Here is a 72,089-nt window from a genome sequence, read left to right as displayed (position 1 = left end):
ATCAACCACCCCATTTCCCAATTAAAATAAATAAATTAATGTTTTTAGGTTGATAGAGGCAAGTATTTCATTTTTTTCTGTATCTGATAACTGACCTGGTCTCAGTACCAAGAGGTTCCAGCTTCTCTGTGTTTTAATCTCTGAAACGTGGACAGAAACCGTGTGAATGCACGAGATCAGACCACATGTCTTGCTCTGGCTGATGTGCTGCTATGATATCTCTTCTTTCTGCTCTCAAACTACCAGATATTTTTTTTGCAAATCCTCAAAACATTAACTCTGCATGCTGTAAGGTTGCTATGACAGAAATCCAGCTGAATGTGTCTGAGTGAAACCACATCACACACACAGAGCATGTGTAACTGTAGAAAACAACCAGAGTCGGTGAGTATCTCCCCATAATGTTCAGATAAGACAGTGTGACATGGGTCTCTTTATATCTGAAACAAAAAACAAAAATCAGTTATTTGAGGACTTTTAAAGGACGTTTCCTGCTTAAAGGTCACACAGAGCTGACAGAAAACATGGACTGTATTATTGAATCTCAGCAATAACTTTGTGTTGTCTTATTTTGATTGTGTTGATTTCATTTCATTTGAAACATTTAAGGCCTTCACTTCCAAAGCTGTGAAATAAAAAAAATAAATACCAAAAAAATAAATAACTAAAAATAGCTGTGATGTCAGTAAGTACACTCCCGTTCCAATTGTAGAAGGGTTGTGCTGCGTTCTTGGGAAGTCGGGACTCCTGTGTCAACTTACGAAGTCTGGAATAGTGAAAAGGTGAGTACGGACTCTTGTACATGAGTATTGAGAAACGGCCTAACAGTCTGCAGTCTATGAACTAACCTCACCAAACCCAGCTAACAGTGTTAGCTCGGTGGCGAGTAGCCTTCATTAATAGTAATAAAAAAATCACACACAGCAATAATACATCGAAGATACTGAAGTTTCGCCCATCCCATTCTTCTTATGAAGTGGTGTCGGAAATGGATTCCTGCCTGTGCACTGCTGGCTCTGGGTCCATTGTGTGACTGATGCCACCAACATTAACAGGACACTTACTTTAGAGCCTTTATTGCTTGTTTTGTTTGGATTTCCAGCAATCATAATCAGAGAAACTATTAATCCCACATGGAAATTAATTTAAAAAGAATAGAAAGAGCCACGGGTTGTACTTGAACCTGGCCGCTCTCAGCCATGTGATACATGACTACATACATGCTCAGCCAACTGAGCTAAACCTGCGCCCAACTGCATTTAATTACCAAAATTGGAGAAGGGAGAACTGTCTCCCTCTTCGCGCGCCACCACACCCACCCACACATGCAGGGCCTTGGGGTGCAGGTGTGTCACCAGGGTGCAGGGGAGGCATCCTCCCTCTGTCCCCTTCTGGCCACCAGTGCCTCAATTTTATTCCACAACTTAGACATCCACGTTACTCACACTCTCATAACACTTACATATAGGGCCTTGGGGGTGGGCACGTTACACGGCGTCCAGAGGACAGTCTGTGTATTGAAACTCACCTCTGGCACCGGTGCCCACCTCTCAATTTTAAATGCATGTAGACACCGAGGGTTCTCGGGAGGGGCTGTGCTGACACCTGCTGCTCTCTCGTGTTTTAAATTTAGAACAGCACGCAGCAACACTACATATGAGCAGGTGGAGGGAGGTTTGGGGTCTTCACACAGCCCTGTTCTCTGTTAGCCATCGGGGCTGGGCGGAGGTGTTGGCTGTTCGGTTGGGGTCTGAGATGCTACTAATGAGCCGGGGGCGATCTGCTTGTCTCCACCCCAGGGAAAAGGGTACCATCTCCTGGGTCTAAGTAAAGTAGATCCGTTGGTTATCTTTCTTGGCCTTCAGACAATAATTCTGATGGCTAAAGAACCAAACGGGACAGGCAAAAAAAACAAAAACCCAAAACAACAAAAAAATTAAATAAAATTTGAGAAGGCACAGAGAGGGGATAGCCTAACATATGGAACAAGGAAGTGACCACCGTGTATTCTATTTAGTTCAACAAAGTAACAGTATTCTGAATATCACCTATTTAAATGGTAATGAAACGGAATACAGTCACTCATATTTTGTATTGTAAATATGTAACGCTGGTACATGTATCCCCAACACTGCTTATTAAAAGAGGAGGGGAGGGGAGTTAAAGGGATCTGCTGGATTGATAGTGGCCTCCTTGTTGTTCGTCAAACATATACAACAAGCAAATACAAATAAAAACAAAACATAAAAAACAACATATTTAGGATTCACAGCAGCTTCCTGCTGAATAGCAGTTCAGTCTCCTGCTGCTGTTCCAGTTATTTTAGTTTTCATTCCCAGATTTCAAACATTCCTATAACTGGGAATAAAAGAAAGAATGTCCAACCCACCTATACTTACCCTCAGCAGGCAGCAGGATGTCTTCCAGAAACTTATCTTGAAGCAAAATGCGGAACAACATTTGATAACAGTTGAGTTCCTTTTGTTTATTTTGCCCCAACAAAGAATCACATTTAAACAAAGAATGTTCAGATTCATCCAGTAACAGGTATTCATCACATGTGGGAGAGATACAGAAAAATGTGTAAGAGTTTATATGATATAGTTTTAGTCTGGTAATCCTTCATCAACAATAAAAACATTTTAACTCTGAATAACTAACTATAAACATATCACAACATATAGACATTAAGTAGTTTACAGTTTTTTTCTTGTTGTCATTTGCTAATACACAGTATTAGCAGTAGATAGCAGCAGACTCTGAAGGCCTTTATAAACCACAAAACTAACGTCATGTCTATGTTCTTCTTTATGTTCGTTGTCTCTATGTTTCACATTTAAAATACATGCTATCTGATGGAAGCATGATTAACTGTGGTTCTATAATTTTTTTCATAATTTCCATGCTCTTATTGTGAAAGATGTTGACACTTCCTGTAATCAACTGGATCAGGGGAGCTGTCCAGTTTGAGCACCTCGGGGCGACTGTTGCTGTGATCTTTTTATTTGCCATACAAATGCAACTGAATTGACTGAGTTGAATTTATTCAACTCAGTCTGATTAAACATGATGAAATGTTTTCTTTTTCATCAAACCAAATTTCACGATTTTGAGTTTGAAAGCACAGAATGCTTTTAATTTAATAATGAAACAGTTCATTGAGTTTCTGAAGGCTGACATATAAATTGCTGCTTGTAACTCACACAATGTAGCGATGCTCATGCTGTTTATAGTCTGTGGTTGCAGTTAATTTGTTTGTTTCCTATCTGAACTGAAGACAGATGTTTTATCAGTCAATTCAAATTTTCCATCAGTCATCTTCATGAAACCCACAGGACAACACGAGAAGAGCAGCTGGACTCCACTGGCTGGACTGGTCGACTACTGGAGATTGGAGTAAATGACCTCTGGCTCCAGAAAATCTGAGCACACAAACATGCACAGCTCAACCCACAACTCTGCACAAAACCAAACCTATATGCAGTTAAATCGCAACAAAACATCAAAAGAATTGTTGAGTGTCATCAAAATGAAACATTATTGATCAGAGCTCAGACAGTTTAAATAATATAAATGTTATTTTTAGGGCAGGGTGTTCATCTTTCTAAAACTCATTGTCCTTATCAATGTCAAAACGCCATGAATGAAGCTCAGTACTTCCTCCAGCATTTTCACATTAAAAGTTTTTCAGCCTTTCTGTCATAAATTAACTTTTAATTTGAAAGAAAGCCAGCAGGAAATGCTTAGGTTTAGTAGTTTATGGAAAAGAAACAATGAGCCTCAGCAGAGTGCTGACTGTGTTTCTGTCACCCAAACTTTATCTTATAGTTACCCACCCAGAAACCACAGATCGGGACCTGCTCTGTGTTTATGTTACAGATACACTTCCTGGTCACTTTAAAGGATCATTTCAACCTTTTAGAAAAAAAACTAATCATCTTATAGTGAAGAATAACTGTACCTGCAGGTCTGTTTGCTTACATTCTTACAATGAAAACTAACATAACAGAGAACAAAACTGATAACCGAATGGAAACTAAAGCTGATTCCTAATTCATCTGACCCTAACCTTTGACCTAAGATCTTGAAGAATTATATACGAAAACTGTGTATTTTATTATCTTTACCCATATGATTGGAGCACAACTAGCAGAAATCTATAAGCTGTATAAACTTGAGATTTTAACATGTGTTCATGCAGACTGTGATTTTTGGAAACTTTACTGCTTCATTGTGACGTTGTATTGAAGTCATGACTCATGTGACCCAGGGCCCAGTATAATGTTGTGAAGTTTGAAGAAGATCAATAAAACTGTTGGGTAATATACCATTTTTATGATATTTCTCATTTGGTGTGGCCTTAACCCGATAGTAATCGGTCTAATTCCATCCAAAACAAAGATTTGTTAAAAAAGACAAGAGTATCAGTAGTGTGGTGATTCTATGAGCCTCTGAGTCTAGCTGTGCTGCTGTTAGAAATTAAATGTGCAGATCAGGGCGTTTTTACGGATTTTCATATTTTGTGTGGCCTTGAGCCGATAATAATTGGTCTAATTCCATCCAAAAACAAAGACTTGTCAAAGAAGAGAAGAGTCTCAGCAGTGTGGTGATTCTATATCGGCAACTGTGTATAGCTCTGATGCTGTTAGAGAAGAAATGTGCAGATCAGGTCGTTTTGGTCATGTGGTGAACATGACTCTAGCTGCTCTGATACCATTTAAAATACAGCAGCAGAATTTCAATGTAGAACAGCAAGTTAGAAACTTAAAGAGATTCAGCTTAAAATAAACAATCTTTAGCTTAAGACCAAGAGCCTCTATGGCTGGATTCACAATAAAGCCCCACTGTGAGCTGTGGGGGTCTGCAGTGACCCCATACAGGTCAGGGACAGACACAAAGCAGAGTGGTTGTACCTCACCTCTCCTCTTTGACTGTTTTTTCTTGTCTTTGATGATGATTCGTCCATAAGTGACGTCGTCCCTCCTCACTGTGGAGTAGACTGCAGCTGGATCGCTCTCTGCACAATAAATACACACAGTGGACATCACTGCAGCTAGTACAGGCGAGAGCTGAAATGAACTTACAAACATTGCAGGAAGACACACAAGAATGTAGAAAATATATGATCTGAAATAATGAACTGGCTGTTTGATAGGGTTTGGTTATAATGTTCAGAGAGTTTTGGTGAGAATCTGAGTTTCTCTGGAGTTCTGGGGAGGATTTTTTTAATGTTTAAATCAAGTTTTTCCTTTCCTCTTTTCTTTAACTTTCCCTGTAACTTATTTAAAGTGACACTGGACTTCATAAAGATAGCAACATGGACCCTCAGCACATAAAACACTACCTGGGCTCTGTCTGGCTGGCTGCCGTTGAAAATTTGAGGTTATGATTTCACTGTATATGACGCCATCTGTGATGTCATTTTCTCTAACTTCTTCTGCATCCTCTGAAATGAAGAAAATGAACAGCAATGTATTTTACTGCTTGGACATAAAAGTGTTGGACATGTTTGTTATTACAAGTTTCAAAATAAATCTATAAAATGTTTGAAAATTATTATTTTTAAAAAATGTAATAATCTTACCTTTGGGTTTTCCACATACACATCGTTTCACCACCAGAACCACTAACATAAGCAAAACCACAGCACACACTGATCCAATAGATGACAACACAGGAATGAGTGATGGAGTGACGGAGGCAGATGTAGGTAGAGGTGTGGTGGTGTGATTGTGATTGTCTAAAATAAAGCAAACACAGTCATTAAAGGACTGGATTCAAATCCAAATGAGATGCTGTGGCATGACCTCAAACAGGCTCTTCATGCTCAAACCCACTCCAATGTGTCTGAATTCAAGCAATTCTGCAAACACGAGTGGGCCAAAATTCCTCCACAGGCATTTTGTATTTGTTATCTTTGACTAAAATTAAAATTGTTTGATAAAGTGAAACATTCAAATGTGACAAATATGCAAATAACTAAGAAAAATGAGGAAAGGGGAAAAGAACTGAGGTGACAGTGTATATACCTACTTGAAAAGTAGACTAGATCGATTACATATGACACTTCTATCAAAGTCATGCGACTTTCACAAAATGCTGCAGCATCTCATGTTCCTGGAGAAATGACAGTGTCTGCGAAAATCGCTCATGTGCATCCATCCACCAAACCAGAAACAGACATCCTGTGAGATAAACCTGACACAGTTTCCTCCTCATGTTTACTAAAAAGTTCAAACAGAACGTCAAAAAAAAAAATTCTTTCTGAATGAGCAACACTTACAAGTAATAAAGAAATAAAATGTAAAATAAAGGCATAGATAAAAAAAAAAAATCCATTACCAGAAACCGCTGCAGCTTTATGGAGGCTACAGAAAGCACTGAATATGAGTCACATCCACAAAGCAGTCCACATGTTAAAGTAGTGAAGCATGAAGCCAGGGTGTCTTTTCTTTCATTGTTATCGACCTTTACAGAATTATATGTGGTTTTCAATTGGTCTCAGTCTTCGATTAATATTTTTTTCTGTTTGAAGCAGAAAATCTTCTTTTTTTGAGTGTTTTCAGCATTTTAAACTACTTTCACCATGACAACAAATGCTGCAGATCTAATCTTCTTTGATACAAGTTTGAGGTCAGTGATAAATAGGTCCAAACCCTCACTGATCAATCAGTACTTCAGAAACCAGATCTGTAAGATTCCACAGACCACGTGGAGCAGACACAAATGGTCTTCATTGTACATTGATGGGCAAGGAAGCAAGAAACAACTTTATTCCAGGATTTTTACAATCTTAAATCCTAAACCTGGTTAGAAAACAATGCAAAGGAGCTCCTGGCATCCTAACTTGTTTTTATTGGAGACTGTCTCCTGAATTTGTTCTTTACTTAATATTATTAAAGATATTTATTGATAAAAATAATTGCTGAGTGTCCTGAACAATGACCCGGCCCTTCAGAAAAATAACTCCTTAACTCTTAGTTAAGTTTTTGTTATTTTTTAGAGACTTCTACACCATTTTTAAAGAAATAAACTTTAAAAAAATGCCAGACGCTAGCAAATATGATAAAAATTAAAATATGCAAATTAATATAGATTTTTTTTTATTTTAAATTCTGTTAGTAGGTTAAATAAACACTCCATTTTCAAAATAAAAAAAAAAAAAAAATATCATGTTTCAAGTTTTAAAATGATGAAGCGGGCAGTATGAACACACATGGAACTCACCTGGCAAAGAAAAGGCCAGAGAGCCAATGAGGACGCAGGAGACGATCCACATTTCAGTGCTGAGCTGCTGCTGAGGTTGTGATCAGTGTCTGCACGATAGAGGAGGACTGAGTAAATCGGGCTTAGACTCTGTATTTACAAAACACCCAGAGCTCACTTTTAGTCTTCAAACAGCTGTGAGGGAGGAGCCAGTTTATTAGGAACACCTCTTTCACTCATTGCACTCAGACGCAGGCCTGGGATCAGCTGTTGCCTGCTGTGAGTGAAGAAATGATGCTATACTTTTTTACTCTGTTTTGTTTTTGACACTTTCAATAATTCTGCAGTGCTCTGAAAGAACACTTAGATCAAAGAACTGATAATATTCGGGTATATAAATGTGCATATAATATTCTGTGCTTCAAGACATCACTTAAACAAATATTAAAGAAAAGTGATAGTCCCTGTTTATATTTCATTATATTATATTTTTTAAGGAATGATCCACCCTGCATGACTGCCAATGTTTTGCATGCAGGGCCAACACAAATGATGACTCATGTGCAGGCAACATATGCAGGACATTAAACTCTTAATCACAGATTCCACCGAAAAATTAATCTGGATCAGGAGAAGTGTGTTCTAGATCCAGCAGCAACAAGAAGAAGAGCTGCAGTGTGTGTGTCCAGAATGTGCAGGAAGACACAGCATGCATATAACAAGTGCAAGAAGTACAGATGCAACACACATAGAAGAAATGTGTTATACAGTCAGCATGAATAGATTCAATAGATTATTCTTCTATTTATGTTTGCCAAGGATAAACATAAACATAAACAAAGTCAGAGTGCTGGCCCCTGCTGGCTGTATTTATCCGACCTTTTCGTCCACAGTCAGTTCAGTCAGCTTCTGATTCTCGCTCACACAGCAGTGACTGTTTAAACCAACATTAAAACTGCAGGCTGGATTCACTGGAGCGGTTCAGATGCTGCAGGAGGTCCAAGTTTAAAAAAGAGGTTCTGTTTTGCACCTCAGAGCCTCCATTTAAAGTTGTTGTGATACTATTTGGGAGAATAGAAAGAGGTCATATTTAGTGCTGTTTGCTCTGTACCAAATAAAAAACAAATGAATGGTTTTCTGATGTTGACAACTTTAAAAATCAAACCTAAACATTCACGTGAAAACAAGCGATAAAAATAGCTTATAGTTTAGATTCATGTCATAACTGATATTAATCACATGTGGGAGGAAAACAAAAAACATTATGTTCAGTAAAGAAAAGAAAAAAGATTTCACATCTGTCCACACATATTGTAGATGTCATTAAATGGTCTGAAGTCTGAAATGTTTGGCAGCATGATAAGGATTATTAATAATTGGATTATTAAAGTCATATTGACCTGATAAAGCAGTTTGGACAGTTTTAAAAGAATTTGATAATTTTCTATTGAGGCATAAATCTGCTGTAGTGCTGTTATACATTAGGTTTAAAAAAAAGTGTTTGCTCTGTATGTTGTTACAGCACAGCAATCCAGCTGAACCTGTCCCAAAGAAAGCAAAACACACACTGCACCATGTTAAAGTAACTGCAGATGAAAACACCGGCACAGTCTACCTTTAACTCCCAGAGGAAACAGCATGACCTGAATCCCCTTATATCTGAAGTACAAATGGTCATAAAACATGTATTTAATCAGTATTAGAGAAGTAGAAGAAGTTGAAGGATGCTAGCGTTAAAGAACAGACAGAGCTATTAGAAAACATAGACTCTGTTATGGGGTTGCTTAAATGTGTGAGAGTCCTGATTGTCTCAGGTCTATTTGAATTCTGTTTGATTCATTTAATTTTATCAGCTGATGAAATGTTCAGCGTGAGAGTGAAGACCTTCAAATTCCTCGGCACCAACATCCTCATTGAGGATCTCACATGGACCCATAACACACAGCAGATCAGCAACGACTCTTCTTTCTAAAAAAGCTGAGAAAATTTTGGATTTAACAAGTGCTGCAAAGCACTTGTTTTATTATTTTCTATGCTCAGAGTTAAGTTTACTTTTGGTTTAGTTTTTATTTATTATTTATTTAGTTTTGTGAAGGGAACTGGCAAAGCAAGACTTTCATTGCTCTGCGTAACCACTTGTGTTTTTGGTGTATATGACAATAAAGCTTGTGAATCTTGAAGAAATCACAATAAAAATGTAATGATGTCAGCTATGGATCTTTGTTTTGATTAATCACATGATGCGATGACCTCTGCCCTTTACTCAGCCTTCCTTCTGCACGTGTTCTGGGTTGCTGGTGGGTGGAGCGAGACCCATCAGTCCCAGATTGAAACAGCCTTGCTGGGTGCCGGGAGTAGCAGACAGAGCCACAAACTGCCAGTCTCATTAGGTCTGTGACTCAGTATTTTCTAGTTCTGGACATTGTGCTGTTCGTTTTAAAAAAATTATAATTCTTAGGTTCCTGGTTATTCATTTGCCAAGTTTAAAGTGTGTTTCTGTTAGCCTTCTGTTCTTAGTGGCCTTAGTTGTCTAATCTTCTCCTATATTTAGTCAGTCTTGTCCCTGTGTTTACTCTTGTCTCCCCAGTTTCTTTGTCCAGCTTGCGTGTCAGAGTCTCTGTCAGTGTGTTTCCAGTCTTATTTTCATTGTCCTGTATGCACTTTGTTCAGGTTCGCTTCCCCTTTGTCGTTATGTCTGATTTGTGTCTCCTGTGTTTCCACTTTTCCCATCCTGTCATTATCGTGTGTATATTTAAGTCCTCAGTCTCCCTCTGCTTGTTGCTGCATTTTTCATGTTCTCTTGTTTATGCCAAGTCATGAGTTCCTTGCTTACAAGAGTCCTTGTTTCTAGTTTATCTTTTGTTTGCTTCTTTTAGTGTTTCTTTGTACTTTATTTTTTAGTTCAGTTTCACAGCAAATAGAGCTGTTGCTTAAGTTAATTACTTCCTCCTCTGAGTCCTGTGTTCGGGTCCTACCCTTGCCTGCCACACTGACAAACTTGACACCAGTGAGCTTTGATCTGTTGAAAGGCGCATCTAGTGGTCATACTGGTACACATCATAAGTGATGTTTCCTGGGTTCTATGGGTGTTTCAGACCTCTCAACATTACACGTCCTTACCTAGATGATCCAGCCCTGTCCCAGCAGCATTACCCAATCACCAGCACTTGTAACCCACAGCCAACTGGCAGCTGTCTCTTCTGCTCCTGTTGGAGTCCTGGTGGCTATACTTTTGTATGGTCCCCTCAGAACACCAGACTGAGCTTTACTGCTGGGCTTTGGGGATCAACTAGCCAACAGGATGGAGCCAACCGTGCTTCTACCGGTCCTTTATGAGCCTGGGCCAGCTTCCTTTTAAAGTGACTTTGTGTGAAAAGTCACTTTAAAACCATAGTGGAAAAATTCAGCTCAAGTTCAGACACAACTTCATCTCAAGGAGCAGAACAATGAGTCCACTGATAACATGTACATGTAACCCAGATCATTGTTTGAGTATGGGATTTCTGATTATTTGTAGTCACTGAACGCACCACTGTGCCGTGCGCATAGCCACTCTCTAGTCCAGCTACAGAGTTTTTTCCTTCCGTTCGTCCGATGAGGCGCATGCTGCTCTCGTGCCCTCTGCGAGCTGGAAATTCGGGTACAGTAGACATTTGAGTTGCTGTAAATAGTTTTAAAAACCTTTATATGTGAAGCTAATGATTTAATATGTTGTTAGAAAAAGGAGTCTTGTAGCGGTTACGAACGTGAAGCTGAGCTGAATCCGACAGCCATTCGCCATTACATGAACCCCTCTGGTGAGTTAGCTTGCAGCGCATGTTCGCATGAAATGTTTTGTGCCTTATTATGCTGCAGCGAAGTATCAAATCTACCACTGTCATGTTTGTTAAGAAAGAGGCTAAATATTGTATAATGTGTGTTATTGGCTGACTGTTAGCAAGCTAGCCGTTAAGTGAGCCTGGCTAATGTCCTAAAATGGCGGCCGACACGAGGTCAGTTACAGTGTTATTATGTTATGCCTAAGAGAACAGCATTAATAAGCATTGTTAACAGCATTTATGTTCTGTTATATTTTTATTTTGACAAACCTGTATTATTATAATGGTAAGACTGTTAAATAAGCCGTTAGTGACATGGACACTGAGTCAGTGGTATTGAGACTTATGAACATTTTAGTTAATTCTTCTGCACACTTGTGTGTAGGCTTGTTTGTTTGCCCTTTTGGTGCCCTGGATCCTACTGGATGAACTGCCTTGTGGAAGTCCTCATCTGATGACTCTGCTGAACCGTCCTGGCTAGTAGATGGTCGTTGCTGCGGGTGGATGCTTCTGCTTGCTGGATGTTATTATTGGGTGCTACACCGTTCCAACAGAGCGGTAGGAACAATTCAAAGGGCCCAACGATGCACTTTATTTTTTCCCTGAGCTCAGGTGATTTTCTTTTGGCCAAAGGACCTTGAAGGGATACATATTTGAGTTTATTTATTTATTTTATTTTTCTTGGGACACTGAGTGGAAAGACACTACAAAACAAGGGTTTATTATTTAAAATTGTGCCTAATAAATGTGTTTATGTTAAGTGAGTGTGGTGTCCATTGTGTGCTGGAAACCTTATTGTTCCTGTGGTGGAGCAGCTACTACCAATCTCCTTTACGAAACTAGCCTCTGATGGGATACAGATATTTTGGACACATTTGAATTCTTGTAACCTATTTCTAGAGAAACTGTGATTCTGGGCTTAGACATCGGGGTGAAATTGATGACACCGACACCTAGTGAACTGCCCAAGGTCAACAGTCCTGATTTCCACGCATTAAAGGTTTGGCGTAAGTACAGATTGCGTTACAAGTGGCGAGCCAGCCAGGAGATTGGTGAAAAGTAGCACTTTGACTTTCCAGCTCACAACACCCACCTTTTCATTTTTCCTTGACCCTATTGAGTTGGACATGGATCTTTGCAGACGTTTTGATGTAGATGGCCAGTGCTCACTTTTTGTGACTGGCATTGAAGGGATTTACACAGATGATGACATTGCTAGTGTTTTTTCAGTAAATGGTAAAGTTTCTCGGATAGTTCGAATCCCAGATGAATCAAACCAGCCAGAGGGTAGAGTCCTCATAGAATATTTGTCTGATCAAGCCATTTCCAAGATCAACCCCCAGATCTTAGGCGACTTGCCGAGCCCCAAGGATCCTGCTATCGGTTGGTCTGTCAAAACCATTCGAGATGTTGCTCAGGAAGAGGTAGGCAAGGAGTTAGCTCGTAGATACTTAGAAGAACTGAAGGCTGTTGGAGATAGTGGTAAAGCAGGTTTCTTGAGTGTTATTCAGAGTGAGGTCAAAGAAGCTCGACATAACTCTGAGATTCCTGACACACAGCCACACACAGCTCAGGATGGTGACACATCCCTCCATGACACTGTAGCTAGTGATCATGATGAGCCTAATCACTACACACAGACCCACAATGCACCTGATAGTGCTGTGGTGAACCCTGTTAATATCGACCACAGTCTCCTTAATCCACCTCAGATTCAAAAAGTTGTTGTTGAGCACGTTATCAGAAATGACTCAACAGCCCCGTGGTCTACACAAACCAGACTGCGCACCTTTTCTGGCCGTGCTCCTAGGCCCAATGGTGAGGTAGACTATGAAACATGGCGCACACAAGTGGACCTTCTTGTCAGTGATTGCTCCCTTAGTGATGCGCAAAAAGTTAGGAAAATACTTGAAAGTTTGCTAAGTCCAGCAGCCGATGTTGTTAAGTTGCTTGGTGTGAGCTCACCACCCAGGGCTTATATTAGGCAGCTCGATTCCGCTTTCAGTGTTGTAGAGGACGGAGAAGAGTTATTTGCAACCTTTCTCAGCTCCAATCAGAATAGCGGAGAAAAGCCCTCAGCATATTTGAACAGACTCCATAGCCTCCTCACTCGAGCTATTTCTAGAGGGGGAGTCTCTGTCGAAACTTTAAGCGAACACCTACTCAGACAGTTTATTAGAGGCTGCTGGGACCAGAGTCTCATTATAGCTCTCCAACTAGAGAACAAAAAGAACAGTCCACCAACATTCCCAGATCTACTCCTTATGTTAAGGACCGAGGAAGGTCGTAGATCTGCAAAGCTAGACAGGATGAAAAAACATCTGGGTGCTACAAAAGCAGCTGTACATGCCCACTCCATTTTTGATGTACCCTCCTATGATGATGAGCCCGTTCCGACACAGACTGCAAAACAGAGTGAAGCATCTAAGCTTGAGAGGAGAGTGGATGAGCTTTCAAAGCAGGTAGAGAAACTGAGTCAGAGGTCCAAGAATTCTCCTTTTGACAGTGAGCTTAGTACAGCGTTAAAACAGAGACAAGAAGAAACTGTTAAACTTGAAAGTAAAATAGATGAGTTGTCTAAGCAACTCAGAGAGCTCACTCAGAACCAAAAATGTCCTAAAGAGAATGATAATGGCAAAGACTTCCTTACGGCAAGAAATAGCAGTGCCAGGAGACCAGTTAAGGTTCCCTCTATGCCAAAAGCATGGTTCTGCTTTAGATGTGGTGAAGATAACCACATTGCCGCTCGGTGTCCAAATGAACCCAACCAGGCACTAGTCCGTCAGAAGAATGCTGAGTTAAAGGAAAAGCAAGGAAGGTTCCAAGCCCAACAGGTTACTGAGCCTTTTGCTTTAAACTTGTAGCGGCTCCTGCTGTGGGACGTCCAGGAGCTGAGACCAGCATTAGTCCCGCCTCAAGTGACCAAAGAATTGATGTTCAGAGCAAAATGAAGACCCAGACAATGGTTCAAGATTTCAGTTCCCAATCCCGCTTGCCACCCGGTCTGATAGGTCCTCGTTGTTCAGCTTCTGTTTTGGTTGAGGGTGTGCAATGCAACTCTATCATGGATAGTGGTTCACAAGTCACTACAATCTCCGAATCATTTCACAAGGATAAACTGGCACATCTCCCCATTCAGCCCATTCAAGCATTGCTTGAGATTGAGGGTGCGGGTGGACAGCACGTTCCCTACCTTGGTTATGTTGAGACCCACGTCACTTTTCCTCAAAACATTACAGGCAAAGAGGAAGAGTTGGTTGTTTTGGCTCTTGTTGTGCCTGAGTGCCATTTTAACAGCAGAATACCAGTTTTGATTGGTACCAATGCACTGTTAAGACTCCATGATAAGTTATCTGAACGTGACGGTCCAGATTTCCTTCACAGACTGTGTTCCAGAGATGTAGCACTGGTTCTCCAGCACTTGGCTAAACAAATGGATGATTGCCACATACGCCCAGTGAGGTTGCACGGGAAAGTACCAGTCACCATCCCTGCCAACCACAAGTGCTGTTTAATGGGCGATGTTAGGCTGAGAAAGAACACTCCTAACGTAAGTTTTGTCCTTGAACCAAATGAACACGACAAGTTACCTGGTGGTTTATTTCTTGAAACTGCTTTGATAGACATCCCTTACAAAGCTAAGAGTAAGGTTCCAGTCGTCTTGCAGAACTTGAGTGGGCACAGTATTGTGTTGCAACCAGGAAGTACAGTTGCCCAGGTATGTGTAGCCCAGCACATTTCACCCCTGGTGCCTGTTTCAAATGCTTCTTCTCATGACAAGTTTGATGGAGAGAAGCTAAAGTTTAATCTTGATGAGTCACCCCTCTCTGAAGAATGGAAAGGGCGCATTACCACCAAGCTCAAGTCTATTTCAGAAGTGTTTGCGGTTGATGACCTGTCTTATGGTCATACCACTGTGGTAAAACACCACATTCGGCTGAACGATGACACGCCGTTTAAGGAACGGTCGAGGCCCATCCACCCAAGTGACAGAGAAGCTGTCAAGCAACACCTCAAAGAACTGCTTAATGCAGGGGTTATTAGGGAGTCAGAGAGCCCCTACGCATCTCCAATAGTAGTTGTGCGTAAAAAGGACGGTTCGATCAGGTTGTGCGTTGATTACCGCAAGTTGAACGCACGGACCATTAGGGATGCTTATGCCCTCCCAAACATTGAGGAGACCTTCACGGCCCTTAGTGGTGCCAAGTGGTTCTCGGTCATGGACCTCAAATCAGGCTATTATCAGGTTGAGATGGCCGAGGAAGATAAAGCTAAAACTGCTTTTGTCTGTCCTCTTGGGTTTTACGAGTTTAATCGCCTGCCTCAGGGCGTTACAAATGCCCCAAGTACATTTCAACGACTGATGGAGAAGTGTGTTGGGGATTTGAACTTGAGTGAGGTACTTGTGTTTTTGGATGATCTGATTGTGTTTTCAGACACCCTGGAGGAACATGAGGTGAGACTCATGAGGGTGCTGAACCGGTTGAGGGACTTTGGGTTGAAGCTGTCCCCAGAAAAATGTCATTTCTTTAGGCCCTCGGTGAAGTACCTTGGCCATGTGGTGGATGCCCAAGGAGTTCACACAGATCCTGATAAGATCTCAGCTTTGAAAACATGGCCTCATCCTACAAACAAGAGAGAGCTAAAATGTTTCCTAGGCTTTGCCGGTTATTACCGGAGATTCATTGACGGATACTCAAAGATCGCAAAGCCTTTAAATAGTCTAACGGCCGGTTACTACTCACCCAAAAAGAGGGGTAAAGTGTATCTTGAAGAACGTTTCAGACAACCGTCAAACATTAACTTACCTTTTGGAGAGGAGTGGACACCTGAATGCGAAAATGCATTTAAGACTTTGATTGAGAGACTGACATCGGCACCTGTCCTTGCTTTTGCCAATCCACAGCTACCATATGTCCTGCACACTGATGCCAGTCGTGAAGGCTTGGGTGCAGCACTCTACCAAGAGCAGGACGGGAAGCTGAGAGCTGTGGCTTATGCAAGCAGGGGACTTTCCAAAAGTGAGAGAAACTATCCCACTCACAAGCTTGAATTTCTAGCTTTGAAGTGGGCAGTTTGTGAGAAGTTTAACAGCTACCTTTATGGCGCTAACTTCACCATTGTGACGGATAACAATCCTCTCACGTATGTACTGACATCTGCGAAGTTAGATGCTGCTGGTCATCGCTGGTTAGCTGCGCTGTCTACTTATCAGTTCACCGTTAAGTACAGGGCCGGTCATGCCAATCGCGATGCAGACGGGCTGTCCCGACGACCACAAGCTCCTCCTTTTGAAGATGAGGATTTCATCAAAGAAAGGGAGAGAGTTGATGACATGAAAAACCGTCTTCTAGAGGTGAGCAACGAGATGAGTCACGAGGTGGTATCTGCCTTATGTCAGCGCCATCTTGTGGTGTCAAAGATCGAGCACTGTTCAAATCTAGAACAACCTTTGGCTGTAGAGTCTCTTGCTGTTGATCCCTCAACAGTTGCGGATGTATTTGGAGAAGACACATTACCATCTATGACAAGCTCTGGCTGGTATAAAGCTCAGAGGGATGACCCGGTTGTCTCACGTGTCATTACCTTCGTTGAAAGAGCTCAAAAGCCCAGTTTCAGAGAAACAAACCTTGAAGCTCCTGATGTTAGGCTTCTTCTCAAGGAGTGGAGAAGGCTCGAACTGAGAGATGGAGTATTGTACAGGAAATGGACAAATAGAGACAACATGGTATGGCAGTTAGTCCTACCTGAACAGTTCAGAGGGAAAGCGTTGCGTGGAGTGCATGATGAAATTGGTCATCTTGGTTTTGAACGAGCACTGCATCTTGCCCGTTCCAGATTCTATTGGCCAATGATGACAAAGTCCATAGAGGAGAAGTGCAGACAGTGTCCACGCTGTGTCAGGAGGAAAGCAGTGCCTCAGAAGGCAGCGCCTCTTGAAAATATTGTAGCAACTTACCCGCTTGAACTCATTTGTATGGACTATTTGTCAGTTGAGCCAGACAACAGAGACACCCGGAACATATTAGTTATCACTGACCATTTTACAAAGTTTGCTGTGGCAGTGCCAACTAAAGATCAGAAGTCCAGGACCATTGCAAAAGCTCTATGGGAGAACTTCATAGTTCATTATGGGTTTCCCAGTCGTCTACTCAGTGATCAGGGTAGAGACTTTGAATCTCACACAATCAAAGAGCTATGTGCGTTGATAGGAGCAGACAAAATCCGCACTACACCTTATCATCCTCGCGGAAACCCGGTGGAAAGGTTTAACCGGACGCTTCTTGATATGTTGGGTACGTTGGAAGAGGAAGACAAATCTCACTGGAGGGACTTTGTTAAACCCTTAGTTCATGCGTATAACTGCACGAGAAACGACACGACTGGTTTCTCTCCATATGAACTGATGTTTGGCAGACAACCCCGACTACCCATTGATCTGGTCTTAGGTATCCAACCTGAAAATGCCAACCATAAGTCTCATTCAGAGTATGTGAACAACCTTCGTCAACGTCTGGAGGAGAGCTACACCCTAGCTGCAAAAACCTCCCAGAAGATCGGAGAAAGGAATAAAGCTAGGTTTGACGAGAGGATTAGAGTGGCCGAGCTCTGTGCAGGTGACAGGGTTTTGGTTAGGAACATGAGTATCAGAGGTAAACACAAAATCTCAGACAGGTGGGAACAGAAAGTACATGTTGTGGTTAAACGAATCAATGATGGCCCTGTCTATGTTGTGGAACCCGAGTTGGGGAATGGACCAAAACGCACCTTACACAGGGATCTCCTTCTACTGTGTGGGTTCTTACCTGTGGAAGAAATAGCAGGAAGCAGATCTCATGGGCCCTCTAAAGGGAAGAAACCAAGAAACAAAGCCGAAAGGGAAGTACAATCTTCTGATAACCCTGATGGTCAGGAAGATGAGGTATACAGTGATGAGGAAGTGTATCCAGCTTTTGTGGTTCCAGAAATAATAACCAGAGGTCCTTTTATCCAGACTGAAAGGCAGGTTATCACACCTCAGCTGTCCACTGGGGATGTGTATTCTAGCTTGCCCCGTGCAGAGCCACAAGACGAGTCACACGCACAAGAAACACCCAGTCATGTTTCTGAACCTGGACCTTTGTTACACTCAGAAAGCAATGAGGTGACCACATCTCCCATTCCATCTGGTGAAGGTCCAGGTTGGGTTGTTATTGACATTCCTGAACAGACAGAACCTGTTGAAATGAATCAAGAAAGCAGTGACACTGCTGAGCAGGGTTCAGAGCCAGAGACAGTAGAGTTGCGGCGTTCTGGGAGAGAGAGACGCCAACCTCGTAAACTAACTTATGACGAGTTAGGTGAGCCTTTAATTTTAGCTCTCAGTTCCTTTGTGTCAGAGTTTCGCAATTGTATTCTCTCAGAGCACTTTCCTTCACACACCTGTTAAGTCAAGTGTGCATGCAGAGACTCATGCACTTTAGAGGGGGAGAGTGTAACCCAGATCATTGTTTGAGTATGGGATTTCTGATTATTTGTAGTCACTGAACGCACCACTGTGCCGTGCGCATAGCCACTCTCTAGTCCAGCTACAGAGTTTTTTCCTTCTGTTCGTCCGATGAGGCGCATGCTGCTCTCGTGCCCTCTGCGAGCTGGAAATTCGGGTACAGTAGACATTTGAGTTGCTGTAAATAGTTTTAAAAACCTTTATATGTGAAGCTAATGATTTAATATGTTGTTAGAAAAAGGAGTCTTGTAGCGGTTACGAACGTGAAGCTGAGCTGAATCCGACAGCCATTCGCCATTACATGAACCCCTCTGGTGAGTTAGCTTGCAGCGCATGTTCGCATGAAATGTTTTGTGCCTTATTATGCTGCAGCGAAGTATCAAATCTACCACTGTCATGTTTGTTAAGAAAGAGGCTAAATATTGTATAATGTGTGTTATTGGCTGACTGTTAGCAAGCTAGCCGTTAAGTGAGCCTGGCTAATGTCCTAAAATGGCGGCCGACACGAGGTCAGTTACAGTGTTATTATGTTATGCCTAAGAGAACAGCATTAATAAGCATTGTTAACAGCATTTATGTTCTGTTATATTTTTATTTTGACAAACCTGTATTATTATAATGGTAAGACTGTTAAATAAGCCGTTAGTGACATGGACACTGAGTCAGTGGTATTGAGACTTATGAACATTTTAGTTAATTCTTCTGCACACTTGTGTGTAGGCTTGTTTGTTTGCCCTTTTGGTGCCCTGGATCCTACTGGATGAACTGCCTTGTGGAAGTCCTCATCTGATGACTCTGCTGAACCGTCCTGGCTAGTAGATGGTCGTTGCTGCGGGTGGATGCTTCTGCTTGCTGGATGTTATTATTGGGTGCTACACCGTTCCAACAGAGCGGTAGGAACAATTCAAAGGGCCCAACGATGCACTTTATTTTTTCCCTGAGCTCAGGTGATTTTCTTTTGGCCAAAGGACCTTGAAGGGATACATATTTGAGTTTATTTATTTATTTTATTTTTCTTGGGACACTGAGTGGAAAGACACTACAAAACAAGGGTTTATTATTTAAAATTGTGCCTAATAAATGTGTTTATGTTAAGTGAGTGTGGTGTCCATTGTGTGCTGGAAACCTTATTGTTCCTGTGGTGGAGCAGCTACTACCAATCTCCTTTACGAAACTAGCCTCTGATGGGATACAGATATTTTGGACACATTTGAATTCTTGTAACCTATTTCTAGAGAAACTGTGATTCTGGGCTTAGACATCGGGGTGAAATTGATGACACCGACACCTAGTGAACTGCCCAAGGTCAACAGTCCTGATTTCCACGCATTAAAGGTTTGGCGTAAGTACAGATTGCGTTACATACACATTCCACTTTTTATTTCTACAGAAGTCTGGTGACACCGCAGCGTTACACTGCACTGCAAATATGTGTTTACATGTTACCTGCAGGCCTGTGCACTTCACTCTGCTGCTGCACATCAAACCTGAATGCGGGTTCCTCTGCACCAGCTGCGGTTTTTGCTAAGAAAGTGCAAACAGCCCGAATAAATAAAACAGGACAACAAAACTATTTTTTGTAATAATCAGAAATGACAAAGCTATTTTTTAAATAGTGTTTTCATGCTGATTTCAGGGTTTTTTTTTCATGGTTTTACTGAAACGCAAGCACCAATCAAGTAAACCTTTCATTATCATCAGTACTTAGACAAATAAGCAAACATCATGGCATCTGTTTTAAGCAGCTGCAAAAAAATATGTGTTTTGGCGACAGCGTGCTAGTGAAGGGTCAGTCTTAAGTAGCTTAACAAGCAACAGCAGCTGAAAATGGTGAGGAAGAATGATTGAAGAACTATTCCTCAAGGCCACTTTAAAACATCACAATAACGTCTGGCTGCTTGGAGGCAAAATATATAGAAATGACATATGGCTCAAGACTTTTACACATCAACATAGAGGGTGACAGATATCAGAGGTTTTTAATCACGCAGAGAAACAGTGAAGGGCACAAAGTTTGAACATCTTAAAGAAATTAAACAACCGATCAATGTAAAAGATCAGCTGTTCCTCCTCATGCACTGTTTCTAGATTCTATCAGTGGCCACGCCCCCTTGAAGGTTAAATCGTCTGTCATCGAGGAAGTTAAAAGTTTTTCAAGGCTGAAGGAGGAGAGATGTCTGCTGGTACATCTGCTTCACTCTGCTGCGGTTTGCTGTCTGCCTTCGTCCTGCTGGTCTCTGCAGGTGAGTCTGAGCAGGGTCTGGAACAGGAAACCAGTTCATTCCGCAAGTGTGTTTGCAACTGTTAGGCTGCAGGAGTGAATATGCGATAACACTGCTGTTTTATATTTTCCGGTCTTTTGAAAATGCCTGTCAGTCTGTGTTCATGGATACTTTAAAATTTGTGCTAAAAGTTAAGAAAAAAAAAACTCTTTTATAACGCGAGAGGAAGTTCAGGTGTGCAGGGTGAGGCATGTAGACAAAAAATAAATAAACATTTTAAAAAGTTGTAAATGATGTTTTGAATTAATAATTTATAGCTTATGTTTTATTTATTTATAACAAAGTATTTTTGTAATATTTAGGAGAATTTAAACGGCAACATAATTTTTGTAAAGGTCAGTTTTTGTTTCTTGATATAAGCCTGCATGGCTATGGGTAGTGTCCAGCAGAGGGACCTGTCACGTAGTTAGCCACAAGCTGCACTTCCAGCTCAGACCGAATTTTGTGGCTCACATGTGCCACAATGCAGCTCTCAATGAAGCGTGAAGCAGCGTGATACAAGACAAAATTAAGAAATTGCAGCCCTTGGAAGGCAGAGCAAGGTACATGTTTTAAGCTGTACTTGACTGCTTAGTTGATATTTTGTTGTATTGCTACTTTATTTGATTTATATTTGAGTTTATATTAATAAGAACCACCTAAGAAGATGTATTTTTGTGTTTCTGTCTAGTTTTAAGGTGTATTGGCGAACCTCAGCACTGTTAGATTCTGAATGAATCTTGAAGTAAAAACTCTGCACCTGTCGAAGCTCTCTATTTTGTCCCTGGTCCGGGGGACTGTTACAGTGACAACTCGGTAGCTTAGTGTGAAGGCTAGTTGCTAGCCCCCATGCCAAGTAAATGCAGCCCGTGCCTGTCGAGCTGGGTCCGTGTGTCAGCTGTGAGAGATTTCTACACCAGTCAAGATCATCATTGCTTCATTGCCTACCTCTACTTTGAACTCTGATGGTCACTTTACTAAGGTGCAGGTATTATGCTCAGCAAGGACTTTGCTGATATCAATGTCAAAATATCTGCACATTAATTCAGAGTTACCTGCCTTAGATGTTTTGTGGTTGACAGCCTTAAAGGTATAGTGCATTGCACGAAGTCATTAGAATCCTTAAATTATATGGGTTATTCTTCTTTAAAATAACATTGTGGTATCAGCAGTATTTACAGTTACATTTTGTCAAATATGTGAGTGCTAATCTTGCATGGTGTAAACGTCTGATGTGAGCATTGTTTCCAAAAGTTAAAGTAACACTCACTCAAATTTAAGTCCAGACGTTATTGCATAGAGCAACATACACATTACAGTAACAAGATGTTGAACCCTGCTGAAGAAGCCGATGACTTAGAGCAACAAGGAGTGAGATCCAGCAATCGTGAAATGCATTTAACTGAAAAGGGTAAAGACATGCAGGAATATGAGGCAAAGAAAAATGAGAAGGCATTTAACAAAGCTTATGACACTTGGAAGAAGGCAGCTAAAGAAATCAGAACAAAGTTTAAAATTTTGGCTCTCCTGAAGAGCTAAATAATGCCAGTCATGACATAAGAGACAAGCACGCTGTAGTACAACAGCATTATGAACCCAATCTTGCAGCTAATCCATGATCCCAGACATTGTTAAACGAACAGATGCTTGTGCAGTGCTTACAACTGACATTTGTGAAGTTATTGCTAAACGACAGGAAAATATTGAAAGGGAAAGAGTACAAGTGATGTTAAACAAAAGGGATATGGTTCTGTGTTTGGTGATACAAAAACTGAAACATCATTCCCAGATGGTTCAGTTGCACACTCAAAGGCAGATTCTACTGGCAGTCGTGAGGTGGAAGCAGAAGCTGAACTTGCAGCTAAAGGCCACAGAAGAAATACTGGCACAAGAAACCAAGATCAGACAAATGGAAATTGAGTGGAAATTAAAGGAATTGGAAACAAAGGCAAGGTTGGAGGAGGAGAACACAGCTTTTTTTTTTTTTTTTTTTTTTTGTTATCATCTATCGTCCACCTGGGCCTTACACAGAGTTTCTGTCTGATTTCTCAGACTTTTGATTTAGTTCTCAGCTCAGATAAAATAATTATTGTGGGTGATTTTAACATCCATGTAGATGCTAAAGATGACAGCCTCAACATGGCATTTAATCTGTTATTAGACTCAATTGGCTTCTCTCAAAATGTAAAAGAACCCACCCACCACTTTAATCACACTCTAGATCTTGTTTTAACATATGGCATAGAAACTGAACATTTAACAGTGTTTCCTGAAAACCCTCTCCTGTCTGATCATTTCCTGATAACATTTACATTTACAATAATTGATTACACAGCAGTGGAGAGTAGATTTTATCAAAGTAGATGTCTTTCTGAAAGTGCTGTAACTGTAAGTTTAAGAATATAATCCACCCACTGTTATCATCTTCAATGCCCTGTACCAACACAGAGCAGAGCAGCTATCTGAACGCTACTCCAACAGAGGTCGATTATCTTGTTAATAATTTTACCTCCTCACTACGTACGACTCTGGATACTGTAGCTCCAGTGAAAACTAAGGTCTCAAATCAGAAGTACCTGACTCTGTGGTATAATTCTCAAACACGTAGCCTAAAGCAGATGACTCGTAAGCTGGAGAGGAAATGACGTGTCACAAATTTAGAGGATCATCATTTAGCCTGGAGAAATAGTTTGTTGCTTTATAAGAAAGCCCTCCGCAAAGCCAGAACATCTTACTATTCATCACTGATTGAAGAAAATAAGAACAACCCCAGGTTTCTCTTCAGCACTGTAGCCAGGCTGACAAACAGTCAGAGCTCTTTTGAGCCAACCATCCCTTTAACGTTAACTAGTAATGACTTCATGAACTTCTTCACAAATAAAATTTTTATCATTAGAGAAAAAATTACCAATAATCATCCCACAGATGTAATATTATCTACAGCTACTCTTAGTACCATTGATGTTAAGTTAGACTCTTTTTCTCCAATTGATCTTTCTGAGTTAACTTCAATAATTACTTCCTCCAAACCATCAACGTGTCTTTTAGACCCCATTCCTACAAAACTGCTCAAAGAAGTCCTGCCATTAATTAATTCTTCGATCTTAAATATGATCAACCTATCTCTAATAATTGGCTATGTACGGCTGTAGTTAACCTTTACTCAAAAAGCCATCTCTAGACCCAGCAGTCTTAGCTAATTATAGGCCAATCTCCAACCTTCCTTTCATATCAAAAATCCTTGAAAGAGTAGTTGTCAAACAGCTAACAGATCATCTGCAGAGGAATGGTTTATTTGAAGAGTTTCAGTCAGGTTTCAGAGTTCATCACAGCACAGAAACAGCTTTAGTGAAGGTTACAAATGATCTTCTTATGGCCTCTGACAGTGGACTCATCTCTGTGCTTGTCCTGCTAGACCTTAGTGCAGCATTCGATACTGTCGACCATAATATCCTATTAGAGCGATTAGAACATGCTGTAGGTATTACAGGTACTGTGCTGCAGTGGTTTGTATCATATCTATCTAATAGACTCCAGTTTGTGCATGTAAATGGAGAGTCCTCTTCACACACTGAGGTGAATTATGGAGTTCCACAGGGTTCAGTGCTAGGACCAATTCTGTTTACATTATACATGCTTCCCTTAGGCAGCATCATTAGAAGACATAGCATACATTTTCACTGCTATGCAGATGACACGCAGCTCTATCTGTCCATGAAGCCAGATAACACACACCAATTAGTTAAACTGCAGGAATGTCTTAAAGACACAAAGACCTGGATGGCCGCTAACTTTCTGCTTCTTAATTCAGATAAAACTGAGGTTATTGTACTCGGCCCTGAAAATCTTAGAAATATGGTATGTAACCAGATTCTTACTCTGGATGGAATTACCTTGGCCTCCAGTAACACTGTGAGGAACCTTGGAGTCATTTTTGACCAGGACATGTCCTTCAACGCACATATTAAACAAATATGTAAGACTGCTTTCTTCCATTTGCGCAACATCTCTAAAGTTAGAAATATCCTGTCTCAGAGTGACGCTGAAAAACTAGTTCATGCATTTATTACTTCCAGGCTGGACTACTGTAATTCATTATTATCAGGATGTCCAAAAAACTCACTGAAAAGCCTTCAGCTAATCCAAAATGCTGCAGCAAGAGTCCTGACAGGGACTAGAAAGAGAGAGCATATTTCTCCTGTTTTGGCTTCCCTTCATTGGCTTCCTGTTAAATCCAGAATTGAATTCAAAATCCTGCTCCTCACATACAAGGTCTTAAATAATCAGGCCCCATCTTATCTTAATGACCTTGTAGTACCATATCACCCTATTAGAGCACTTCGCTCTCACACTGCAGGCCTACTTGTTGTTCCTAGAGTATTTAAAAGTAGAATGGGAGGGAGAGCCTTCAGTTTTCAGGCCCCTCTTCTGTGGAACCAGCTTCCAGTTTGGATTCGGGAGACAGAAACTATCTCTACTTTCAAGATTAGGCTTAAAACTTTCCTTTTTGCTAAAGCATATAGTTAGGGCTGGACCAGGTGACCCTGAATCCTCCCTTAGTTATGCTGCAATAGGCGTAGGCTGCCGGGGGATTCCCATGATGCATTGAGTTTTTCCTTTCCAGTCACCTTTCTCACTCACTATGTGTTAATAGACCTCTCTGCATTGAATCATATCTGTTATTAATCTCTGTCTCTCTTCCACAGCATGTCTTTATCCTGTCTTCCTTCTCTCACCCCAACCTTTTTAACAGCCTGCAAGTTTTTTTGTTTCTTTGTAAATATGGCCCTAAATGTCAATGAGACCCTTTAAATGTTCATAATGTTATATAATTATAAAATGTTTCCTTCAGTGACATCTTTTATTCAAGATTTAGCACATGCATGTTTCCAAATTTCAGCAACATTTTGAATGCAGGGGTATTTTTACAGAGTGGCTTTGTTTTCAAATGTGAAATATAAATATATCCACACTGCACATCAAACACACAACTCGCTCCCGAGAGAGTATATTTATTAACAGTGTCAGGATCTTACACTTTGAGTTTTCTTGTGTCCTTGTGATTTTCTATTATGATTTGTTCTAAGTTCACTTAGTTGCCCTAGTTCAGTGTCTTAGTTTGAGTTTCTTGTATTCTCTCTAAATCTCCTGTGTTACGTTTAAGGTCCGCATCTTGGTGTCAGTGTTTTCAGTTTCGTGTCCTCTCCATCCTGTCATGTGTAAATTCCTAAGCTGTGTTCCCTGTTTGCTTCCACTTCCCTCATTATCTTCTGTGTATTTATGTCAAAGTCTCCCTCTGTTCCATGTCGCGTCGTCCCTCAGTGTTGTGTGCGTTTCCCAGTGATTTCCCTGTGCCTCCTTGTGAGTTAGTTTTAGTTCATCCCAGTGTAGTTTTGTATCGCCCTTTTCCTTTCTGTTAATAAAGCCGTGCTTTGAGTTCATGCACGTGTGGAGGAAAACCTTTTTCTCTTAGATTCTTCCTCTGATTGGCTGCTGGAGAAGTGAACAGTTGTACTTCGATCCCTGTAACCTCTCTGCTCTGTGTTGTTTCCTCTTTCAGTCCAGAGAAACATCACGGTTGAGCCCGGACAGAACGTCACTCTGCCATGTCGAGCTCCAAACAACACCTCGTCCATCTGCGTAGCAGAGTGGAGCAGGGCTGACCTTGGGACAGATTATGTCCTTTTTTACAGAGAGAAGCGAATTGATCCAGACAACCAGCATCCATCCTTTGTGAACCGGGTAGATCTGCAGGATGGGGAGATCAAAGATGGAGACGTGTCTTTGATTCTGAAGCATGTGACGGCTAACGACACTGGAACGTACCATTGTCGTGTCGTTAAATGCCGTCAACGGCAGAGTCTTAATATTCCAACTCCCCCCATCAGCAGCATCCAGCTGACTGTTGTTGATCCTTATGGTGAGTGAGTAGAGTTCAGTATGTGTGTGTGATCAGAGGTGAAGCTGCTTCCTGGTTGTTGATCAGACTTTGTAGAAAGCAGCTGGGTCTACTGTACTATGAAGAAAGTTGAACTTACCCAGTATACTGTCTGTTGAAACATCTACCCAGGTTTTGTCAGTTCAGCTGAGAGCGTGTTCAGAGGGGGTGTACGGGATGGGGTTGGAACTGATCACAAACTGGGATTTTTATCTTTCCTTGTAAAGAAAATATTTAAAATCTTGCAGCGACAATAAACCCACTCAGCAAAGTTACACCAGAGTGATGTTGTTTTATATGGTAATTTTTGGATGTCCAGTTTTGTTCCACTGAAGGGGCTGTTGTGGATGTCTTTTCAATGTCAAAGTTTATATTCATTATAGGCTCTGCTGTAGGATGTTTTCTGTGTGAAGGAATGCAGAGTTATCAGCAGACAGCTGCAAGATGAACTTCTCACAGACAGTTTGCAAAATGTGCACATCGACAAAGACTGTCGAGTAGCTAGTCCAGTTCATACATACACACTTTAGAGCAGGCTACCAATCACAGCACCATTCACTTCCTCTTACAAAGTTTTTCACAATAAAATAGGATATTTAAAAAAATATTAGTCATGTATAATCGAAGTGCTCTTTTAAACTTATTAACACATTGTACTCCTTTAAAGAAATTTCAAAATACTTTAACCATTTTTATTTTACATTTTAAAAAAGATTTCAACATTTTTAATGTTTAAACACATTTTAAGAAATGAAAGTTTTGTAACCTGGTTACTACGTTAATTAAGTAAAATTTAAAAAACAGTTAAAGAAAAACAGGAACATGTGAAATAAAAATAAAATAATGACCTAACACATAACAAAATAATAGGCTAACACATAACAAATCATGTTTGTTTATAAATAATCCTTAGTAATATGCATCTTGTTGATAACAACAATGCTTGGATGTCATGTAGATGTCCAAACTCGTTCATGGGTCGATGGACCCAAAATAGACATGATCTGCAAATAGTACAGGCCTCGGGTCTGTGATCACATACCTGACAGCTGACACCTGTTTCTTACCTCCAGGTCTACAAGAAAGCGTCAGCAATGGAGGAAGCATGATTGCATGTGTTGGACTTATAGCTGGTCTATTTGTTCTTGTTGGTGAGTTTTGATCCGCAGAAAACCTGCCTGGAGCTGAAATGTCTTGGAATTTTTTAAAAAAAATGTTTATCTTTAATTTTCCAGCTGAACTCTGAGTCAACACTGTTGTCATCCAGGATTTGAAAGATTCCCACAACTGGAAAGATTCCAATGAATGTCAAACCCACTCGTCGTCACGCTCATCAACCAGCAGGAGGTGATGTTATAATAGAAAATTCAGTGATAGCAAATTGTGTTTTAATTCAGAGAAGCAACACGTTTTGATAATATTTAGGTTAGCAGCACTGATCCTGAGTTCAAACCTGAGCAGGACCCTCCCACCAGTGCAAACAAATGTTAATTTACTGTAACTTTTAACCCTTGACCTTTATTTGTTGAACTACAAAAGTCCAGCCTATTGTTCATTATTCTGTGCAATGTCACAAGCCATTAAAAATCGGATTAAAAGTTTTGCAGTAACATGTGTCCTACATTTATTTTGTATTTTTTATTTGTAACATTTCATTTTTACTGTGTACTGAAAACAACAGCTGAATATAACCCATAATGCTGTGAAGTCTTTTTTTGTCTGAATGTTTAATCTGATTTAGACTTTGATCTAAACCCTGGATTCATCAAAAAAGTGAGTACTGAAGGAAAAAACACAATTACAGCTTATAACTGTCTGACAGAAAAAGGTTTATAAATCTGGCTTCTTATCATGTTTGTGTAGTGTGCTTGGCTCCAAGTCACCATTCTGACATCCATCTGTGATTAAAGACAATCCCAGGAAGCTCTTATTACAGAGTGAAGAGTACCACTGCCTAACTGGAGGGTTGTCACAGTTGGTGCATGGCTGTTATTGCACAGTGATTACCAACAACATACACGTAAATGTAAATTTATAATACATGAGGTTATAAAGACAGACACAGGCCTGCAGTAATGAGTTATAACACATTTTTATTTATTTAAATAATACCTTCTGCTCAGAGTTCTCCTCTCTGTGTGGTTTTATTCCCTATGATTTCTCATGTGTTCAGTTAAACAGACTGAGCCCTGGTACTAACATGACTTTAAAGTTGTTACTCTGAAGATACTCTGAACTTCTTTCTGTACACAGATCTGTGTCTGTAACTGAGGTTGACCTTTGCCACCAGAGGGAGAAGCGTTCATTTAATCCAGTTGTTAGAGGTGTTTTAACATTTGTAACTTTTATTCAGCTCTCCTTTAATGTTTGTTAAATCAGCAGAGACTGAAACTAACTACAGTAACTGACTTCAGCTCAAGCCCAGACAGGACTGTGCTTGAAGGCACCAGTGAAATATGCACTTTTATTTCTAATTAAGTCATTTCACTTATGCATGAATACCCCAGTCTTTCATTCCCCTGCAGACATTTGGATCAGGCAGTGTCTGAGTTTTTCATAAACAGTAGGTCACATGAAGCCTGCTCATTTTGCTGCAATGTTTAAAATGTTTCACTTAGTTTAAGAATGATCAGTTAACCTGATGTGAGTGAATAACCCCTCTAAACCATCTCAGCATAGGTTGTATTGTAAAGCTCTACTCCCAAAAAATAAAAAAGAGCTTAGTTTGCTTGTTCTGCTGTGAAACTGGGCAACCAAAATGAGCCGTGGGCTCCTCATTCAGTTTGTATGTGTGGAAAACCTGCGAGTGTGGACAAAGGACAAAGAGATTTTTCTGGATTTTCTTATTCCAGTGATAATATATTTATTAGTCCCACAGGTGGGAAATTTGTTTCGTTACAGAAATTAGTTTGTAGCAGAAATTAGAAAACACTAGAATGCAATAAAATAAAATAAAATACTATATATGATATGATATGAAGGGATATGTTTTTAGCATTATTTCTGTAAGCAGTTCCAAATCTAAATCTTCTGTCAGTTACCCCAACCTTCATCAGCAATGACACCTGTACCACATTCAGACGAAACACCACTTCCCAGCTTTACCGGTTTAGTTAATGAGAGAAATGTGTCTGATGAGGTTTTGTCGCCAGATTGTTGAAATGCCATCTTTTTGCCATAAAAAACTGACTTGTAGTGAAAAAAGAGATAGAAAATCACATTTCTTTGGCCAGAACTGTACACAATTGAATATTTTATTGGTGCTTCTGAACATCATTGAATTGGCTTTGATTCATTATATTCTGGAAAACAGCAGGATTGTTATTTTTTGATGCAGGGTGGTGGGATAAAACCTTGTGTAAGCTTATATTCCTGCAACATCCTCAGATGATCCATTTGCTTACACTTATCCAAGTTAGGGTCACGGGCTGGCTGCTGGAGTCTACCCCGGCTGTCACAGGACATCACAGACAACCATTCACACTCACACCTTTAGAATAACCAGTTTACCTAACATGAAAATTCCACACAGAAAGACTTCAGGCAGATGGTGAATTCAAACCAAGGAACTTCTTGCTGTGAGGCAACAGTGCTACCTACCATGCTGCCCATCCTCTGACCGTGAGAAGAGTCTGGATGCAGCCACAATCTCGTTCTTTTTGTCACTACCCACAGCTCGTGACAATAGGTGAGGGTAGGAACGTATATTGACATGTAAATTGAGAGCTTCACTTTTACACTCAGCTCTCTCTTCACCACAACAGGTATAGCGTCCACATCACTGCGTCCGCAGCACCAATCCATCTGTCGATCTCCAGCTCCCTCCTCCCATCACTCGTGAACAAGACCCCGAGATACTTAAACTCTTCCATTTGGGGCAAAAACTCGTCCCTGACCCGGAGTGGGAACTCCACCCTTTTTCCGGCTCAGGACCATGGCCTCAGATTTGGAGGTGCTGATCCTCATTCCCACTGCTTCACACTTGGCTGTGAACCGTTCCAAGGCGAGCTCGAGGCCATCACCCGATGAAGCCAACAGAACCACATCATCTGCGAAAAGCAGAGATGAGATTCTGAGACCACCCAAGTGAAAGCCCTCCGCCACTTGGCTACGCCTATAAATTCTGTCCATAAAAATTGCAAACAAAATCAGTGACAAAGAGCAGCCCTGGCAGTGCCCATCACCCATCAGGAACAAATCCAACAATGGATTCTGTTCTGTTCTTGTCTGTGAAGTGGAGCAACACAGTTTGAAAGTATTCAGTTTGGCAGCACTGAGTTCAAACCTGAGCAGGACCCTCCCACCGGTGCAAATAAAAGTTAATTCACTGTAACTTTTAACCTTTACTTGTTAAACTGCGTAAGTCCAGCCTAACTGTAGCTTGCCTCCACCAGTGAAACTTTGATGTGAATCTTGGATTCATCAAAAGAGTTTTACTCCACATTTGATCCTTTTTCTTCTTACTGTAATCCTGCTGAATGAGTACTGAGGGAAAAACACAATTACAGCTTATCACCGTCTGACAGAAAAAGGTTTATAAATCTGGCTTCTTATCATGTTCATGAAATGTGCTTGGCTCTAAGTCACCATTCGGATGTGCACCTGTGATTAGAGTAAGAGTAACACTGTAAAACTGGAGGGTTGTCACAGTTGGCTGTTATTGCACAGTGATTACCAACATACACTTAACTGAAAAAATATAATATATGAGTTTATAAAGTTAGACACATAATGTGTTATAACAGGAGTTATAACACATTATTAATTATTCAAATATTGCCTTCTGCTCAGAGCTCTCCTCTCTGTGTGGTTTTATGTCATGTGATCAGCCCTGGTACTCAAATAACTTTAAAATTGTTACACTGAAGATTTTAAATAAATCTCACAAACTGCTCTCTGTACTGAGGTCTGTGTCTGTAGTTGAGGTTGACCTTTGACATCAGAGGGAGAAACGTTTATTTAATCCTGTTAATAAAGGTGTTTCCAGTGTTTTTAACTTTTATTCAGCTCTCCTTTAATGTTTGTTAAACCAGCAGAGACTGAAACTAAATACAGAAACTAAGCTCAAGCTTAGACAGGACTGTACTTGAAGTCACCACAGAAATATGCACTTTTATTTCTGCTTTAGTCATATCACTTACGCATCAATACTCCATTCTTTAATTTCCCTGCAGGCATTTGGATCAGGTAGTTTTGCAGCAATGTTTAAAATGTTTTTTTCAGTTAGTTTAAGAATGATCAGTTAACCTGATGTGGGTGAAGAGTTGGTTTGATGACTGTTACTCCTGTTTAGTCAATGTTTCTGTTAACAGTTCCAAATCTAAATCTTCTGTTAGTTACCCCCAGCCTTCATCAGCAATGAGACCTGTACCACATTCAGATGAAACACCACCTCCCACCTTTACTGGCTTAGTTGATCAGAGAGACGTGTCTGATGGTTTTGTCTCCAGATTGTTAAACTGCCACCTGCTGACCGAGCGAATGAACCCTGTTGTAAACTGAATTAGCGTCATTACAAACGTGTGTTAAATTTGATTTAGTGATAGTCGAGTGTGTTTATGCTTGTCTGTGTGGAGAGGATTGACTGGAATAGTGATGATGATGTCCGCTATCACTGTCAATTGTCAGTAAACACTTCATCTGGCTGATGAATCTTCACGTGACATATTACAAAGTCTGTATTATTAACTCTGTAATTAAGCGCCGTTCTTCTTATTTTACGGCACTGTTGTTCAATCGGGGAACGCTCTCTGTTGAGGAGAAAAGCATGAATTTGTTTGTATACGGATTATCTATTGTTTAAATGTCCCGGTAGTCGAAAAGGAGGCAGAGCTGCTGAGAAATGCTAGGAGCTAACTGGGCGCTAACCGTATCATTCAAATATATTGAATGTCGCAATGCTGGCAAAGAGAGGAAGTGACGTAAGATTTGCGCATGCGGGGTACGGATCGGGTTTCCGGTACGGATCCGGTAGCGACAAGCGCGAATGATCGCATGTCCGCCATTACCTGCCCGAAACCGGAAGTGACGTCATTTTCGCGGAAAATGTAGTTTTTTACTTGTAGGCCTTAAAAGCCTATACTGGTGTTTTTATAAGTCATGTTTGACTTTATGCTTTTCTGAATAGTTTCTGGGATGCTTAGAACTCAAATTGCACTGCTTTAAATAGTTTATTTTGATGCACATGCTGTTTTCTTTGCAAATTTGCATCATAAGATTGTTTTTCGTTTTTTCTGCAGTATATAAAAATTGGTGTATCTCAAAAATAAAACTATGAAGACACTCAAAATAAATTTCCTGTTGTTGTAAACTATTTTTTGCAACTTTTTTGTATTTAAAGTTTTGAGGGATAAACCTCTTAAATTTCTCCAAGTAGAAATATATGTAAAAAAAAAACCAAAAACGATTTTCAATTTGTTTGTAGTTTATTGCACTTTTTTGCAATTTATGTCGTTACTATGGACTTAATGCATACATATTATTAAAATGTGGGCTATAACAGTTGTATTGATGTATAGCAACTTGAAATGCTCCCTAAAATGTCACTACAGCATGTAAAAATATAAAGTAAGCTCTGGCGGCCTTGGTTCTATGGTAGGTCTTAAAGGGTTTAAGAAAACTTGTGGAAGATATATGTAAAACATCTGAGCTGAGAATTGAGGCTCTGTCAAGCTCACTTACTCATATTTTTAATTACTTCATTATTTTGCTGTTATTTCTCTTTCATGCTCAGACATGTGTCTCCCGCCTCTCAGCTTCCCTCTTCCCACTATCTGGTTTCTTTACACCGCACACACACCCTCAACCTCAAGTCAAAGCAAGACTGTTTATATCAGTTACCTGACATTTACAGTGTTAGATTGTCTTCCTGACAATATCAGCATTCTTGGATTTTTAACAGCTGAACTTTGAAGTGGATGAAGAGAAAATGAGTGCAGTGACAGAGTCGTTCTGCTGCATTCTGCTGCTTTTTTTCTGCATGTTTTCCCGTAAGTACAAAATAACAGCAGCTCACTAATAACACTAAGAACAATTGATTGATTGGAGGAAGTAAGAAGCTGTGTGGAAATGGAGTGGACTGTATCTTGTAGCTAAGTAACACATTTGGCAGTCCTGATATTTATTGCGACTGAAGCGAACCCTAATATAGAAAAAAGTCCACGACAGCTTATCTTTACATTTTTACATGTTGTTACACATTTTATTAATTTGTATGTATTACGTCAACAGCAACAACATAAACTGCTAAAAACTGCAATAAACTCAAAGAAATTACAATCATTTTTGTTTTTGTACACATTTTCTTTACTTACAACAATGTCAAAGGTGTTGAAGAAGAGGCTTGGGGCCACTTCATCCAGAGAACTGCTGCTTACTGAATATTTCCTCTTGTTCAGACTATTCTCTGTAGCGATGACTGTGAGCAGATCAGACCTGTCTGCAGTACTCAGCCCAGCCCATGTGGCACCAACAACCATGCTACATTCAAAGTCACTTATATAACCATTCTTCATCATTCTGATGTTCAGTTTGAACTTCAGCAGGTTGTCTTGATCTAAATGCCTAAATGCATTTGGTTGCTTCCATTTTATTGGCTAATTAGGCATTTGCATTAACAAACAGATGTATACAAAACGACAGGGATTGACCCAAAGTACTTTTTCGTAAAGGCAGTGAGATTAATAAGGAATGTATATAAAAACTGATTTGAGAAGGGAATAAAACCTAAGAACAGGATTAAGATTTAAATGTAAAATATGATTAAAAATACATGAAATACAGCTCAGGAATCTCTGTTTGGTCCTCACTGTGAAGTGAACAGTTGTATTTTCACCTTTAACCTCTCTGTATTGTTTCCTCTTTCAGACCAGGAAACCATCACAGCTGATTCTAAGCAGAATGTCAATCTCACATGTCAGGTACCAAATAAAACGGACCCCATCATTGTTGTAGAGTGGAGCAGAGCTGACCTGGTACCAGAATATGTTTTTGTGTATCGGAATGAGAAGCTTGATCTGGAAAACCAACATCCATCCTTTAAGAACCGTGTGGATCTGCGAGACAGACAGATGAAGGACAGAGACGTGTCTCTGATTCTAAAGAATGTGACGATTAATGACACTGGAATATACGAGTGTCATGTCTTCATGAGTGCAACAGAAGTTCGTCTGAAGACCAAACCCATCTGCAACATCAGCCTGAGAGTTGTTCCTCTAGGTGAGTGAGTAGAGCTGAGTGTGTGTGTGATCAGAGGTGAAGCTGCTTCCTGCTTGTTGATGTTTGTTTCTAAAGATGTTGTTGATGAGACTTTGTAGAAAGCAGCTGGTCTGAGTGATGTGATCAGAGTGCAGTAGATAATGTCTGACAGCAGTTTGAAGAGGAAATGGATTCTGTTCTGTTCTTCACTCATCACCTACCTGACAGCTGACACCTCACACCTGTTTCTCACCTGCAGGTCAGCCAGGAGGAGACACAGAGGATGGATCTGTTGGACTGAAAGTTGGCCTGCCACTTTTAGGTGTGCTACTTATTGCTGCTGCTGTTGTTGTTTTTTGATAAAGAACAAGGTCAAGATTTATACCAATCTGGGCACGCAGTAGAGAATGAGCTGTAGACTTCAATCATGTAAAATGTGTTTCATTTCTGTCAAACCAACTGTTTTATTGTGTTTATCAGTGGCTCTGTGAGCTTCAGTGTGTTCGTGTGTATTTTGTTTCAAGATGCTGCTTAATCTTTAACAATGCTCTGTAGTCAAAATGTTTAAAATGAGTCGAAGGTTTTCTTTTTTAAATATGTTCAGAAAGTGTGTGGGAAAATAATTATTGGAGATTAAGTAGCGGAATTTCAAGAGCAGGACCACGTCTCCAACACGCTCCGTCCGGTTCTCATCTAGATAGGTTCCCCCAGTTCCGCAAGCTGTTGATTCTCATTTACGTGCCTCACCCTCCCTTCCTCCCTTTTTCAATTCTGTAACTTCTTCACTTCTATTAGGTACATGGGGATCTGCCAGGCCCGGGAACCGACGCTAATCCCTTTCAAGGCCTTCCCCAAACCACAGCTCAATTCATGTCCAAGAATTAACCTTTACCTACTTATGGATGGCAGTGTTCCAGTTTGACCACATGGTGGCAGCTTTGTGTCTCTCTTATAATGCTGCTGCATGGTAGGCTTCAAAAGCCGAATGTTTTTCAGCTTTAAATCAGCCAAGATCCTGGCTTTGCTCCATTTTCCATGAATATCTCCTGAATTTCCCCTCACCCCAACCAGTCGCAGCAGATGATTGCGCCTCTCTGGTTTTGTTGGAGGTTTCATTCCTTATGAAGGAAGGTTTTCCCTACCCACTGTCACCCAACGCTTGGTCACAGTGTGTCATCTGTTTTTTGGGGTCTTCTCTGTACTATTGTAGGGTCTTTAACCTTAAATACAAAATCGCCTGGAGGTGACTGCTGTTGTGATTTGGTCCTCCATAAATAAAATTGAATTTAACTGACGGACTGTAAACTGTTTCTTTTCTTGTGTACAGCCACTGCTGGCAGAGAGAAAGAAAGTAAAAACCTATAAGGGAGTATCCTTCATCAAAGCTCCACCAGTCTCCTAGAATATGTTCACACGTACACGGGTTTTTTGAAAACAGATTTTTCTATGCATGTTTCGTCCAAACGTAAACTGCATTTTCAATCACTGAAAACCGAGATTTTTATCAACTCCTGCCGGGGTGGAGATTTTCGAAAACTTAGTCAGATTAAATCTCCGTTTTCCTCGTCCACATGTAAAAACTATCTGCAGTTTTTACACGCTTAGATATACACACAAAGTTACTGTACCTCCATTTAGAAAGACAGAGGCGTCAGAGCGAACTTCTACATTCACACACTGATGTCGTCGTCAGTTTTTAACAAACTTTTTTTTTTTTTTTTAAGTTAAATTTAGGCCTGCTGTATGGATTTTGTTCATTCCTAAGTTGTGAGTCAACACCAGCCAAAATACTGTCTTTCGTTATTAACATTTGAAGTGATGAAGGCATGAAGGAAAAATAACACACAATTAAGTGCCTTTCCAGAAAAACTTTTCAGAAGTACTGCATAAAACCCTCTTTACTGTTTCCCTCCCAGGCTTCTAGACTTTTTATTGGACAACATTTCCACAGGGCTAGGATCTGGCAAGTTCTTGACAACATTTGACTGTGTTTTTTGCATTTAAATTGGACAGATATTTTTCAAAGCTGCACCTGTGGACGGGATACTTAAAAAAAAAACGTACACATAAAATCTCTGTTTTTAAAAATACCCGTGTACGTGTGGACGCAGTCCTAGATTCATCACAATTGGACTGTTATTTTTTTTTTAAGTAAGGGGTGTCCAACTCCAGTTCTCGAGAGCTACTGTCCTGCAGCTTTTAGATGCATCTCTACTCCAACACAGCTGAATCAAATGGTTGGATTACCTCTTCAGCAGGCTATCAAGTTTGGCAATGGCCTGATAACAAGCCATTCATTTGATTCAGCTGTGTCGGAACAAACCCCCCCCCCCCTTAAAGAACTACCGGACCAAACTGGTTTCATTAAAGGTAGGCACTCATCAACAAGTACACGCAGAATACTTAATTTTATAAACTATTCATGTAGTAAAAACATTGAAACCACGATATTGTCTCTAGATGCAGAAAATACATTTATAATCTTTATTTATATTTGCAACTTTACACAATTTTGGTTTTGGAGACTCTTTCATAAACTAGTTGAAAATATTACATAATTGCCCAACAGCCTGTGACAGCACAAATGCCCAAACAACCCCCAGCTTCTGTCTCCCCTTCACTGTTTGCAATTTTTATTTAACCACTAACAGCAGCAATCAGACACGCTACAGTAATTAAGCGCAAAAAATGCAAAAATGTAAAACATAAGATCAGTCTTTATGCGGATGTGTTACTTTTTCTCCAACACTCACAAACCACTCTCTGAGGTAATTACATTAATAAACTTATTCTCAAGTGTTTCATATTATTTGATAAACAGTTCTTCCCATTAATTGCTCCTTCCAAAATTCTTCTACCCCGCTGCAATTTGGAAATATTAAATATTTAGGTATTAATGTTATTAATGAAACCACACCCCACTTAATAAAGAAAGTAGAAGATGATCTGTCTAGGTGGAAATCTCTACCCATATCACTCATGGGAAGGGTTGTGTCAGTAAAAACTATGGTCTTGCCAAGACTCAATTATTTATTCTTAGTGATTCTGAATAAACAATCAGTAGACACGTTTAGATCTGTTCCGACGACCATTTTCATTCATTCCTTTAGAAAGATACACCAACGTGTATCAGTCTAAAAATGCTTTAAAGGACCAAGAACAAAGGAGGACTAGATCTGCCTAACTTTCAACACTACTTCCTAGCCAACAGGCTACAATCATTTTAGCATAGTTTAAAAATACCCTCTATGATGAGCCCTGGCTAGATGTAGAACAAGCACTATGCAACAATATAGATTGCAGACCTACCATTTATCAGGTCAAACATTAAATGACATGAATGCTTTAAAAGTATCAACATCGGCTCCTCTCTGACAGCATGGTGGGAGTTTATAAAAATGACCTCGTTTTCATGAATCCCATGCAGAGATGGGCAGTAACGCGTTACTTGTAACGCGTTACTGTAATCCGATTACTTTTTTCAAGTAACGTAAAGTAAAGTAAGGGATTACTATTGCAAAAACGGTAATTAGATTACCTTTACTTTCCTGTAGGAACGCTGCATTACTAAAACCGTGATTTTTTTTTGCGAGAATGTCTCATGACAGTGACGTAAGCAAGTGCAACGTTGGTGACAACAGCTGTGTGCAGATCAACAGTGGATCATATATCGAGTACGGGAGAGAGTATGAGCGTGCAGCGTTTAAAGCGTGGAAGTACTGACCTTACTTTGAGTTTGATTCCATAAAAAGTGACAAAAACATTAGCGTCCATTAGCATTGTGCGTGGGAAGAAAACTTTTTACAGAGAAAAAAACCCCCAAAACTTCCAAGCAAGCTCCGAGTACGCTACGACGTAATGGGAAATTCACAGAGAAACTGCCGTATCCTTCCACTGACCGCTGCGGCACACCTGCACCAGGGTAAACCTCCGCCTACCCTACTCCTGCTTTACAGGTGAAAATAGAGCAAAAGGACCACTAGTCTTTGATTTTATTTATTTTCTGCTGTGTTTTACTTGCATCTATTTGAAAGAGTGAGTGTAAACACAAAAAAAAAAAAAAATTATGTGCTGGAATGTGCAGAAAATAGGTTTAAATATTAAACTAATTTCTTCCAGTCAGAGAATGTTGCATATAATTAAATTTTTGCTTGATGCATAAAGTTAAAAGATTAAAACTAATAAAACAAGTTTTAAAAAGGGACTTTTTCCATTTGATTACATTTTGTATGATGGATTATGTAGAAAAAGTAGAATTGGGCTGAGAGATCTATCGTTTTATCACTTATTCAGGTTGTAAATCGTGTTTTTAAAAAGTAACTAAGTAACTAAGTAATTAATTACTTTTGAAAATAAGTAATTAGTAAAGTAACGGGATTACTTTTTTGGGGAAGTAATCAGTAATTAGTTACTGATTACTTTTTTCAAGTAACTTGACCAACACTGATCCCATGCAAATGTACACCCATCTAAACAATAGTGATGGGATTTTCGGCTCTTTTTAGAGAATTGACTCTTTCGGTTCCCAACCGGCTCTTCAGGTTGCTTTGTTGCTTTAATTAATTTATTATTAACAACAATATAAAATTATGCACAAAAAGAATTACTAATGTAAAAAAAATGTGGTTTTATTTATATATGTTTATATATAAATATATACAGTGGCCCCTAGAGACAAAGCACCTACAAACTCCAAAGCACATTTCTAGCGTTAACTGAACTTCCAAAACAGAGCTACCTAGATCACTTAAATGACACAATTGAAAGCATATGTGTATTGTTTATGTATTTATACACAAGCACTCATATATATATTCAAATAATTAAAAAAAAAAAAAGTTCATTTACCTGTTACTACCACACACCAAATCCGGTCGTTGGTACTTCCTGGCTTGTGTAGCCACTAGGTAAGAAAAGCTCAACACTGCCCCTAGCATCCTGGAGCACTTCTGTTGTGTTTTGCACATGTTTTGAAGTTTTTACGTGCTTCGGAGTTTGTACGTGCTTTGTTTCTAGGGGCCACCGTAAATATACTTTTATTTATTCACTCCACATAAAATGTAATAAATAAATCATATAATACAAAAACCAACTATTTACATTTCAACTTTTAACTATTTAAATTTTCAGCTTTTTCCTTTTAAACAAATTTAAAGTGAAACAACACAAAACATTGCAAACCACAACACAATTACATATAAATTAAAATATGAAAACAAAAAGAAGATGCATATTCTCTGTCATATGGACCTGCATGAATAAACTTTCTGAATCCTTTATCATCCGCAACTGAAAATAGTTGTGGATGATTACTATACCTTTCTAATGTGACGTTGTTGTCCCTGGCTCTCTTTCTCTCTTTCTCCCTCCTGCTCTGTTCCTGTGTTACTGAGTGTAACTACCGCCTCTCCCCCCTCTGCCCAGCGTAAAGCACAAGGCTCGCATGCTGAGTGAAGCGGAAAAAACGTGCGAGAGAGAGGGTGAGAGAGAAAAAAAACAAAAAAAAAAACGGCTCGCGATAAGGAGCCAGCTCGCGTCGTTCACGTCAAAGATCCGGCTCTAAGAGCCATTTCGTTCGCGACCGACCCATCACTAGTCCCTGGCTCTCTTTCTCTCTCTTTCCCTCCCGCTCTGTTCCTGTGCTACTGCGAGTGTAACTACCACCCCTCCCCCTCTTCCCAGCGCAAAGCACAAGGCTTGTGTGCGGAGTGAAGCGGAAAAAAAAGTGTGTGAGAGAGGGTGAGAGAAAGAAAAAAAAAAAACCCACGCGTCTTGCGTCGTTCACTTCAAAGAGTCGGCTCTTAGAGCCGTTTCGTTCGCGACCGACACATCACTACTGAACAACCATGACTTTTAGTACAGATTAATAATATGACAAACTTCCCAAATTGCAGTTTTAAAGAAATTGAATGCTTGGAATATGTATTCAAAGGAACAGACTTTATTCCATTTGACACAGTTAAGTTAGAATAAATTTTTAGAATATCAACAAATTAAATCAATATCAAAAAGACATTTAAGCCTACTCAAGTCAAATTACAAACACCACCAAGTATGCATACATGCCAGCCCTCCCGATTTTTCCGGGAGAATCCCAAATTTCAGGGCCCCTCCCGTAAATCTCCTAGAGCCACCATTCTCCCGAATTTCTCCCGATTTCCACCCAGACAACAAAATTGCCAAACCACCTTTAACTGGACTGTCGGACAACAATAACTGTGACATTTAACTTATTTTGTCCAATAAATAAACACGGTAAAATTCAAGTTTTTTGTATGTATATGTATTACCCCCCTAACAACATTCCTCTTGAATGTCTCCCTAATTCTGAGTTCTCAAGGTTGGCAAGCATGGTACAATTGCTTCATCTCAAAACTCCCAAATTGCTTTGTAAAATATACAGGACTCTCCCCAAATTAGATGAATCAATACCCCTTCTTATTGCGAACTGGGAGACTGATCTGTTGGTCTACTTGAAGAACAGTTTTCTGATGTGTTTAAAATATGTTTAAAAAACATTCATTTGATTAGAAATCACAATCTACAATCAATCCAATACAAAATACTACATAAAGTGCACTATACAGATCATACTCGTTGGGCGACCTATATAATCGGGGCAGGGATGGTGGCCCTGACCTGGATGGGGGCTCTTTTGGCTCTTGGGTGGTGTTTTTCTGATGGTTGCGTGAAGCACTGCTGAAGGAGTCTTTGCCAGCAGACGAAAGTTACTGGCCTGGTAGCTTTGCTGTTTATAGGTGGGTCCAGGGCAGGTTTGGGAGCATGGGTTTCTGGGCGCTGGCAGGTAGGTTGTAACTATGTTTCTGCACGTGGTCTCCGATTTTAGTGGAGGCCACTCTGTAGGTGGGTTGGATATAGGAGAGGTGGAGGATCTAATCTGGTTGTCTATTGTCTTTGCACTTTGTGGGGCCTGGTGGTGCTGCCGTTATGGAGCCCAGTCTGAATGGGCCCGGACATTCTGCCTTTGATGAATTTTGGGAAACTGGGTCATTATAGGGGTCAGGGGGGGCTGGCTACCTCTGGCTTCTTCTTGGTTGGCAACCAATGTTAAGGGGTATTACTACCCCCTGGCTCACAGCTCAGTGGACATTTTGATGAGAAAATATGTATTTGACAGATTTGAGGAAAATACTAATAAAATAAAATAAGTGTTCCCTTTAGAAATCTTAATTTTTTTGCTCTATAAAAATAGTTGTTTTTCTTTTTCAATCACTCATCTTAGAAGTAGGATATACATGAAAAGAGAAACAAATTTTTTTTTACTCTCTGGGAAAATGACTCAGTGACTCAAATGATTCAAAATACCCGATTCATTTTGGTGAGTGACTCATTCAAACTCGATTCAGTAAAAATAATCGAATTTACCATCACTAGAAGGCTATATATTCAAATCAATTCAGTTCAATTTTATTTATATAGCGCCAAATCACAAGAGTCACCTCAAGGCACTTTATATTATAAGGTAGACCCTACAAGCAAGCACTTCAGGGACAGTAGAACGGAAAAACTCACTTTCAACAGGAAGAAACGTTCAGCAGAAATAGGCTCAGGGACGTGCTGCCATGTGGCATGACCGGTTGGGGTGAGAGGAGGAAGAGAGGACAATATACTTGCTCGGGAAGAGAGCTAGAGATTAGAAAACTTAGCCTAAAACATACACATACTGCAGCATAACTATCGGAAGATTCAGGGTCACCTGGTCCAGCTCTAAATATATGCTTTACCAAGAAGGAAAGTTTTAAGCCTAATCTTGAAAGTAGAGATAGTGTCTGTCTCCCGAATCCAAACTGGAAGCTGGTTCCACAGAAGAGGGGCCTGAAAACTGAAGGCTCTCCCTCCCATTCTACTTTTAAATACTCTAGGAACAACAAGTAGGCCTGCAGTGCGAGAGCGAAGTGCTCTAATGGGGTGATATGGTACTACAAGGTCATTAAGATAAGAGAGAAAACCATTAGAAAACCCCTAATAGGAAGTACGTTGGCAACAGTGGGAAGGAAGTAACGTCCAACAGAACTGGCTAGGGCGGGGCAGCCATTTGCTGTGACAGGTTGGGGGTTAGAGGAGGGAGAAAGGTAAAAAGACATGTTTTGGAAGAGAGCCAGAGATGAATCATGACTCAAAATTAAATGCAGTGCATAAACGCCTGGTGACATTGTCACTCCCACCACTGTATGACTGTTACTGATCTTATCTCAGTGATCTGAAAAATCAAGCTATGGTGGTCTATATCAGAGGTTGACAGCCTAAACAATTCACCTGTCTTCCTCCTCAACATGTGATGGGGGCTTTTTTGTGAAGAAAAAGGACAAAACATTAAGACCCTTTATTGATTTTTAAGGTCAGAACCAAGTAACAGCTAAAAATAAGTATTCTCTGTATTTGTGTAGGTTCTCAGTTTCAAAAGCAGGACCCAAAAACAGGAGTTCCTATGTCGCATACAGTGTGTTTATTTTAAAGTAAAAGAATGAAAAAATGCTGAAAACAATCTTCCATGTGTGGAGGTAAACACAGACATGTTTTATTGCATGTTTTATTCGTGTACTTATCCCTCGGTTCTGTGGTGTTACTTTCCCGGTGTCTGTGATGATTATTTCCACAACAACAGGCTGCTCTTAGTACAGACGATCAGTAAACAAAGAAACTTGCACAACACTAGCTGGGAGCTGACTGAGTTTCTCACCACTATTCGATTGAAGCTCAGCTACTCTGTTAAGTAGCTCTCCTGATGAGGCTGATCAGCAACAGGTGAGTATGATTATTCCTCAGGTGTGACTGGCTCCACTGCCAGAAAAACTCTCCAGGTGTGGTGTTTCAGGAAAAACTGGACACTGCCGCACACGCACACACACAGCATACTGGACTGGGAAGGCTTGAAAAACATTATGAATCCTCATGTTTTGACATGAGTTAAATCGGGCAGTCACCAGATTATTTATTGCCATAATTTTAGATCCCATAAAGCAAGGAGCAAATCTTTTGGACTTGGTGCATGATGGAGCATTGGCCATTGACAACCATACTTTCCGATCTGAAACATAGGGAGGTGAGCTGATCCTGTAACGGTCAACCAGCCGTTTATTTTGCTCTCTAGTCCTGAGGAGAGCAGCTCGGGTCAGTTTCCACAGATGCCACAGCTCAATTGCTTTGAACTTTTATTTTCCCTAAGTTGGACCTTTAGAAAAACCAATCATATTGTTGATGTGTTCCTGTGTGAAAGGCCACGCTTAACAATCCTCTGGGACATTTAGCACTTTGTTGTTTTTGTGATTGTAGTGAGCTGAGATGAATTCATATTCAAATATCTGAGGACATTAAAGCAGCTGTCAGTGTATCAGCCTGCTCATCTGCACTGTAACATCTACCAACATCAGCGTGGTGGAAATACTGTAAAGATTTTTGAAGTTTGGAAGCTGCAGCAACACACGCCTTTTTGTTTCATTTACAAATAACAGAAGCTCTTGATCTAGTGTGCATTTGTAGTGAAAGCAGATGGATTAAACATATACATGAATGCTTTGCAGACAGAGTGCAGGACTTACACTGAATCACAAAGGAAAGGAAAGCCATCTGCAGGCAGTGCTCTCACTCTGATTGGCTGCTGTAGAAGAGAACATTTGTACTTTGATCCTTAAATCTCTCTGCTCTGTGTCGTTTCCTCTTTCAGACAAGAAAGTCATCAGCTAAGTCTGGAGAAAATGTAACTCTGCCATGTCAAGCTCCAAGAAACAATATCAGCGGTGTAGAGTGGAGCAGACCTGATCTAATTCAAACATATGCTCTTTTGTACCGGGATCGGCACTTTGATCAAGCCAACCAGCATCCATCATTTAAGAACCCCCAAAGTTACATCAGAGTGACTTTTTTTTATATGGCATTCTTTTGGATGTCCACTTTTGGTCCGTTTAAAGGGTTGTTTTGTAACCCACAGGTGACGTTTGTTTTTCAACATCTACTGAACATCTAGTGTTGTTGTCAATACGACCTCCGTGTACGGGTTGTGGATGTCATTCAATGTCAAACTTTGTCTCATTAAGCTTATTAGCCAGTTCTCTGAACGAGAAGATTTTTTGCAACGAGAGGATGAAGGCATGTCGGTGCTTCTGGAGCTAAATGATGTGCTGGTTTTGCTGGTGGAGGCGCGGTCAGCGGCTGTCGACACGGGAGTCGTGGCCTGGTCTTCATCTTCAGACAGAGCGGGGATGACGGCGGAGGCTGTGCACGAAGGGCAACTTGCAGCGGCGCGGGCACCTCCGGAGTGGCAGACAGGCCCGATGACATCGCTGGAGCATCAGGTGGCTCAAGGGACATCAGCGAAACGGCAGGTGGACGTCGCTGGACGGCGACACACAGCGCAGGGGGAGAGACTGCATTAGCAGCAACTGCTGTAATGTTTCATCAGGTGGATTCAGAAAAGACTTCAGGATAAGTGGACATGTGGGTGAGTCATCAGCTAAAGACACGCTGAGTTTCAGTAGCTTAGAGCAGCGGTCCCCAACCCCCGGGCCTCGGACCGGTACCGGTCCGTGAGTCGTTTGGTACCGGGCCGCGAGAGTTGAGGATCAGGTGTGAAATGTATGGTTTTCAGGGTTTTTATCGGTTTTCAGCGTTATTTTGTTATCGTTTTTATCGTTAACTCGGTTTTCCTGGGTCTTTTCATGTGTGTTATGAATAAATCTTATTTTTTTCGGTACCGGTACTAGTTTTATTTTGTTGTATTTATCCGCGACACCTTAAAGGCCGGTCCGTGAAAATATTGTCGGGCATAAACCGGCGCAAAAAAGGTTGGGGACCGCTGGCTTAGAGCACCAGATGGACAGCGGCTTAAAAACGGGCTACTCTGAAGCTGAGATCATGGAGGCTGTCATACGTGCCATCAGTCCTGGGTTAAAACTAAGGAGCTATTTGGAAGGGAAAGAAGATCTCACATTGACCAGACTGAGACAAGTTCTAAAAACCCATTATGCAAAAACGGATGCAACAGTACTGTATCAGCAATTAACCAAAGTTACACAGGGGGCAAATGAAACGCCACTTGAGTTCTTGATTAGAGTGCTGGATTTGCGTCAAAAAATTCGTTTTGCATCTGAGCGTGCCCATTCCAGCCTAAAGTACAACAAATAACATGTTCAAAGTCAATGTTTTCAGTCCATTAGAACGGGTCTCCTAAATGACAATGTCAGAGCAGAAATGAGAGTATATCTACAGGATGAAAACTGTAGTGATAATAATAATGGATTGGATTTATATAGCACTTTTCAAGGCACCCAAAGCGCTTTGCAATGCCACTATTCATTCACACACACTGGTGGAGGCAAGCTACGGTTGTAGCCACAGCTGCCCTGGGGCAGACTGACAGAAGTGAGGCTGCCATATCGCGCCATCGGCTTCTCTGGCCAACACCAGTAGGCGGTAGGGTAAAGTGTCTTGCCCAAGGACACAACAACCAGGACAGAGAGCCCGGGGATCGAACCGGCGGCCTTCCGGTTACAGATGCGCTTCCCAACCCCCTGAGCCACGGTCGCCCAAATAAACTCAACTCAAATAAAGATAAACTCTTATTAATGAAAATGCAAACAGCCCAGTACAATGAAAGCGAGAGAGTGTTAAAGGCAAAAGCCCACAGGTCATTTAGAACAGGACTAAATGTAGTTGAGCAGAAGGTAGCGCTTACTGACCCCTGCACAAGCCAGCCTGATACAAAACCGGCTAAACCCCTCAAAGTTAACTCCTTATTTGCAAAAATTGAGGAAAGTAATTCAGCAATCAGGGAACTTACAGGACAGGTAGCTTCACTAGTGCAAACTGTCCAACAGGATAGAAGTGGTGACGGTGATCGGCAAGCCAGGGTGTACAGAAAGTCAGCTCAGAGACCAAAAAGGTGATGCTCTGCATGTCAACAAGAAAACAGGGACTGTGACCTTTGTTTCAAATGTGGCAGTGACTCTCACTGGGCAAAAGGTTGTAAAGTAAGGGGAGCTCAGAAGCAGGGAAACTGGGTGGGGCTTTGACTGCAGCTTGTCCCAAAGTGACAACATTCCCAAGGCCCATAACTTATCCCTTGCATCACGAACTGACTCAGGAAATCCTAAAATTAGGAACAAACCCCCAAACGTGTTCAATCTGAGTACCAAAAAAAGAAAAGTAGCACAGCTACTGGGCAAGAAGTGTCTAGTATGGTGTAGAATGAACAACTGCAAAACACAGGCACTGTGGGACACAGGAGCCCAAGTTTTAATAATGAGCGCATGCTGGAAAGCAGACAATTTACCTAGCTTAGAAGTTCACCCCATCAGTGATTTACTAAGTAAGGATGAACTTTTAGACTTGAGAGCCTAAAATGGATCTGAAGTCCCTTTCCAGGGTTGGGTAGAAGTTAGCCTTAGCTTTTGTGATCCGAGAGGAAAAGCTGTAGCTCAGAATGAAGTTCAGGTTCCAATCCTAGTAAGTCAGGATGTGATGCAGAAACCAATGATAGGGTTTAATGCTATTGAGGAACTGATAAAAAAAGACACTACTCAGTCCAATGAAAGCTTGTCTTTACTCACAAATTCACTAAGAATAGGATCAAGCAAAGCAGAAGTACCGTTGAACCTTGTCCACACCACCAGTAGTGAGATAGGTAGGTAAAAAGTGAAATGCTTTTTGAGCCGGATGAAAACCTGTCTTTAGATGAGGGTCTGAAATCTAACTTCCAGTTGCTCTCTGTCTCAGGCAATACCCGCAAAGTACAAACTATGTCACTAATGTTACCAAACCTGACATTGTTTTGCCACCTAGAACCCTTCTAGGTAACATAGAGAGGGTAACACACAGTTATCCTGTGAATCTCAAAGAAGCTCAGATAGCTTCGGTTGTAGAAAAAGTGACTTTGCCAACTTAGCGACTTTGCCGCTATATTTAGCGAGTTTTCAAACCCCCTTAACGACTTTTTTTCTAAAAAGCCACTAGCGACAAATCTGGCGACAAATCTAGCGACAAATCTGGCGACCGTGGGCATGTCGCCTGTGCCAAAGCGCTCACAGGCGGAGGATGGTGCTTCCCCAGCTGCTATCAAGGCAGAAGATGTTCACACCTATGCGTCCAAACTGCAAATGAATCGCGCATAAGCGAAGCCACTGTTCCCGCACTGACTGTAACGCAGTCAGTTCTTCTTTTACTCTTATGTTGTTTTGTGGATCACAAGGTTTAAAACTACTTATAAACACACACACACACACACACACACTCAGTAACTCCACCAGAGTGCCTATTTCGGTTACTTTTTCCGGTCCAAGCCCGAATAAAGGAGCAAGGTTGGAATTGTGACATTGAAAAAAAAAATATTGCTAAAAGAGATTTAATTTGTAGTTCTAAATAAATTCTAAATGCATTTAGGACATTTTTTACCCACTTTGTCTCTTCCACAATGTTATTTTTCTCTCCTACAACGTAGGTTACAATTACATTAGCATGATCAATTATGCAAATTAGGCGATGACATCATTTAACGACTTCTAGCGAGTTTTAGGACAGCCAATAGCGATTTTCCTTATTGAGGAGTTGGCAACACTGGGCGGGATGGAGGCCTGAGACTGTGTGTCGATTATAGGTACAGGGGTCTCAATAAAAAGACCATTCCAGACAGACACCTTAATCCACGAATACAGGAAATCATTGATGGACTTGGCGTCAATATGTGGTTTAGTGTGCTTGACCAAGGCAAAGCGTACTATCAAGGTGAAATCGGCAAAGACTCGAAAAAATATACCGCCTTCACAACACCCTGGGGGCTGTATGAATGGAATAGAATTCCATTTGGACTCACCAATGCGCCTTCAGCTTTCCAACGTAGTATGGAGGAAAGTTTAGAGGGCTTGAGGGACAAAATATGCACTCCATTTTTAGATGATGTTTTAGTGTACAGTCAAACATTTGAGCAGCATATTGAAGACTTGAGATCAGTTCTCAAACGTCAGCAGGCTTGGGGAGTAAAACTAAGACCTGATAAATGTGACTTGTTTAAAAATGAGGTCCACTATGTGGGCAAAATCATTTCAGCAGACGGTTACAAAATGGATGAAAAAGAGGTACAAGCAGTACGAGCTTTGAAGGACAACCCACCAATAAACATTATAGAGCTGAGAAAGATTTTAGGATTTTTAGGATATTTTCGAAGCTATGTACAAGATTTTTCAAGACATGCAAAATGCCTATATGATTTACTCTCAGTTGACCACACCCAAACACCAGCGCGGTCAGCCAAGGCGGGGCATGCTGCACCCACCCAAAAAATCATATGGAGTGACAGCCACCAAAAAGCACTAGACTATTTGGTGGATGTTTTGACTAATCCACCCGTGATGGCTTATCCTACGTTTGAGGATCCCCTCATTCTCCACATTGATGCATCAGAAGAAGGCCTTGGTGCAGTTTTGTACCACAGGCAGGACAGTAAATTAACCCTTTAAGACCTACCATAGAACCAAGTCCGCCAGAGCTTATATTTTTACATGCTGTAGTGCCATTTTTGGGAGCATTTCAAGTTGCTATACATCAATACAACCATTATAGCCCAAATTTTAATAATATGTCTGCATTAAGTGCATAATAATTACATACATTGCAAAAAAGTGCAATAGACTACAAAAAAATTCAAAATCGTTTTTGTTTTTTTAACAGTTAGAGAAATTTAAGAGGTTTATCCCTCAAAACTGTAAATACAAAAAAGTTGCACAAAATGGTTTCCCACCACAGGAAATTTATTTTAAGTGTCTTCATAGTTTTATTTTTGAAAAACACCAATTTTTATATACTGCAGGAAAAACAAAAATAAATATTATAATGCAAATTTGCAAAAAAAACCAGCATATGCATCAAAATAAACTATTTCCAGCAGTGCAATATGAGTCCTAAGCATCCCAGAAACGACACAGAAAGTCATAAAGCCAAACATAACTTTTAAAAACACCAGTATAGGCTCATAAGGCCCTGATGGTAAAAAACTACATTTCCGCAAAATGACGTCACTTCCGGTTTCAGGCAAGTAATGGCGGACATGCAATAGTTCACGCTGATGGACGTAGGAAGTGTTACAAACAGCTGATCGGATCGGCAAAGCGTGTTTCTGGAATATTATGTTTTTGTTGCTCCAAGTGCTTTTTATGCAGTTTTTGCAAAGCTATATGTGGAAGGAAACTGTGACCTAGGACAAGCTGATGGCATAAGATGTAAGTACAACTCCTCCGGTTTCATATGCAAAAAAAATAATTGCGCTAGCTTACGTGGTTGCAGTGCTACCAGGATTTAAAAATAGTTACGCAAAACAGAGCGTGCCTGCTCCGACCGGCTTTAAAGGGTTAAGAGTAATTGGATATGGATCGAGAACATTAACACAGGCTGAGAAGAACTACAGGTGGCACTCAGGGAAATTTGAGTTTTTGGCACTAAAATGGGCGGTGACTGAGCGCTTTAGAGACTATTTGTTCTATGCTCCCTCAGTGACAGTATACAGTGACAACAACCCTTTAACCTATATTTTAGGCACAGCCAAACTGAATGCGACAAGACACAGATGGGTTTCCGAGCTGGCTGATTTTAACATCACACTGAAATACCGACCCGGAAAAAGTAACGTGGATGCAGACTTTTTGTCCAGAACACCTTCTAGTATGGACTCATACATGTCAGAATGTACTGAGCTGTGTTCCCCTGAAGTGTTAAGTACAGTACTGAATGCCATTAAAACACAGGAAGAAAAACAACTGGATTGGATATCAGCTATAATGTGCAATCCAGAAGTAAATAAAATACTTACAGAAACTCAGCCAGATGTGAGAATCACAACACAGGAGCTATTGCAAGCTCAAAAGCAGGACTCTGCCATAGCTTATGTTCTTAACTTAAAGAGTACAGGTGCAAGCTTCGACAAAACATCAGCGACCAAAACTCCTACAGTGAAACAGCTACTACATGAGTGGAAAAAGCTGTTCATTTCAGATGATGGCTTGCTGATACGAAAGACTGTGACTTATACTCAGATTGTGATTCCAGAATCGTACAAAGAACTGGTGTAGAAAAAGCTTCACTGCGAAATGGGTCACTTGGGGGTGGACCGTGTGATGAATTTGGCAAGGAGTAGGTTTTATTGGTTTTTCATCACACAGGTGTGCAAATGTAATATTCCGAAAAAACCTACAGTTCAGCGTAGGGCCCCCATGTGTCACGTGCCGGCTACTGCACCCTTTGAAATGGTTTCAATAGACTATGTCCATCTCGAAAGAACAGGGGAGGGTATGAGTATATTTTAGTGTTACAGGACAACTTCACCAAGTTTGCTCAAGCATACCCTACACACAACTAATCTGGCAAAACAGCAGCAGATAAAATCATTAATGACTTTTTATTGAAATTTGGTTTTCCTGGTAAATTACATCATGATCAAGGCAGAGAATTAGAAAACCATTTATTCAAACAGCTGCAGAAGTACACAGGAATAGCCAATTCAAAGACTACACCCTACCATCCACAGGGGAACCCAGTGGAAAGGTTTAATCGCACCTTGCTGTCAATGCTGCGGACCCTGGATGAGCAAAAGAAAGAAAACTGGAGTGACTATGTAAACAAAGTTGTGCATGCCTATAATTGCACAACTAGTGACTCAACAGGATACTCGCCCTTTTATTTACTCTTTGGTAGACGTCCACGTCTCCCTATTGATGTAATTTTTGGACTGAGTGAGACAAACAAATGCAAATCGCATGAGGATTATGCTCACAAATGGCAACAACAGATGAAAGAATATGAAATTGCATTCAGACTGGTGAGAGGAAAATCACATTATGACCAGAAGAGACAAAGTGCTGTATTTTCACCTGGGGACAGGGTACTTGTTAGGAACATGGCAGAGAGTAAGGCACAATGCATTGCTGCCATCGTCCCATTTTCAGTGCTGTAGTCTGTGTGAAGTCACACTGGTATGACTCCAAACTCTGAAGCACACTGAACGTAGTGTTGAGCTATGACTTCTGGGTTGCTGTTAGTTGCTCTGCAAACCACCATAATACCTTCCGTGAATAGCTATCAATACATCATACAACCACTGATAGCCAAACCATATGGCTTTAATTTGTCATATCCATCAACATGCCAAGTGTGGTTTGGTCCAGGTGAATCGTAAACTCTTCCTACAAACTTTTTCCTTAAGCGTTTTGGACTCCAGATGGGTCGAGCTCTGCCATCATTACCATGACATCATGTTAAACTCTCCTGGTTTTGGTCTGTATTGATTGACTTGCAGTTTGATCCTCACACTGTAATATAGTTGTCATTTCAACGGTGTCTTTGTTCTTATAAAAAAAGGGTTGGTTTAAAGAAATTGGCTAGATGTCTGTTGGGTCAAGTAAATGTCAGGGATTTTAAATGATTACTTTTAGTATCCTTAGCTTGAGAAAGAATTCCCTTTACTACTATTCAGCATTTAGAGTAGATATATTCATAGCTATTGTACATTTTACACAGTTTGTATGTCAGTGCAAAGTGTATTTCACCTCTTTGTTAAGGTTAGCAATAAATCTGACCTGGTTACAATGTTTTTACTCCTTTTTTTTATATAAACCTGTATTAATAAAGCTAATAATACAACCACGTGTCTAGCATTTAAGGTGGAGGTTAAGAGAGTCTTCACAATATCTGTTAGCAGAAATAATTTATTTGATCTCACAGTCACAACTGATATTCTTATTTGGAAAAACACAAAGGGTATCTTTTTTTTTTGACTATAAATGTGTTCTACTTGAAGCAAAAAAACATATTTTTTTTAGCCTTAACCAAAGTGCAGGTGTTGCCTTCTGATAACAACAAAGTGGACTCCACAGTTCTGGGATGTATGGGAAACTTGGCATTACAACCCAGCAAGTGTTTTTAGTCTCAACCCTGTCATAACCTGGCTCAAAGGAAGTGACAAGCAAGTGGGAGACCACACACAGGCTTTTAAAGGCTGTAAGATATATTTAATGAAAATAAGGGGAAGAAACTTAAACACAATTGAAATGATATAAAAGCCATAACTGACAGCTCCACCTACCTACAAGAAACAGGTAACAGAAAAAACAAAACAAGGCCAGCCCACTGGCTGTCACACTTGGACTAGAACAGCACCTACACCAATGTGACTTGCGTCCACATACAGCTTGAAGGGCTGATCCAGACGAGGTGCTAAGAGCACGGGTTCAGAGCACAGTAAAACTTTTACATCCCGAAAAGCTTGCTGGCATGCTGCAGACCAAATAAACTTTACTTTGGCCTTCAACAAATCAGTCAGAGGAGCAACCACTGTTGAGAAGTTTTGACAAAAACAGCGATAATAACCGACCAGACCAAAAATCTCATGAGTTCTTTTTTGGTTACTGGAACAGTGAACTCTTTGATGGCCAACACCTTTGCATCAACCGGCCTCACATAACCTTGGCCCACAACCTTACCAAGATAGGTCACAGTTGCTTTTGCAAATTCACATTTCGCCAGGTTGATAGTCAGATTTCCCCAAACTAGTCGTTCAAACAGAGTGCGAATACAATCCAGATGATCCTCCCAGGTGCTACTATATACCACCACGTCATCTAGGTAAACAGCACAGCCTTTCAGCCCATTAACAACCATATTCATGAGTCGCTGAAATGTAGCTGGAGCATTGCATAAACCAAAACCCATGACTGTATATGAATAAAGACCAGATGGCGTGATGAAAGCATATTTCCTGAGCTCTGGGAGTCAGTGGCACCTGCCAATATCCCTTCAACAGGTCAAACTTGCTCACATATTCTGCCGCACCAACTCTGTCAATACAGTCGTCAATATGAGGCAAAGGATAAGAATCGGGTTTGGTCACTGCATTTACTTTACGAAAGTCTGTGCAACAACGTGGTGATTTATCAGCTTTTTCAACCAACAAACATGGGGAAGCCCAGGTTGATGACGACGGCACTGCAATGTTGTTTTCCAACATGTACTGAACTTCCTGCTCATTTATTTTCCTCTTGTCCTCAGAGACTCTGTAGAACCTCTGCCGGATTGGTTTGGCATCACCCACATCAATATCGTGCTCTATCAAAGTTGTTTTAGAAGGTGTGTCTCTAAACAAAGTTGGATACCTTTTAATTAATGCAGACAGTTCTGCACGTTTGTCAGCAGGCAAATGGCCCAACAGCACATCCAAGTTCTGAAGCGTTTCTGAATTCTTCAGACGTCCAAGCAATAAAGGATCATCAGGTGCTGCCACATCCTCCCCCCCACAAGCAGTCAACGTCATTGTACAAGCAGTCAATGCTGGACTTGATGTGGAAGGAGAAATGAGAGAGCCTGACAAACTAACAGATAAAGGACGAACATGATGTGGTTTTAACAAATTAACATGGCAAAGTTGATTTCTTTTCCTGCGATCTGGGGTCGCAATCAGGTAATTCTGTTCTGACAGTTTCTGCGCCACAGTATAAGGTCCAGCAAATCTTGCCTGGAACGGTGACCCTGCAATTGGCAGCAAAGCCAAAACCTGGTCACCTTCACTAAACTGCTGCTTTTCAGACTGCCGGTCATGAAAATATTTCATCCGGAGCTGAGCCTTTTCAAGGTTCCGTTTTGCCAACTGGCCTGCCACATACAGCCTGTGCCGAAAAGGTAATCTATCAAGTTCACTGGTGGTTCACCTGATAACCACTTATCACACAGCACTTTCAAGGGTCCCCGAACTTTGTGGCCAAAGACCAAGTCATTTGGGTTAAACCCAGTACTCTCCTGGCACACTTCTCGTGCCGCCAACAGAAGCCACGGTAAACCTTTCTCCCAGTCACTCCTCATTTCTGTGCAATAGGCACGTAACAACAACTCACTGATCCAAGATGGCGCCAGTGTTCACGGCAAGCCGTCTCCTCCGTTTTTGTTTGTTATTTATTGTCCTTCTTTATATGTGCTGCTCTGATGTCTCCACGTTACTTGTCTATGATCGCCAAACTCTTTTGAATCTCTGGCCTTTGGACTACCAGACACAAGATTTTAAATGGAGATCTGACAATCCTCCTCCGCTTTCGAAGGACTTTCCTGATCACCTCCGCCACTTACCATCTACCTTCTCTCAAAGGAAATGTTCACGGAGACGGGGTAAACGTGGCGGCATCCGTGTTCGTATCAAGGCCCTCTTAAAGTCCTATGTTGCAATAAATGATCGCTATTCTACAAACATTTTGTCATCTATTTCTGCCCTCCGAGACCATGCTAACTTCAGACTGTTCTGTCATCGCTGGATTCGCCCTGTTGGACCTTATGGTTACCTGGACCTCCCAGCTGATCTTCCACCCGGTCGGTGCTGGGTGCAGTCCTCCAGAGGAGGCGCGAATCTCGGCAACCTTCGCCTGCTGCGGCGTTCTCCTACCAGTAACAGTGTGACCACTCTCCGTATGGCCTTATTAAATACAAGGTCACTGACGAATAAGACTTTTATTTTAAATGACCTTATTCTATCGTCGGGACTGGATTTCGTATTCCTGACGGAAACTTGGCTTCGCCCCGGCGAACTTTTTCCCTTCTCGGAGCTGCTCCCACCTGACTATGCTTTTATCAGCTCACCCCGGACCACTGGAAGAGGTGGAGGGCTAGCTTCAGTTTTTAAAAACAAACTTCGATGTCGGCAGCTGCCACCTGTTCTGTACCGCAGTGTCGAGGTGCAGTTATTGGAAGTGAACTGCATCCCCTCCATCCTCTGCGCTGTGGTGTATCGTCCCCCGAAACTTATTAAGGATTTTCTTCCAGAATTTGCTGATCTACTGGGGAGCCTAGTGCCACGTTATGACTGTATATTAATTGTTGGTGACTTCAACATTCATGTTTGCTGTGAGGACAGTTCGCTAGCTAAGGATTTCCTCGCTCTTATTAGCACCCTCAATTTCACCCAGTGGGTAAGTGAACCAACTCACACTAAAGGTCATATACTTGATTTGGTACTATCTTATGGTCTGGATATTTGCATCACGGACATAGAGGACTCTGGGATTTCAGATCACTTTCCGGTTTTGTTTAATACTGTAGCGAGCGCTGTGGACTTGAACAGTGATGGTCCTGTGCGGCAATCGCGCACGATTAACTCCCAGTCAATCGCCCACTTCATTGATGCTTTCCTTGACTCTCCCCTCTCTGATGCTAACTGTAATGGGGTTTTATCAGCGGATGAGCTTGCTAACCTCTTTTATACTACATGCGCTGACATCCTTAACTCTGTGGCACCTCTGAGAATTAAACGTGCCAAATCCTCACAACCCTGGCTAAATGATACTACTCGCGCCCTTAGGCGTGAATGTCATCGTGCTGAAAGAAAATGGAGGAAAGACAAACTCCACGTCTCTCTGGACATCCTCCATAATTGTCTATCTAAGTATCAAAAGTCTGTTAAAGCTGCCAAATCTGCCTTTTTGTCTAGCATTATTATGACTAATAGCCACAACCCCCGAGCACTTTTTAATACTTTTAATTCTGTGATAAACCCTCGCACTACCACTTATAGGGATGCTTCCCCTGCTCTTTGTGATAAATTCTTAAAGTATTTCTCTGATAAAATCTCAGCTCTAAGGGCTTCTCATCCATCTCATCCATCATCAGTTTTAGACCCAGTTCCAGCCTCTGAATGCTTGACTGTCTTTCAACAGTTTGAGCCAGTGTCTTATTCTGCTTTAAAAGATATAATTGATCATCTCAAAATCTCTGGTTCCCCGCATGATATTCTTCCTTCTCGTTTCTTTAAGGAAGCTTTACATGTTATTGGTCCTTGTATCTTATCTCTGCTGAATGCATCATTGTCATCAGGTTGTGTACCGTCTGTCTTTAAGCATGCTGTTGTGCAACCTATTATGAAAAAGAAAAATCTTGACCTAATTGGTCTCACCAACTACAGGCCGATCTCTAAACTGCCTTTTATTTCCAAAATATTGGAAAAGGTAGTTCTAAAACAACTACAGGCCTTTTTAGATGCAAATGGTATTAATGAAAAGTTTCAGTCTGGTTTTAAACCTCGCCACAGCACAGAGACAGCCTTACTTAGAGTTTTTAATGATCTTCTTTTAACTGTTGATTCTGGATATTCTGTGGTCTTAGTTTTACTTGACTTGTCTGCTGTTTTTGACACGGTTAACCACAACATTCTTCTATCAAGACTGGAACATGTTGTTGGTCTCAAAGGTACGGTTTTATCTTGGTTTAAATCCTATCTCTCAGAGAGGTCGTTCTCTGTTGCTATGGGGCAACACTCCTCGGCTTCTGTCCCTATTTATTGTGGTGTGCCTCAAGGGTCCGTGCTCGGTCCTGCTCTTTTCTCTTTGTACATGTTGCCCTTGGGATTAATTTTTAGTAAATACAACATCTCCTTTCACTGTTATGCCGATGATATCCAGATTTATTTACCTTTGAAATCCGATGTGACTGCTTCTTTGCAACCTCTGTTCAACTGTTTGCATGAAGTTAAAATTTGGTTATCACATAATTTTCTTACATTGAATGAGAATAAGACCGAAATCATAGTCTTTGGTAGTCACACTCCGCTAGACCAGTTAGCTGATGCCCTAGGCCCTCTCGCTAGCCATCTTTCGTCCACTGTAAGAAACCTCGGAGTGTTCCTGGATGGCTCTTTTAAACTCGAGAAACAGGTGTCCACTGTGGTAAAAAAACAGCTTTTACCAGTTGCGTCAGATTTCCAAAGCAAAGCCGTTCCTTCCTTTAAAGGACCTTGAAAAGCTTATTCACGCATTTATTACATCCAGATTGGACTACTGTAACTCCCTCTACTCAGGCCTCCAACACTCCTCTCTTTGCCGGCTCCAGTTAATTCAAAATGCAGCTGCGCGTCTTTTAACAGGTACGAGAATTCATGAACACATAACTCCAATTTTAGCCAAATTACATTGGCTCCCTGTTAAATATCGTATAGATTTTAAAATTCTTTTGTTCACTTTTAATATTTTGAATAATTTAGCGCCCAGTTATCTTTCTGATTTACTCCATTCATACAATCCCAACAGGGCACTTAGATCGTCCAACCATAGGCTCCTAGCACAACCTAGGACTCGAATGAAGTCGAGAGGCGACCGGGCCTTTGCATCCGTGGCACCCAGACTCTGGAATAACCTCCCCGTTCATATTCGCACTGCCGAGTCTATCCAGTCTTTTAAATTACGTCTTAAAACTTATTTTTTTACTTTGGCTTTTGATTCTGTCTAGTTGGCTGTTTTAGCTTGTTGCGTTGTTACCTATTGTTTGTTGTCCTCTTTTATTGTTTGTTTTAACTGTCTCATGTTTTTATTGACTGTGAAGCACTATGGTCAACACTGTTGTTTTAATATGTGCTATATAAATAAATTTTGATTTGATTTGATTTGACTTCAGTGTTTGATGGAAGCGCTCTAAAGCACCTTGGCTCTGATTCCAATGTCTGTGATGAACTGAAGCCACTCTTTAGTCCTTCAAAATATTCCTGTAGTTGAGGGTGTCCACAGAAATCTGGAGTTGAACTCATCCTGAACTGGCTCAGCTCTTGATGTTCAACTGCAAGGCCACAGTCTCGTCCACCAAACCTAAAAGTACAAGAAAAAATTTTACTATTAAAATACTAAGAAAATGCTACAACATCCTTGTCTCTGTAGGGGAACAAAAACTATGCTTAAAGTGAACATATCCATTTTCTTAAAACCATTGAATAGAATTTAATAGAATAGAAAGTGGTCAGAGTTCCTGTAACTAGCTGCCTCTCGTGGTGCCATCTTGAACAATTGAGTTGCCTTTGAAGCACAGCCATGAAAATGAAGCGCAGCAAGCACGTGTGTTCATGACTACCATTAAAGAGGTGTATTTCCCTCATGTCACTCAAAAGGTCCATCCAGAACTGGGTTCTAAAAATGACATAAAAACATACTGTCAGTTCACAAAGCACCAGCCTTCAAAGCCTTACTATTTCTTAAGTTTATGAAATTGTTTCTTGAGTTGATGTAAAGTGCGTGCATTTTGGATACTTTAGTTAGGTTATATTTTCTTATACCACAAATGACCATTTAACATGCACTTTCTCCAAGTGTTTCTTTTTTCCATGAGATTTCTATTCATCTTGCTTTCTTTATTGACTATTTCAGTTTATATTTTCTATCTAATGCTTCTATGTAACATAATGGCTACACATTGAAGCTATAAAGGAAAGGCGGTGTGATACACAGCAAGGCTTCTGAATCACTGATTATATATTACAGCCACACTTTTATCTGGTTAATATAGTGGTTCCTGGCAACAATTTAAAACCTACTGCTGTTTTCTGAAGTACGAACACCAGCTTTCATTTCTTTGGTTTGTTGTTGAAGATCCATACGTATGACTGGCAGCTCCTGCAAAAAAATCCTGATGAGATGACCATAAGGCACAATGGATTGCTGCCATCGTCCCATTTTCAGTGCTGTAGTCTGTGCGAAGTCACACTGGTATGACTCCAAACTCTGAAGCACACTGAACGTAGTGTTGAGCTATGACTTCTGGGTTGCTGTTAGTTGCTCTGCAAACCACCATAATACCTTCCGTGAATAGCTATCAATACATCATACAACCACTGATAGCCAAACCATAGGGCTTTAATTTGTCATATCCATCAACATGCCAAGTGTGGTTTGGTCCAGGTGAATCATAAACTCTTCATACAAACTTATTCCTTGAGCGTTTTGGACTCCAGATGGGTCGAGCTCTGTCATCATCACCATGACATTATGCCTTTTCACAGAAAGATGGTGTTTCTGACGCAGTGTCTGCCATACTGAACGGTATCCATAATGTTGACCAGGTCCCTTCAGCTCTTCTATTATTGCACCGAAGTGAGTAATGTTTTTTTTCAGGACAGTGATAAACTTTTTAATCTACATTTCAGTGTGGTCAGACTGATCTTCTGTTTATGTTTTGAGGCCAAAATGTCCAAAGTTTCATTATAGGAGTAACCGTCTCTGAAATATTTCTGAATGAGGTCTTCGGTGGAAATGTTTTCTTGAATTGGTCCTGATAAGCAAAAAAGAAATAAGATGGGAAATGGTAAAATAGATCTTCAGACAAGAAATGTACAGTTTTAAATAACAATGACATTTTAAAGCCAATGTATTGTCTCATTATTAAACTAAATTAATATGCCGCTTCTTTGGGGATCAGTAAATTCAAGACAATTAAGGTATACAACTATAACTAGACGACTAGGAATCTTCAGAGATATATACCTTACTGGTTTAAATGATTGCAAAATAACGCCTATGCAATTTATATAACATAAAAAATAATGTAGTAAATAAGGATTGCTTTCAACTGTAAATAAACTGTAAACAGCCAAATGGCAGCTTTGAGAAAACCTTTTTTTTTTAATATCTTATTTGTGAAATACTTACTGTTCTCGACAAACACCAAAAACTCAATATCTTTGCCACATGAACGTGAATTTTTTTTTCTCTGAAACAAAAAGCATTTTTCTTTTACAATGGAGTATTAAAATGGCAAAGGGCAGCCCTAAGCTAAGGTGTATATACACAGACGCATTTCCAACACCTGTGCTAAACAGCTACGTTGCTAGCGTTAAACTGAACTTCCACAACAGAGCTACCTAGATAACTTAAATTACACAATTGAAAGCATATGTATTGTTTGTGTATTTATACACAAACACTCATATATGTTCAAATAATTTAAAAAAAAAAAAGTTTAGTCCCCAAGAGCTACTGTCCTGCAGCTTTTAGACTCATCCCTACTCCAACACAGCTGAATCAAATGGTTGGATTACCTCTTCAGCAGGCTATCAAGTGTGGCAATTTCCTGATTACAAGCCATTCATTTGATTCAGGTGTGTTGAGACAAGGATGCGACTTTTCATGTAGTAAAAACATTGAAACCACAATATTGTCTCTAGATGCAGAAAAAGGCATTTTATAGAGTTTTGATTTTTATTTGCAACTTTACACAAATTTGGATTGGAAGCTCTCATAAACTGGTTGAAAATATTATATAATTGCCCAACAGCCTGTGTAAGAACAAATGACCAAACATCCCCCAGCTTCTGTCTCTTCTGTCACATTAAAAACACCACCAAATATGCATACATGCCAACCCTCCCGATTTTTCCGGGAGAATCCCAAATTTCAGTGCTCCTCCCGAAAATCTCCTGGAGCCACCATTCTCCCGAATTTCTCTAGATTTTCCAGCATAAAAATAGACGATGTCCTCTGCAACTCTGCACAAAGCTTCCTGTTCTGCACAGTTTCAGACTTGCTGAGCAATCTAATGACCTATGACACGGTTTATAACTAAAAGGTGGCATCTAATATACTGGCCTGTTATTAAATGCATAAAACAAAATACACAGCAAATAAGCACTAGAAAATATATTTTCCTAATAGGCAGTAAAGGGGACAACGTGCTCGCCACATCAGATGGAAAAAGATGAAAAAATAATTATTTTTATGTAAAGAACATGGTTATTTCTTGTACAGCAGCTATTATAAATGCAAAACAAGATGCAAAATTCTTTTGAGTTACTAACTTTTTGCAGTTATGTATGCATTTATATGTGCAGGGTCTGCTGACTTTATGTTGTGTAAAGCAATGCAGCGGCATTTATCTAGCTCTCGTCCACCAGAAACATCTCTCACTGACTATTAAGACAAAAAACAAAAAAGCTTGGACAACCAGCAATAACACAGGGTTTTGTTAGCCAGCATATGTCTGCTAATCTAACCCTGCTATATATATGATTTAATTAATGCAGCAGCCTCTGCTATTCTGACAGTTACAGGTTTAGAGTCTGGCCATGTGACGACCGTGAGACATTGATGTCCAATGTACTTGTGCACTTTGAACATTGGTGTAACCAACATGTGGTGACGTGTAAGAGCTGAGGGGCTCCATTCACTGCAGAAACACATGTTGTTGTGATCAGAGCTCGGACTAGTTTCAGTTATAAGGAAGAGAAACTCACACAGTCACTGACACAGAGGAGAAATGGCACAGAAAGGAGTTCAGCTGGACCGAGAAACCTTCTCTTGTTCCATCTGTTTGGATCTACTGAAGGATCCAGTGACTACAGCCTGTGGACACAGCTACTGCATGAACTGTATTAAAAGTTTCTGGGATGAAGAGGACAGGAAGGGAATCCACAGCTGCCCTCAGTGCAGGAAGACTTTCAAACCGAGGCCTGTCCTGGAGAAAAACGTCATTTTTGCAACTTTAGTGGAGCAGCTGAAGAAGACTGGACTCCAAGCTGCTGCAGGTGAGCAATGCTATGCTGGACCTGAAGATGTGGCCTGTGATGTCTGCACTGGGAGGAAGCTGAAAGCCATCAAGTCCTGTCTGGTATGTGTGATCTCTTACTGTGAGAAACACATTCTGCTTCATTTTGAGTCTCCTGCCTTTAAAAAACACAAGCTGGTAGCCCCCTCCAAGAAGCTCCAGGAGAACATCTGCTCTTGTGATGATGAGGGGATGAAGATTTTCTGTCGTACTGATCAGCAGAGTATCTGTTATCTCTGCACAATGGATGAACATAAAGGCCATGAAACAGTCCCAGCTGCAGCAGAAAGGACTGAGAAGCAGAAGGAGCTCGAGGTGAGACGACTAAACATCCAGCAGAGAATCCAGGAGCGAGAGAAAGATGTGAAGCTGCTTCAACAGGAGGTGGAGGCCATCATTGGCTCTGCTGATAAAGCAGTGGAGGACAGTGAGAAGATGTTCACTGAGCTGATCCGTCTCATGCAGAAAAGAAGCTCTGATGTGAAGCAGCAGGTCAGATCCCAGCAGGAAACTGAAGTGAGTCGAGTCAAAGAGCTTCAGGAGAAGCTGGAGCAGGAGATCGCTGAGCTGAAGAGGAAAGACGGCGAGCTGGAGCAGCTCTCACACACAGAGGATCACAACCAGTTTCTACACAACTACCCCTCACTGTCAGCACTCAATGAGTCTACACACTCATCCAGCATCAATATTCGTCCTCTGAGCTACTTTGAGGATGTGACAGCAGCTGTGTCAGAGACCAGAGATAAACTACAGGACATTCTGAGAGAGGAATGGACAAACATCTCACTGACAGTGACTGAAGTGGATGTTTTACTGTCACCACCAGAGCCAAAGACCAGAGCTGGATTCTTAAAATATTTACATGAAATCACACTGGATCCAAAGACAGCATACACACATCTGTTATTATCTGACAGGAACAGAAAAGTAACATTAATGAAACAACAACAGTCTTATTCTGATCATCCAGACAGATTCACTGAATGCCATCAGATCCTGAGTAGAGAGAGCCTGACTGGACGTTGTTACTGGGAGGTGGAGTGGAGAGGGGAAATGGTTTTTATAGCAGTCACATACAAGAATATTAGCAGAGCAGGGGGCCTCAATAAATGTGGTTTTGGATGGAATGAGAAATCTTGGGTATTAAATTGTTACAAAAACATTTTTCAATTTTGGCACAACGATGTCCGAACTCTCCTCTCAGGTCCTCAGTCCTTCAGAGTAGGAGTGTACCTGGATCACAGAGCAGGTATTCTGTCTTTCTACAGCGTCTCTGAAACCATGACTCTCCTCCACAGAGTCCAGACCACATTCACTCAGCCGCTCTATGCTGGACTTTATCTTTCTGAAGTTGGAGACAGTGCAGAGCTGATTAAAGTCAAATAGACAGAGAAGATATGTTCATGTTGATCCCTGATCACTATATATACTTGTGTAGTTTCTAAATGAGGCTTTACATTTTAGAAGCTGAGAAGTTCAATGGTCCATTGATTCAAACTGTACTTACATTTATATACCTTACATCATTATAAATCTGAATTTGTTCTTATGGCTGATAATGTGAGTTAAATTATACTACTCTTCATATTCAGCATGTTTGAAATCTTTAATCAATCTGGTTAGTGGTTTTATTCTGTAGTTGCTGTAGTGGGTTGTCAAATGCAACAATATATTGAAGCTGCATCAGTTGATTCATCAGTTTGTCAACGATTAGAGAATTGATTGTTTTATCATTATTTTAGTAACATTTAAAGCTGGTTCCAGTTTCTGAAATGTGAAGATTGTTGATTTTATATGTAAAGAATTTTTCTTTTTTCATTGAACCTTTTAAGGGTTTTCTCATAGTAGTTTTGGGGAGTTTTTAATTAGATTTACAGCTTCAGAATAACTTTGTGATGTCAGATTAGAAAGTTTGCATCCAACTGCAGGGTTGGATTTTTTTATATGATAGTTGAATTTGTTGTATTGGAATTGAGTAAGATTTTTACTGATGGATGATTCGTTGTAAAACGTTGATCTACCAACAGTTTATTTCTTTATTATGATTAAATGTAAAACAAATATATTTTCCACTTTTGTGTGACAGAGGCAGGAATGTCTCTGTCTTGCATGTAACTTTGTCCAGTAAATTGTTGAAACTGTCAGAAAAAAAAACTTGTTTGTGTTTTGTGATAATAAAGCACAACCCAGTGTCCCCAGGTAATGTAGAAAGGTCTGTGTTCACAACGCTCATGCATGGAAATGTATCAATAGTGTGTTTTGGGAACTGATAACAAGCGAAGACAACCAGGAAATGTGTGTTCTTGAGAATTGTTCTTTTAAAAATGCTGATTAATTCTGTCGTGTTCATGTTGATTATTAGTAGGAGTCTGTGGTGGACTGTGGTTTGTGGCTCAGCTGCATGAGGAGGGGGGAGCAGTGGGTTCAGGGTGTGGTGTCGGGGGAGGCTGGTAGTCACAGCCAGCAAGCATCATCTAATCATACCTTCACTATTTCAGTAGCTGCTGGGGCCGGAGGAGGAGAGAAGTGAGCTTAGGGTGAAGCAACTGCACATGCAGTGTGAAAATACAACTGTGGCAGTGCCAGCAGAGCGCCGGGCAAAATATAAAGAAAGACGATTGTCAGCATCCCACACCTGAGTCGTGCCAGGTCATTTACACAGTCCAAGAGATCTTTGGGTGTTTTGATGCCTGGACCTGGGTGTATAGAGTATATAGGGGGAGTGTGAGTGTCTGTACTGCATCCATTGTGTCTCAGGTAACCCAGGTGTGAGAGCCTATTTCCCCCTGCAATACTCCCTGCCAGTGATTGGTGCCCCTATCCGCCAGTGCTGCTCCCCCAGCTGCCCTGATAGCTGCTGGGGGAGGAATATCCTCCGCCTATGAGTGCTTTGGCACGGGCGACGTGCCCACGACACCACCGCTGCTTGTTGAGAAGAGCGATTTCACGTCAAAAAGCCGTCATAAATAAGTCTCCAATAACACCAGAAAAAGTCGCCAGATTTGTCACTAGTTGCTTTTTAGAAAAAAAGTCACTAAGGGGGTCTGAACACTCGCTAAATATAGCGACAAATCCGCTAAGTTGGCAACACTGCAGTGTCCTGCTATCGGCCAAGGTTACCCACCAGACTGAGACAATTCATCTCATCTCCGAGCAGCTGGATTGTGTAGTGGAAAAACTACACACTTTTGGAGTGTGAATCGCAAGTTCAATTCCCACCTGGTGTGCAGCAAGTGTCCTGGCACTAAAACATCTACCAAAATCAGCATGTTGGAGATACTGTAAAGATTTCTGTAGTTTGGAAGCTGCAGTAACACATGCCTTTTTGGTTCATTTACAAGTAACAGAAGCTGTTGACCCAGGGTGCTTTTTAGTGAAAGCAGGTGCACTAAACATATACATGAATGCTTTGCAGACAGAGTGCAGGACTGACACTGAATCACACAGAACAAAAGAAAAAAAACTGTAAGCCAATGATCTCTCTCAAATTCTCACTCTGATTGGCTGCTGTAGAAAGAAGAGTTCAACCTCTGTTAGGTGTAGAGTGGAGCAGACCTGATATAAATCAAACATATGTCCTTTTGTACCAGGATGGGCACTTTGATCCAGCCAGCCAGCATCCATCATTTAAGAACCGGGTGGATCTGCAGGACAGACAGATGAAGGATGGAGACGTGTCTTTGATTCTGAAGAATGTGACAACTAATGACACTGGAACATATGAGTGTCATGTCAGAGGAGAAAACAAGTCAAAGAACAGAGCTCATCTAAGTGGTAACTCCATCAGCATCATCTACCTGAGTGTTGTTGATCCTCCAGGTGAGTGAGTAGAGTTGAGTGTGTGTGTGTGATCAGAGGTGAAGCTGCTTCCTGCTTGTTGATGTTTGTTTCTAAAGATGTTGTTGATGAGACTTTGTAGAAAGCAGCTGGTCTGAGTGATGTGATCAGAGTGCAGTAGATAATGTCTGACAGCAGTTTGAAGAGGAAATGGATTCTGTTCTGTTCTTCACTCATCACCTGCCTGACAGCTGACACCTCACACCTGTTTCTCACCCCTACTAGGAAGCGTAAGCGTGGGAGAGAAGATAAATGCACCATTTGGACTCATCATCACTCTGTCAGTTTTTGCTGTGTTTCATGTTGGTGGGTTGACCTACAGAAACATGAAGACAAACAGACTCACCTGAAACAGCATGTCTGAAATTTCTGTGATGTTTTTGTTTCTTTGTTGTTGTTGGGTTTTTTTAACACTATGAATGTCCAGCTTAACATTCATTACTCTGTGTTTTGTGACAAACTTTAAGGTAACCTGTATGCCACATTTTGTTTTTACTGAGAACTAAGAACAACAGTTAATCAAAGTGAATAATGCTGTGAGAAGTATTGTTTTTTGTGAGTGTTTTGCTTTGTTCTGAAGGCCTGGGCATGGTTTCATCCTGAAAAAAATATCTTTTTCTTTTTTTTGTTTGTTTTTGTTATTTCTTCCATTGATCTTGTAATCCTGCTCACTTCTGTCCTACTTGTTCAAAAAAGAAGCTGGATAGGATCACACTGAACCACAGACAGCAGCGGTGTCAAAGACGAGGCCTCCAGGCCAGGATAGACTCCAATCCCGTCTGCTGGACAGCTTTGGAAAATATGAATGATGGTACAATTTTTTGACTTAACTCTATTTTCAAAAGTCTAAGGAGTTTGGAAAGAAAAGCGTCTGGACTTCTTTAAGTTGCTTGAAGACGTTTCACCTCTCATCCGAGAGGCTTCTTCAGTTCTAAGGTCAAATGGTGGGGAGTCCCAGATCTATTTTCAAAGCTTTTACAGTTAGAAAGAACCCCCACATTGCCATTCATACAACACCAAAATAGTTAAGAAATAAATAATGACATCACAGAAAAGTTCCTGTTTTTTACTGTCTATTGTATTGATCAATCCACAAAATCTTCATTTATTCATGAGTGTTTAACAACTACTAGAAATTGTTTTTCTGTAATTTCACACATTTATCATGTAGAAAAACTCATATGTGCTGTTGGAATTGTGCTTTTTTTTATTAAGATATAAAGATAGAAAATGTGTAGATAAACTTCTTTACACTGACAAATAGTGTCTGGGCTGACTAAACAGACTCAAGTGCAGACTCAAGGAAAAAGTTCAACAAGGATTTATTTACAGAATATTCACAAATGTGAGGGAGTTAGGATTTCTAGGTATCCATGGTAAGGAGGGACAGGGATACCACGCTCCACTTCTGCCAAACCAATCGCTCCGTTCTTGCCACACTGCACGGTCTTCTCCAAACACGCCACGTCACTCTGCCAAACACTCACGGAATCCTAGGAAGGGAAACAAGGACGGGTTCAGGGAATCTATGTACACAAACAGATGAGGAGACCAGAACCAGGACATCACAGGGAAACACAAGAGAAGTTTAGAGCCAGGCTACACTAACATGAGTTGTACAACAATCCAGCGACGAGAAGCACTGAGCCACTGCCTTAAGTAGCGGCCTGGAGAAGCTGCATAACAAGCTGCAGGTCAGTAATTGCTTTCAGGTGCGTGAGCCAAAGGCGGGAACACGTGCTGAGCTCCATTCAGGCTGAGAGGATTCAAGAGAGAACAAGTGAGAGAAACAACAAAACACATGTGGCATTTCTGGGAAGGGAAGGGAAGAAAGTGGACTTTCACTTATTTGGCCCACTTGAAGCTGAAGTGGACCGTATCTGGCCATCGATGTAAAATGAGTTGGAAATATTGCTGTTTTAAAGTGAACTGGGTTGAAAGTAGCTTTTGTTTCTGTGCCCATCTGTATATGCTAAACTGTTTGGTATGTAGTATGAATAGAATAGAATAGATTTCAACTTTATTGTCATTGCACATGTCAGTACAAGGCAACGAAATACAGTTTGCATCCATGCAGAAGTGCTTTAGCCATGATATAGATATATTACAAAAATGGGTCTATTATGGGTATGTTACAAGGTAAATCCGGTCAAAAATAGATTTAAAAAAAACGCTTAATAGCAGATTCTGGAGAGACACTGAGCCTCGCGTTGTTCACGTGCCGCCATCTTGGTCATCAGTTCCCAATTATTAATTACCATGGAGATATACTCATCATTGTTTAAAGATGAAGATTTTATTACTTATTTTTAAAAGGAGTGGACCTTTTAAAAATACTTTGCAGCTTCAGTCTGATGGTCCAGGCAGGTCATTATAAACAGTCCCAATCAGTCAAAATATGATCAAAAACACTGAAATTCTCTGTATGTTCATTCTGTCAATGTGCTCTGAAGTTTGATACTTTTGAGACTTGAATACAAAGTTAATCATTTCAACTTTTAAACTCAGTCTGTTTATTACTTTCTCTTTTACATCTCAGTGTAAATTACTCTCAGGCTTGTCTCAGGTTGTTGGGCTGACTCAGTAGCATGTCAGTAGCAGAGTTTATTGGGGTGAGCCATTTTCCAGAAGCCTATATATATATAGCCTGCCAGTAAGTCCAGGGATACTGATGGGTGAATCTTTTTTTTTCTTTTAAGAACCGGGTGGATCTGCAGGACAGACAGATAAGGGATGGAGACGTGTCTTTGATTCTGAAGGATGTCATAACTGCAGATGCTGGAACATATGAATGTCGTGTCAGCCAGAGAAGAACAAGCCGCAGGAAGAGAACTCATCTGAAGACTGACCTCATCAGCATTGTTTACCTGAGTGTTGATGTTCCTCCAGGTGAGGGAGTAGAGTTGAGTGTGTGTGTGTCTGTGTGTGAGAGAGATCAGAGGCGAAGCTGCTTCGTGGTTATTGATGTTTTTTTCTAAAGAAGTTATTGATGACACCTCACACCTGTTTCTCACCGGCAGGTCAGTCAAGAGAACACACAGACAATGGAGGAGAGAAGATTGGATCTGTTGGACTCATAGCTGCTCTGTTAGTTCCTACTGTGCTTCTTTTTGGTGAGTTTTGATCTATAAAAAAAGGTCTCTGAGTGTAAAAAAAATGTTTATCTTTAATTTTCCAGCTTTACTCTGAGTGGACACTGTTTTAATTGAGGATTTGAAATATTCCCAGAACTGGAAAGATTCCAATGAATGTCAAACCAACTCATTGTGATGCTCATCAACCAGCAGGGGGTGGTGTTATAACAGAAAATTCACTTTTAGCAAAATGTGGAATTTTTGTCTTTTAATTCAGCGGAGCAACACATTTTTTTTTAATATTCAGTTTAGCAGCACTAATCTTAAATTCAAACCTGAGCAGGACCCTCCCACATCTGAAAAAAACAAAACATGGCTGCTTCATGATCGAGGCTGTGTACAAATCTTACAAGATGAGGAGTAGTTCTAAATGTAAGTCTATATCTGGTCTCCTGTAACTTCCGCTGTCAGATTAATGCAGGACTGAGTAAAGCATGACTCTTTCTACATTTTATTTACATTTAAAGTCCAGCCTAATGTTCATTATTCTGTGCACTGTTCCAAGCCATTAAAATGGGATCAAAAGTCTTACAGTCTTACCTGTGTCCTGTGTCGACTGTGAAGATCTTCAAGTTCCTGGGTACAACCATCTCCCAGGACCTGAAGTGGGAGACCAACATCAACTCCATCCTCAAAAAGACCCAGCAGAGGATGTACTTCCTGAGACAACTGGGGAAGTACAGTCTTCCACAGGAGCTGCTGATCCAGTTCTACACTGCGGTCATTGAGTCTGTCCTGTGCTCCTCCATCACAGTCTGGTATGGTGCAGCTACTAAACAGGACAGGAGCAGACCTCATTTGATTTCTGTATTTTATGTATATAAGTTTAGATTAGTTATTTATAGTTGGTTTACACAGCTTTGTGTATGTATGTGTAATGTATATGTGTGTGTGTGTGTGTGTGTGTGTGTGTGTGTGTGTGTGTGTGTGTGTGTGTGTGTGTGTGTGTGTGTGTGTGTGTGTGTGTGTGAGAGATTTACATTGCTGTGCTTGAGAGCCACCATCTACCGGAACCAAATTCCTTGTATGTGTCTGCACATATACTTGGCCAATAAACACGATTCTGATTCTGTGTCCTACATTTATTTTTATTTGTAACATTTCATTTTTACTGTGTGCTGAAAGCAACAGTTGAATAAAGTGAATAATGCTGTGAGAAGTCTTTTTTTCCTTTAATGCTTCATCTGATTTAGACTGAGATCTGAATCCTGGATTCATCAATCCAGGATTGTGAAGTCAGCTTGGCTCTAAGTCACCATTCAGACATGCATCTGTGATTAAAGACAACCGCAGGAAGCTCTTATTACAGAGTGAAGAGTACCAATGTAAAACTGGACGTCTGTCACAGTTGGTGAATGGCTGTTATTGCACAGTGATTACCAACAACATACATATCAATGTAAATTTATAATATATGGGTTTATAAAGACAAAGTCCTGCAGTAATGAGTTATAATGCATTATTAATTATTCAAACAATATCCTTTGCTCAGAGCTCTCCTCTCTGTGTGGTTTTATTTCCTGTGGTTGCTCATGTGTTCAGTTAAACAGATTGAGCTCTGGTACTCAATCGATTTTAAAGCTGTTGCTCTGACGATACTCTGAATATCTATCTGTACTGAGATCTGTGGCTGTAGCTGAGTTTGACCTTTGACACCAAAGATGTCAAAGAGGAAGAAACGTTCTTTTAATCTTGTTATTAGAGTTTCCAGCATTTGTAACTTTTATTCAGCTCTCCTTTAATGTTTGTTAAACCAGCAGAGACTGAAACTAACTACAGCTCAAGCCCAGACATGACTGTGCCTGTAGGCACCAGTGAAATGTGCACTTTTATTTCTAATGAAGTCATATCACTTTAATTTCCCTGCAGGCATTTGGATCAGTTATTCTCCCTTCTTTTTATGTACAGTAGGCCATGTAAACCCTGTTCATTTTGCTAGGTAACCAGTTAACCTGATATGGGCAAATAATCCCCTAAACCATCTCAGCATGGGTTATATTGTAAAGATCTACTCAAAAAATCAGACGTGCCTGAGGATGTTTTGTCTCCAGATTATTAAACTGTCACTGTTTAGGATTTGAGAAAGCACAACAAACTGATTTTGAATGTTTTTTTTTTAAATCACATTTTGGGGGCAAAACTGTTCATGATAGAATATTTTATTAGTACTTTCTGGACATCAATGGGCTTAGGTCAGTTATATTTTGGAAAGCAGCTGAATTGTTATTTCTCAATGCAGGGTAGTGTAATAAAACCTAACATACGCTCATTGATGTTCCTGTCATGGTCCTGGGTCATTGTGACCCAACAGTTTAAGTGTTGGGTCATTGTGACCCAACAGTTTAAGTGTCCTACATTTTCTGTCATATTTTGCATTATGTTGAGGTTTCCTAGGATATTCTGTTCAGTATTGTTTATTAGATTTCTCCTCTGTGTCTCCCTCTGTGCGACTGTGTATATGGTGATGTGAGTTATTATGCTTTGCTCCTCTTTCAATCGTGTTCTCTCTCTCTCTCTCTCTGCTGTCTCTGTGTACTGTCTGTGTTATGTTTAAGATCTGTGTCTTGGTGTCAGCATTTTCAGTTTCGTGTCCTCCCCACTCTGTCATGTGTAATTGTCCTCAGCTGTGTTCCCCGTGTGCTTCCACTTCCCTTGTTACTTTCTGTGTATTTATGATATATGTAAAACAGGAGCAGAACTGAGTCCTCGGTCAAGCCCACATTCCTAGTTACTGCTGTTATTTCACTGTTATTTAACTTTCATGCTCGGACATGTATCTCTCCTGCCTTCCCACTAACTGATTTTCCACTGCACACACACCCTCAACCTCAAATCAAACAAAGACTGTTAAGAGCAGTTACCTGATATCTACAGTTTCAGATTTTG

At 40.7% G+C, this 72,089-nt stretch overlaps 3 protein-coding genes across 3 annotated transcripts; all 3 read left to right on the top strand.

The window, feature by feature from the left end:
• Nucleotides 1-20,659: 20,659 nt before the first annotated feature.
• Nucleotides 20,660-28,415, top strand: LOC146389964 (hepatitis A virus cellular receptor 2 homolog). Its single transcript, XM_084913830.1, has 4 exons — nt 20,660-20,753; nt 26,332-26,691; nt 27,783-27,860; nt 27,945-28,415. The coding sequence occupies exons 1-4, from the start codon at nt 20,684-20,686 to the stop codon at nt 27,953-27,955; spliced, it is 519 nt and encodes a 172-aa protein (XP_084769956.1). The 5' UTR covers nt 20,660-20,683; the 3' UTR covers nt 27,956-28,415.
• Nucleotides 28,416-33,521: 5,106 nt separating this feature from the next.
• On the top strand, nt 33,522-35,880 carry LOC146389963 (butyrophilin subfamily 2 member A2-like). The gene is made up of 3 exons (XM_084913836.1): nt 33,522-33,698; nt 34,576-34,926; nt 35,165-35,880. The coding sequence occupies exons 1-3, from the start codon at nt 33,638-33,640 to the stop codon at nt 35,263-35,265; spliced, it is 513 nt and encodes a 170-aa protein (XP_084769962.1). The 5' UTR covers nt 33,522-33,637; the 3' UTR covers nt 35,266-35,880.
• A 26,064-nt stretch (nt 35,881-61,944) lies between these two features.
• Nucleotides 61,945-63,618, top strand: LOC146389962 (tripartite motif-containing protein 16-like). Its single transcript, XM_084912734.1, has one exon. The coding sequence runs from the start codon at nt 61,945-61,947 to the stop codon at nt 63,616-63,618; it is 1,674 nt and encodes a 557-aa protein (XP_084768860.1).
• The last annotated feature ends 8,471 nt before the right edge of the window (nt 63,619-72,089 follow it).

This window comes from Perissodus microlepis, chromosome 3 (assembly GCF_051167445.1).
Source record: "Perissodus microlepis isolate ML-2025 ecotype Zambia chromosome 3, ASM5116744v1, whole genome shotgun sequence".
NCBI lineage: Eukaryota > Metazoa > Chordata > Actinopteri > Cichliformes > Cichlidae > Perissodus > Perissodus microlepis.
Note: the sequence above shows the minus strand (reverse complement) of the source record. Positions and strands in the feature narration are given on the sequence as shown.

Bases quoted from the DNA above. Each gene is read 5' to 3' on its own strand.
- LOC146389962 (XM_084912734.1), top strand. From the start codon at position 61,945: ATGGCACAGAAAGGAGTTCAGCTGGACCGAGAAACCTTCTCTTGTTCC.
- LOC146389964 (XM_084913830.1), top strand. From the start codon at position 20,684: ATGTCTGCTGGTACATCTGCTTCACTCTGCTGCGGTTTGCTGTCTGCC. The intron at 20,754-26,331 runs GTGAGTCTGAGC...TTCCTCTTTCAG, and splicing joins CGTCCTGCTGGTCTCTGCAG to TCCAGAGAAACATCACGGTT. The intron at 26,692-27,782 runs GTGAGTGAGTAG...TCTTACCTCCAG, and splicing joins GACTGTTGTTGATCCTTATG to GTCTACAAGAAAGCGTCAGC.
- LOC146389963 (XM_084913836.1), top strand. From the start codon at position 33,638: ATGAGTGCAGTGACAGAGTCGTTCTGCTGCATTCTGCTGCTTTTTTTC. The intron at 33,699-34,575 runs GTAAGTACAAAA...TTCCTCTTTCAG, and splicing joins TTTTTTCTGCATGTTTTCCC to ACCAGGAAACCATCACAGCT. The intron at 34,927-35,164 runs GTGAGTGAGTAG...TCTCACCTGCAG, and splicing joins CCTGAGAGTTGTTCCTCTAG to GTCAGCCAGGAGGAGACACA.